The 72,089-nt window shown below is 48.6% G+C and overlaps 2 protein-coding genes across 2 annotated transcripts; both read right to left on the reverse strand.

Moving 5' to 3' along the window:
• Nucleotides 1–29,023: 29,023 nt before the first annotated feature.
• LOC147082040 (uncharacterized) lies at nucleotides 29,024–35,839 on the reverse strand. Its single transcript, XM_085980509.1, has 2 exons — nucleotides 35,614–35,839; nucleotides 29,024–30,673 (listed from the first exon to the last, which is right to left on the reverse strand). Exon 2 carries the CDS (start codon nucleotides 30,562–30,564, stop codon nucleotides 29,521–29,523), a length of 1,044 nt encoding a protein of 347 aa, XP_085836635.1. The 5' UTR covers nucleotides 30,565–30,673; nucleotides 35,614–35,839; the 3' UTR covers nucleotides 29,024–29,520.
• An 11,168-nt stretch (nucleotides 35,840–47,007) lies between these two features.
• LOC147082041 (uncharacterized) lies at nucleotides 47,008–55,844 on the reverse strand. Its single transcript, XM_085980507.1, has 3 exons — nucleotides 55,833–55,844; nucleotides 54,447–55,165; nucleotides 47,008–47,317 (listed from the first exon to the last, which is right to left on the reverse strand). The coding sequence occupies exons 1-2, from the start codon at nucleotides 55,842–55,844 to the stop codon at nucleotides 54,467–54,469; spliced, it is 711 nt and encodes a 236-aa protein (XP_085836633.1). The 3' UTR covers nucleotides 47,008–47,317; nucleotides 54,447–54,466.
• Between the last annotated feature and the right edge of the window lie 16,245 nt (nucleotides 55,845–72,089).

Below are 72,089 nucleotides of genomic sequence, written 5' to 3' on the forward strand. Positions count from 1 at the left end.
TTTCTAGGGCCACTTACTTAAGTACCCGAGGATGTAGATTATCAGGCCCTGGGGATTTATCGGCCTTCAATCCCATCAATTTCCCTAACACCATTTCCCTACCAATACTGATTTCATTCAGTTCCACCCTTTCATCAGACCCTATGTTCCCGACATCTCTGGGAGGTTATTTGTGTCCTCCTTTGTGAAGACAGAACCAAAATATGTGTTTAAGACCAGGACCAGTGCAAGATAGATTAAGGCGATACTTAGTACAACTAAATCAGGAGGTACAAGCACTAAATAAAGTAGCAAGGAACCAACAACAGATTAAAGATCTAGAAAGGCAGAATGCTGGACTTAAACCCGACGAGTTGCCCAGAATAGGTCAACAAGTAATGACGCAAGTTATCGGAAGAAAGGGAATGGGGCCCGTTGGATGGGGCCATGTACTGTATTAATGACAAGTGATACGTGTGTTTGTCTACAGGAACCGATGGGTATGCGATGGAAGCAATAGACCTAGGTGAAACCATTTAACACTAAAGACCCCCATTCTACCCTCTCCTCTAGGGGAAAGAGCTCGGAAGACGACCAGACCTCTGTTTAAATTACAGATAAACATGGATCCAGTTGACCCTTTATATCAGAGGGTCCGTCTCGGGGAGAAGAAGCTCTCCCGGTTTACCCTTACACCTGAGAACTCATTCTTAATGTGGAAACAAGTCATCCTCGGTTCCAAGGGACTGCCTAAGAAGAAAGAAGAAGATATAATTGGAGTAAGACTTCTTTACTCCTGTACTCAAATCCTCTTGTAATGAAGGCCAGCATACCATTTGCCTTCTTAACTGCCTTTCACAACCACCGGAAGTCCCAAAGCACTTTACAGCCAATGAAGTACTTTTGAAGTGTAATCACTGTTGTAATGTGGGAAACGCTGCAGCCAATTTGCGCACAGCAAGCTCCCACAAAGAGCAATGTGATAATGACCAGATAATCTGTTTTTTCGTCATGTTAATTGAGGGATAAATATTGGGCGCAAAACACCGGGGATAACTTCTTCGAAATAGCACCACGGGATCTTTTACATCCACCTGAGGGGGCAGACGGGGGCCTCGGTTTAACGTCTCATCCGTAGGACCGCACCTCCGACACTGCAGCGCTCCCTCAGCGCTGCCCCTCCGACAGTGCAGTGCTCACTCAGTACTGCCCCTCTGACAGTGCGGCACTCCCTCAGTACTGCCCCTCCGACAGTGCAGCGCTCCCTCAGTACTGCCCCTCCGACAGTGCGGCGCGCCCTCAGTACTGCCCCTCTGACTGTGTGGCGCTCCCTCAGCACTGCCCCTCCGACAGTGCGGCGCTCCCTCAGCACTGCCCCTCCAACAATGCGGCGCTCCCTCAGCACTGCCCCTCCAACAGTGTGGCGCTCCCTCAGTACTGACCCTCCGACAGTGCGGCGCTCCCTCAGTACTGACCCTCCGACAGTGCAGCGCTCCCTCAGTACTGCCCCTCCGACAGTGCGGCGCTCCCTCAGCACCGCACTGGAGTGTCAGCCTCGCTTTATATACTCAAGTCCCTGGAGCGGGATTTGAACCCACAACCTTCTGACTCTGCTATCCACTGAGCCACAGCTGACTCCAGTCTTTTACACAGTTTCATCATAACTTCCTTGCTTTTGCACTCTATGCCTCTCCTAAAGCAGGGGAGTTGTGATGAATTGTTAAACAGTATTTTTTGCAAAGTGACCCAGGCTGTGTGTAGGGAACAATTGTGCATTTGAAAGAAGCTTGTATTGTGAAGCTTGTGCCCCTTTGCCAGGCCCGCTGCCTGCGGCCCCTCTCCCAGATTCCAGCCCCAGCTCTGTGCTGACTGAGCTGCTCTCACCTGGGGACAGCGCGTCACAATCGGCCCCAGCGCACCTGAGCTGGAGAGGAGGCCCCGCCCCCTTGCCGCGCCGCCATTGGTTGGAGGACCAGGCCGCGCAGTTCAGTCCTCCCAGCTCAGCCCTCTTCCTATTGGTCAGAGCTCCCGTCAGTCAGAATCACATTGCCCCGGCTCACTCCGCCACCCCGCGTGGCTCAATCCACTCCGTTCGGCGTCCGCGGAGGCCCCGCCCGCCCGACTCTCAGGTTTGGTTTTTCTCGTATACTATATAATCTCGCACTCCGCTCCCCTTCTCACCTCGATTTAAATCGATTCCCCAAACACGTTACTTTACCCCGGCCGCTTATTCCGCCTCTTCCCCGGGCCAGGCATTCCCTCTGCTCCCCAAAGGACCCGCGCAGGTGCAGTGGCAGCCTCGTGTTGTGGTGAGGGGGCCGAATGAGCATGCGCGGCCCCGCCTCTCCACATTTAAAGGGACTCCCTCCCCCTCCACATTTAAAGGGACTCCCTCCCCACTCTCGTGTGTTCTTCTGATTAAAGGGACAGTGACAATTCCCCTGGCCACCGCACTTTAGCAATGATGTGAAAGACCTTGCGAGCCAGCCAGTTGGTAGCACCCTGAGTCAGAAAGTTGTGGATTCGAAGTCCCCACTCCAGGGACTTCAGCACATAAATCTTGGCTGATACTCTGGGGCAGTGCCGATGGAGCGCCGCACCGTCGGAGGGACGGTACTGAGGGAGCGCCGCACTGACGGAGGGGCAGTACTGAGGGAGCGCCGCACCGTCGGAGGGACGGTACTGAGGGAGCGCCGCACTGACGGAGCGGCAGTACTGAGGGAGCGCCGCACTGTCGGAGGACTGTCTTTCGGAAGAGACGTTCAGGTGGACATAAAAGATCCCATTATTTCGAAGAAGGGCAGCAGAGTTATCCCCGGTGTCCTGGCCATTATTTATCATGCAAATTGGCTGCAGTGTTTCCCACATTACAACAGCGACTACACTTCAAAAAGTACTTCATTGGCTGTAAAACCGTTGGTCGTGAAAGGCGCTGTATAAAGGCCAGTCTTTCTTTATTTTCTCTCCTGTATTTACATGAATTACTTATATAAACCTCTTTTACTGTCTCTTGCAAGGGGAGGAATTGCAGACGGGCAGCTTAACGCAAACTTCACACGAAGATCTGACAGTCATTTGATTCATCAGGACCTGAATATCATCGACATATGGAAGCGGAAAGCAGCAATCAGAATGCAGGCAAACTGCACACGTGTCTTGTGTGTGGACGTGGATTCAACCGAAGGTGCAGCCTGGGGAGGCACAAGTGTAACCAAAACGAGGAGAGTCCGTGCAAATGTCAGGAATGCGGGATAGGATTCAGTTGCCTCTCCGAGCTGGAGACTCATCAACGCAGTCACTCCGTGAAATGGCCGTTCACCTGCTCCGTGTGTGGGAAGGGATTCACTCATTCAGGCTCCCTGCGGGCACACCAGCGAGTTCACACCGGGGAGAGACTGTTCACCTGCTCCGAGTGCGGGAAGGGATTCACTCAGTCATCCAACATGCTGACACACCAGCAAGTTCACACCGGGGAGAGGCCGTTCACCTGCTCCGTGTGTGGGAAGAGATTCAGTTATTCAGTCTCCCTGCGAATACACCAGCGAGTTCACAGCGGGGAGAGGCCATTCACCTGCTCCGTGTGTGGGAAGGGATTCACTCAATCAAGCACCCTGCGGGTACACCAGCGAGTTCACACCGGGGAGAGACCATTCACCTGCTCCGTGTGTGGGAAGGGATTCACTGTCTCCTCCACCCTGCTGATACACCAGCTGGTTCACACTGACGAGAGGCCATTCTCGTGCTCCGAGTGCGGGAAAGGATTCATTCGTCCCTCCGCTCTGCGGGATCACCAGCTGGTTCACACTGACGAGAGGCCGTTTAAATGTTCCGACTGTGACAAGGGTTTCAAAAGCTCCAAGGACCTCAAGAGGCATCGACGCTTGAAGGACTATTCTGTGTTAATAAAGGCAATTACGGGGTTGGGGGGGCAGGGGGCAGTTTGAAGATGCTGATTATAACCCCAGTAACTAGGCTGGAGTTTAAGAGGGGTCAGCCTCGGCCCAGTGGGTGACACTCTCACCTCTAGAGTCAGAAGGTCATGGGTTTGAGTCCCACTCTGGAGACTTGAGCACGTAATCTAGGCTGATGCGCCAGGGAAGTACTGAGGGAGAACTGCTCTTTCAGAGGTGCCATACTATTTGCCTCCTTAACCGCCTGCTGCACCTGCATGCTTACCTTCAGCGACTGGTGCACAAGGACATCCAGGTCTTGTTGCACTTCCCCTTCTCCCAATCTATTGCAGTTCAGATAATAATCTGTCTTCCTGTTTTTGCCACCAAAGTGGATAACCTCACATTTATCCACATTATACTGCATCTGCCATGCATCTGCCCAATCACCCAACCTGTCCAAATCATACTGGAGTTTCTCTGAATCCTCCTCACAGCACACACGCCCACCCAGCTTTGTGTCATCTGCAAACTTGGAGATATTACATCTAGTTCCCTCGTCTAGATCATTTATATATATTGTGAATAGCTGGGGTCCTAGCACCGATCCCTGCAGTACCCCACTAGTCACTGCCTGCCACTCAGAAAAAGATCCGTTTATTCCAACTCTTTGCTTCCTGTCTGCCAACCAGTTCTCTATCCAAGACAGTACCTTACCCCCAATCCCGTGGGCTTTTACATTGCACGCTAATCTCTTATGCGGGACCTTATTGAAAGCCTTCTGAAAGTCCAACTACACCACATCCACTGGTTCTCCCTTGTCTATTCTACCAGTTACATCCTCGAAAAATTCCAGTAGATTAGTCAAGCACGATTTACCTTTTGTACATCCATGTTGACTTTGTCCAATTCTGTCACTGTTTTCCAAGTGCTCTGCTATTACATCTTTTATAATGGACTCTAGCATTTTCCCCACTACCGATGTCAGACTTACCGGTCTATAATTCCCCGTTTTCTCTCTACCACCTTTTTTAAATAGTGGGGTAACATTAGCTACCCTCCAATCCATGGGAACTGTTCCAGAGTCTATAGAATTTTGGAAGATGACCAGCAATGCATCTACTATTTCTAGGGCCACTTCCTTAAGTACCCTAGGATGTAGATTATCAGGCCCTGGGGATTTATCAGCCTTCAATGCCGTCAATTTCCCTAACACCATTTCCCTACAAATACTGGTTTCATTCAATTCCTCCCTCTCATTAGACCCTATGTTCCCCGACACCTCTGGGACATTATTTGTGTCCTTTTTAAGACAGAACCAAAGTATGTATTTAATTGTTCTGCCATTTCTTTGTTCCCCTGATTCTGACTGCAAGGGACCTACACTGGACTTCACCAATCTTTTTCTCTTCACATATCTATAGAAGCTTTTACAGTCAGTTTTTATGTTCCCTGCAAGCTTACTCTCATAATCTATTTTCCCCCTCTTAATTAATCCCTTTGTCCTCCTTTGTTGAATCCTAAACTGCTCCCAATCCTCAGGGTTGCTGCTTTTTCTGGCCAAATTATATGGCCTCTCCTTGAATCTTATGCTATCCCTAATTTCCCTTGTTAGCCACGGTTGAGTCACCTTTTTTGTTTTATTTTTATGCCACACAGGGATGAACAAATTCTGTAGTTCATTCATGCGATCTTTAAATGTTTGCCATTGCCTATCCACCATCAACCCTTTGAATAACATTCCCCAATCAATCCTACCCAACTCGCGCCTCATACCATCGTAGTTTCCTTTATTTAAATTCAGGATCCTAGTCTCTGAGTCAAGTACTTCACTCTCCATTTTAATGAAGAATTCTATCATATTATGATCGCTCCTCCCCAAGGGGTCTCGCACAACAAGATTGCTAATTAATCCTTTCTCGTTATGTAATACCCAATCTAAGATGGCCTGATCTCTAGTTGGTTCCTCGACATATTGGTCCAGGAAACCATTCCGTATACACTCTAGGAATTCCTCCTCCACAGTATTGTTACTAATTTGGTTAGCCCAATCTATATGTAGATTAAAGCCACCCACGATAACTGCTGTGCCCTTATTGCACGCATCTCTAATTTCCCGTTTAATACCATCCCCAACCTCAGCATTACTGTTTGGGGGTCTGTATACAACTCCCACTAACGTTTTCTGCCCCTTGGTATTTCTCAGCTCTACCCATACAGATTCCACATCATCAGAGCTAATATCCTTCCTTACTATTGTGTTAATCTCCTCTTTAACCAGCAACGCCTTCCTGATTATTGAATACCCCTGGATGTTGAATTCCCAGACTTGGTCATCCTGGAGCCATGTCTCCGTAATCCCAATTATATCATATCCGTTTACATCTATTTGTGCAGCTAATTCATCCACCTTATTATGAATGCTCCTCGCATTAAGACACAAAGCCTTCAGGCTTGATTTTTTTAACACTCTTAGTCCTTTTAGAATTATTATTTACTGTGGCCCTGTTTGATTTACACCCTTGATTTCTCTGACTTCCACTTTTGCTTTTCTCCTTCCTGTCTTTTGCTTCTATCCTTGCTTCTCTTTCCTCTGTCTCCCTGCACAGGTTCCCAACCCCTACCTCTTTCACCAAGCTTTTGGTCACCTGTCCTAATATCTCCTTATATGAGTCAGTGTTAAATTTGGTCTGATGGTGCTCCTGTGAACTGATTGGGACGTTTTTACTATGTTACATTGGATTACATAGGACGTACAACACAGAAACAGGCCATTCGGCCCAACCAGTCCAAGCTCCACTCGAGCCTCCTCCCGTCATTCCTCATCTAAATCTATCAGCATAACCCTCTATTCCATTCTCCCTCATATGCTTGTCCAGCCTCCCCTTAAATTCAATAGCAAAATACTGTGGATGCTGGAAATCTGAAATAACAACAGAAAGTGCTGGAAATACTCAGCAGGCCAGGCAGCATCCATGGAGAGAGAAACAGAGTTAACGTTTCAGGTCTGGGACCCTTCATCAGTTCTGATCAACGGTCCCAGACCTGAAACGTTAACTCTGTTTCTCTCTCCACGGATGCTGTCTGGCCTGCTGAGTATTTCCAGCATTTTCTGTTGTAATCCCCTTAAATTCATCGATACTATTCGCTTCAACCACTCCCTGTGGTAGTGAGTTCCACATTCTCACCACTCTCTGGGTAAAGAAGTTCCTTCTGAATTCCCTATTGGATTTCTTGGTGACTATCATATCGATGGCCTCTAGTTATACTCTTCCCCACAAGTGGGAACATTCTCTCGTTATCCACCTCTATTAGGTCACCCCACAGCCTTCTATTTTCAGGAGAAAAGAGACCCAGCCTGTTCATCCTTTCCTGATATGTATACCCTCGCATTTCTGGTATCATCCTCGTAAATCTTCTCTGCACCCTCTCCAGTGCCTCTATATCCTTTTTCTAATATGGTGACCAGAACTGTACGCAGTACTCCAAGTGTGGTCTAACCAAGGTTCGATACAGGTTTAGCATAACTTCACTACTTTTCAATTCTATCCCTCTAGAAATAAACCCTAGTGTTTGGTTTGCTTTTTTTATGGCCTTGCTAACCTGTGTCGCAACTTTTAGTGATTTGTGTATTTGTACTCCGAGATCCCTTTGTTCCTCTACCCCACCTAGACTCGCACCCTCCAAGTGATATGTGACCTCCCCATTCTTCCTTCCAAAATGTAATACCTCACATTTATCTGTGTTGAACTTCATTTACCAATTATATACCCATTCTGCAAGTTTATTAATGTCCTCCTGTAATTTGTTGCAGTCCTCATCAGTGTTGACTTTTCCCCAAAGTTGGTGTCATCCGCAAATTTAGAAATGGTGTTTTTGATTCCAAAGTCTAAATCGTTAATATAACTTGTGAGCAACAGTGGACCCAGCACTGATCCTTGTGGAACACCACCACCCACCTTCTGCCACTGTCAACAGCCACCTTTTACCATTGATTTGTGAAATAAAGTCTATCAATCAGACGTCTCAATGTTTCCTGTTCCATGAGCTTGTTTCGGGGGTCTGGCTCAGCGACTATCCTGTAATCACACCAACAAGTCCCACTGGGCTGAACAGTGGAGGAGAGGCGTTGGAGGAGGATGGTGTGATCAACCGTGGTGAAGCTCGCAGACAGGTCGAGAAGGATGAAGAGAGATAGTCCACCGGTTACCGCCGCGGAGGATGGAATTCGTGACTTTTGTTGAGGGCCGTTTCATAGAATCATAGAAAGCTACAGCACGGAAGGAGGCCATTTCGGCCCATCGTGTCCGCGCCGGCCGACAAAGAGCGATCCAGCCTATTCCCACTTCCCAGCTCTTGGTCCGTAGCCCTGCAGGTTACAGCATCCCAAGGGCACATCCAAGTACTTTTTAAATGTGGTTTGGGTTCCTGCCTCTACCACCCTTTCAGGCAGTGAGTTCCAGACACCCACAACCCTCTGGGTGAAGACATTTCCCCTCAAATCCCCTCTAAACCTTCCCCCAATTACTTTAAATCTGTGCCCCCTGGTTTTTGACCCCTCTGCTAAGGGAAATAGGTCCTTTCTATCCACTTTATCTAGGCCCCTCATAAATTCATACATCTCAATAAGGTCTCCCCTCAGCCTCCTCTGTTCCAAGGAAAACAGACCCAGCCTATCCAGTCTTTCCTCAGAGCTAAGATTCTCTACTCCCGGCAACATCCTTGTAAATCTCCTCTGTACCCCCTCTAGTGCAATCACATCCTTCCTGTAATGTGGTGACCAGAACTGCACGCTGTTCTCTAGCTGAGGCCTAACTAGTGTTTTATACAGTTGAAACATAACCTCCCTGCTCTTGTGTTCTATGCCACGGCTAATAAAGGCAAGCATTCCGTAGGCCTTCTTAACCACCTTATGTGCCTGGCCTGCTACCCTCAGAGATCTGTGGACATGCACTCCAAGGTCCTTTGCTTTTTGTGGTATAAATCAATGATTTGGACTTGAATGTAGGAAGTATGATTAACCTGATTGCATTATTTGAGGAGGTAAGAAGGAGGGTCGATGAGGGTAGTGTGTTTGATGTAGTCTATATGGATTTTAGCAAGGCTTTTGATAAGCTCCTACATGGCAGACTGGTGACGACAGTAAAAGCCCGTGGGACCCAATGCAAAGTGACAAGTTGGATCCAAATGTGGCTCAAAGGCAAGAAACAAAGGGTAATTAAAAAAGAAAAATTTTATTCATTGATGGGATGTGGGCGTCGCTGGCTGGCTAGGCCTGCGTTTAGTGCCCATCCCTAATTGCCCTTGAGAAGATGGTGGTGAGCCGCCTTCTTGAACCGCTGCAGTCCATATGGTGTAAGTGCACCCACAATGCTGTTAGGAAGGGAGTTCCAGGATTTTGGCCCAGCGACAGTGAAGGAACAGCGATACAGGTCCAAGTCAGGATGGTGTGTGGCTTGGAGGGGAACTTGTAGGTGGTGATGTTCCCATGCGTCTGCTGCCTTTGTCCTTCTAAGTGGTAGAGGTCGCGAGCTTGGAAGGTGCTGTTGAAGGAGCTTTGGCGAGTTGCTGCAGTGCATCTTGTAGATGGTACACACTGCAGCCACAGTGCGCCGGTGGTGGAGGGAGTGAATGTTGAAGGTGGTGGATGGAGTGCCAATCAAGTGGGCTGCTTTATCCTGAATGGTGTCGAGCTTCTTGAGTGTTGTTGGAGCTGCACTCATCCAGGCAAGTGGAGAGTATCCCATCACACTCCTGACTTGTGCCTTGTAGATGGTGGAAAGGCTTTGGGGAGTCAGGAGGTGAGGCACTCGCTGCAGAATTCCCAGCCTCTGGCCTGCTCTTGTAGCCACAGTATTTATATGGCTGGTCCAGTTCAGTTTCTGATCAATGGTAACCCCCAGGATGTTGATAGTGGGGGATTCAGCGATGGTAATGCCATTGAATGTCAAGGGGAGTGTGGTAAACCACTGTTATTGTTGTTCACCGTTGTTGTTGCACACTGTTGTATCTATGCTTGCCTCAGCTGGCTCCGCCGCTGGCTCCACCCACATGCCCAGGTATAAAGGTGACTGCTCTGCAGCCCCCTGCCTTCTTGGAAACCAGTCAACCACGAGAGGCATGCTCTGTTCTTTGTTAATAAAAGCCTTTTAGTTACTCTCCTAACTCTCCGTCTTTTATGAGTAATTGATAGCGCATCAATTTTATTAACAAAAACAAAATGTCAGCACCAAACGCTGAGCAGCAGGCACTGCAGCAAATGACGGCACCAAACGCTGAGCAGCAGGCACTGCTGCCTGCCCTCAGACCAACATGCCTGGACCTAGACACTCAAGAGGCGGGTTCGTCTACCAAGTTTGCACAATGGCTGCGTTGCTTCGAAGCTTACCTGGAAGCCTCAGCCGTGACACTAGATGGAAACAAACTAAAAATCCTGGCCTCCAAGGTGGGCCACCAAGTCTACACGCTCATCCAGGACGTGACTACCTACGCGGCGGCTATCGATCTGCTAAAAGGACAATACACACGCCCGGTAAATACGGTTTATGCCAGACACCTCCTGAGATCCCGCAAGCAGCAGTCCGGGGAATCGGTGGAGGCATTCCTACGGGCACTACAGATACTCGGCCGAGCCTGCGATTGTAAAGAGGTATCGGCTGCGACACACACGGAGGGACTTATCCGAGATGCTTTCGTTGCGGGCCTCAAGTCCGACTACTCCCGGCAGAGACTGCTGGAGAAGGGCGAAATCGACCTGAAGAAGGCAGGGTCCCTTGCGCTCTCGCTAGACGCGGCCCACCGGAATATGGACGCATTCTCCCCTAACCGCTCCGCACCGTGGACGCCGCAACCTTGGGTCATGGGACCGCCACCCCCGGCACCAACTGCTGCAGCGATGTCCAAGGGCCCGAAATGTTACTTTCGTGGCCAGGCAAAACACCCCAGAGCACGCTGCCCGGCGAAAAACGCTACCTGCTCTGGCTGCGGGAAGAAAGGACACTACGTCAGCGCCTGCAAAGGTAAAACCGCTAACGCCAGCAGTGCCGCGTGTGAACCGTGGGGGCAGCCATCTTGTCTGCCATCTTGGACACCTCCAGCCGCGTGGGGATCGGGATCATGGGCGCAGCCATTTTGTCCGCCATCTTGGACGCCTCCAACTCCAATCGCGGGTGACCCAGACTCAACCACCGCCTCGTCTGACGACCACAGCGACTCGCTCAACCATACGCTGGCCTCCGTGACACTGGACCAATCTCTCCCTCACCAACTGTCCAGGTCCATGATGGACATTACGGTAAACGGCCGCGCCACTACCTGCCTTTTCGACAGCGGGAGCACGGAGAGCTTTATCCACCCCGACACGGTGCGCAGTTACTCTCTCCCGGTCCTGCCAACGCGCCATCAGATCTCTATGGCTTCCAAATCCCATTCAGCAGACGTCGGTGGCTATTGTGTAGTGACCCTTTCAGTAAGGGGCACAGAATACAAAAATTTTAAACTTCTTGTCCTGCCCCATCTCTGCGCTGCCGTTCTACTGGGGTTGGATTTTCAGTGCCACCTTAAAAGTGTCACTTTAGCGTACGGCGGACCCCTCCCCCCACTCACAGTCTGCAGCCAGCAGCTTTTAAATCGCCCGCCGCGCACCATTTGCAGCCTCTCCACGCTTAAAGTCTCCCCCCCCCTTGTTCGCTAACCTCACCCGCGACTGTAAGCCCATCGCTACCAAAAGCAGGCGGTACAGTGCCGGGGATAGGAGCTTCATTAAATCCGAAGTAGCAAGACTCCTGAAAGAAGGGATTATTGAGGGTAGCACTAGCCCATGGCGAGTACAAGTGGTGGTAGTGAAGACTGGCGAAAAACAGCGCCTAGTTATTGACTACAGCCAGACGATCAATCGCTACACCCAGTTAGATGCATACCCATTCCCCCGCATATCTGACATGGTCAATCAGATAGCACAATACCGGGTGTTCTCGACGATTGATCTGAAGTCGGCATACCACCAGCTCCCCATCAGGGCTGAGGACCGCCAGTACACAGCTTTTGAAGCTGACGGTCGTCTCTACCACTTCCTCGGAGTCCCCTTCGGCGTCACCAACGGGGTTTCGGTCTTACAAAGGGAGATGGACCGAATGGTTGACTAGAACGTGCTGCAGGCCACCTTCCCCTATCTAGACAATGTCACCATCTGCGGCCACGACCAGCAGGACCATGACGTTAACCTAGAGAAATTCCTCCGTACGGCCCAGCGGCTGAATCTAACATACAACAAGGACAAATGTATGTTTCGCACCACGCGCCTCACCATTCTTGGCTGCGTAGTGGAGAATGGAGTCATCGGCCCCGACCCCGACAGAATGTGCCCCCTTATGGAGCTCCCCCTCCCCCACTGCCAAAAAGCACTGAAGAGATGCCTAGGGTTTTCCTCTTACTATGCTCAGTGGGTGCCCAACTATGCGGACAAAGCCAGACCCCTCATCAAGTCCACTTCCTTCCCCCTGACAGCAGAGGCATATGCAGCCTTCACTCTCATAAAAAGAGATATTGCGAAGGCCACAATGCATGCAGTGGATGAGTCCATCCCTTTCCAAGCGGAGAGCGACGCATCCGACTTAGCCCTAGCTGCAACCCTTAACCAGGCGGGGAGACCCGTGGCCTTTTTCTCAAGGACCCTCCAGGGCCCCGAGATTCGACACTCCTCTGTCGAAAAGGAGGCCCAGGCCATTGTGGAAGCGGTGCGACATTGGAGGCATTACCTGGCCGGAAAACGATTTACCCTGCTCACTGACCAGCGTTCAGTAGCTTTTATGTTTAACAATAAGCAGAGGGGCAAAATCAAGAACGACAAGATCTTGAGGTGGAGAATTGAACTCTCCACCTACAATTACGATATCTTGTACCGGCCCGGGAAACTCAATGAGCCCCCAGATGCCCTATCATGTGGTACATGCGCCAATGCGCAGGTTGTTAGACTGAAGACCCTCCACAATGACCTCTGCCACCCGGGGGTCACCAGGTTCTTCCATTTCATCAAATCCCGTAACCTGCCCTACTCCATCGAGGAGGTCAGGACCATGACCAGGAACTGCCAAATCTGTGCCAAGTGCAAACTGCATTTTTATAGGCCAGACAGAGCAAGCCTGATCAAGGCCACTCGCCCCTTCGAGCGCCTGAGCATCGATTTTAAAGGGCCCCTCCCCTCCTCTGACCGCAACGTGTACTTCCTCAACATAATTGATGAGTACTCCCGTTTCCCGTTTGCCATCCCTTGCCCAGACATGACCAGTACCACGGTCATTAAAGGTCTGAATGACCTTTTCGCCTTGTTCGGCTTCCCTAGCTATATCCATAGCGACCGGGGCTCATCCTTTATGAGCGACGAACTCCATTAGTACCTGCTCACGAGAGGTATTGCTACAAGCAGAACCACCAGCTACAACCATGTGCGGGTTAGGTTGATTGGCTATGATAAAAATTGACCCTTAGTGTTAGGGGGATTAAATATGTGGGGTTACGGGGATAGGGTGGGATATGTGTTGGTGTAGGGGTTACGGGGATCGGGTGGGATATGTGTCGGTGCAGGCTCGATGGGCCGAAATGGCCTCTATCTGCACTGTGAGGTTTCTGTGATTCTGTGAACCCCCGGGGGAATGGCCAGGTGGAAAGAGAGAACGTGACGGTTTGGAAGGCCGTCCTCTTAAACTTAAAATCTAAGGGCCTTCCGACCTCTCGCTGGCAGGAGGTCCTCCCTGCGGCGCTCCACTCCATTCGGTCACTGCTTTGTACGGCCACCAATGCCACCCCCCATGAAAAAATGTTCACTTTCCCCAGAAAGTCCACATCGAGGACCTCGCTACCGACATGGCTGACGTCTCCAGGACCCGTCCTACTGCGGAAGCACGTGAGGTCCCATAAAATGGACCCCCTGGTCGAGAGGGTGAGCCTCCTCCACGCCAACCCCCAGTATGCTTACGTGGCGTACCCGGACGGGCGGGAGGACACAGTCTCCATACGAGACCTCGCACCTTCGGGTGCCCCTGAAACACTACCATTGCCATCCACCACTACCCACAACCCAACCCCTGTAGACAGAATGCCGCAGCCCCAGAACCCGTCATTGACCACCCAACCACTCAATGAGATGCCAGATTCAACGTTGGATGCTGCACCATCACCGCCGCCACCACGACGATCAGGACAGCATACAAGGCCACCTGATAGACTTACTTACACGAACTTTTAGTACACTTCACCCCGCCGGACTCAATTTTAAACAAGGGGTGAATGTGGTAAACCACTGTTATTGTTGTTCACCGTTGTTGTTGTTGCACACTGTTGTATCTAGGCATGCCTCAGCTGGCTCCGCCCCTGGCTCCACCCACATGCCCAGGTATAAAGGTGGCTGCTCTGCAGCCCCCTGCCTTCTTGGAAACCAGTCAACCAAGAGAGGCATGCTCTGTTCTTTGTTAATAAAAGCCTTTTAATTACTCTCCTAACTCTCCGTCTTTTATGAGTAATTGATAGCGCATCAGGGAGATGGTTAGAGTCTCGCTTGTTGGAGATGGTCATTGCCTGTCACTTGTGTGGTGCGAATGTTACTTGCCACTTGTCAGCCCAAGTCTGAATGTTTTCCAGGTCTTGCTGCATATGGACACGGACTGCATCAGTATCTGACGAGTCTCAAATGGTGCTGAACAGTGTGCAATCATCAGCGAACATCCCCACTTCTGACCTTATGATGGAGGGAAGGTCATTGATGAAACAGCTGAAGATGGTTGGGCCTAGGTCGAAGGGTGTTTTTGTGACTGGAAGGCTGTTTCCAATGGGGTTCTGCAGGGCTCAGTACTGGGTTCTTTGCTTTTTGTGGTATAAATCAATGATTTGGACTTGAATGTAGGAAGTATGATTAAGAAGTTTGCAGATGATGCAAAAGTTGGCCGTGTGGTTGATAATGAAGAAGAAAGCTGCAGACTGCAGGAAGATATCAATGGACTGGTCAGGTGGGCAGAACAGTGGCAAATGGAATTCAATCTGGAGAAGTGTGAGGCAGTGCATTTGGGGAGGGCTAACAAGGCAAGGGAATACACTATAAATGGTAGGACACTGAGAAGTGCAGAGGATCAGAGGGACCTTGGAGTGCATGTCCACAGATCCCTGAAGGTAGCAGGACAGGTAGATAAGGTGTTTAAGAAGGCACACGGGATACTTGCCTTTATTAGCCGAGGCATAGAATATAAGAGCAGGGAGGTTATGCTTGAACTGTATAAAACACTAGTTAGGCCACAGCGAGAACACTGCGTGCAGTTCTGGTCACCACATTACAGGAAGGATGTGATTGTACTAGAGGGGGTGCAGAGGAGATTTACGGAGATGTGGCCTGGGATGGGGAATTTTAGCTATGGGGAAAGATTGGATAGGCTGGGGTTGTTTTCTTTGGAACAGAGGAGGCTGAGGGGAGACTTAACTGAGGCGTATAAAATTATGAGGGGCCTAGATCGAGTGGACAGGAAGGACCTATTTCCCTTAGCAGGGAGGTCAATAACCAGGGGGCACAGATTTAAAGTAATTGGTCGGAAGTTTAGAGGGGATTTGAGGAGAAATGTTTTTCACCCAGAGGGTGGTGGGGGTCTGGAACTCACTGCCTGACAGGGTGGTAGAGGGAGAAACCCTCATCACATTTAAAAAGTACTTGGATATGCACTTGAAGTGCCGTAAACTACAAGGCTACGGACCAAGTGCTGGAAAGTGGGATTAGGGAGGATAGCTCTTTGTCGGCCGGCACGGACAAGATGGGCCGAATGGCCTCCTTCTGTGCTGTAAATTTCTATGATTCTATGATTCATTGATCATCCCATTCCCAAGCTGACTCTGTGTTAACACCTCGGACGAGCCGTCCCACGTAGGGTGACTCCCTCAACCTGTTCGATGGCAAAATACTGCAGATGCTGGAAATCCAAAATAACAACAGAAAATGCTGGAAAAACTCAGCAGGCCAGGCAACATCCGTGGAGAGAAATTAACTGTCGATGTTTCGGGTCTAACCCTTTATCAAAACTGGAAAGGAAATGAAATAGATCGAAAGGCAGGGCTGGGACAGAACAAAAGAAGTGAAGAGACATTAAGAGGGATTCAGAACGAGACGAGATGGTGATGGTGGAGACAAAAGACGGCTCAGATTAGGTGTGAAATGTTCTGGCAGAATGAGAGGCAGCTGCCATGTGGGAGAGAGAAAAAAAAGGAAAGGGGGGGGAAGGGAGAAACCGCAAAGGGGTGGATAAAAAATATAAGTAAAATGTAATAGGGGCCGAGGTTATGATCTGAAATTGTTGAACTCAATATTGAGTCCGGAAGGCTGCAAAGTGCCTAATCGGAAGATGAGGTGCTGTTCCTCGAGTTTAAGTTGAGCTTCTGTGGAACAATGCAAGAGGCCAAGGACGGTGAGGTCCGAGTGGGAATGGAGCGGTGAATTAAAATGACAGCCGACCGGAAGCTCGGGGTCACCCTTATGGACTGAACGGAAGTGTTCCGCAAAGCGGTCACCCAATCTGCGTTTGGTCTCCCCAATGTAGAGGAGACCACATCGTGAGCAGCGAATACAGTATACTAGATTGTAAGAAGTACAAGTAAATCGCTGTTTCACCTGGAAGGGGTGTTTGGAGCCCTGGACAGTGGGAAGGGGGGAGGTATAGGGGCAGGTGTTACATCTCCTGTGCTTGCACGGGCAGGTGCCAGGCGAAGGGGAACAGGTGCTGGGGGTGATAGAGGAGTGGACTAGGGTGTCTCGGAGGGAGCGGTCCCTAGGGAATGCTGAAAGGGGAGGGGAGGGGAAGATGCGTTTGGTGGTGGGATCACTTTGGAGGTAGCGGAAATGGCGGAGGATGATCCGTTGAATGTGGAGGCTGGTGGGGTGAAAGGTGAGGACAAGGGGAACCCTATCGTGGTCCCTCAAACTGTTCTCCCGGTTACAGAACCAGTTTGTCTCCCTCAGGAATGCGCAAGCCTCTGTTGTCTGGGCACCAACTCACTAATGACCTCACATGTTGCAACAAGTCTGCTGCCTGAGCAATTTGCAGTGTTATTAGGTCTGTGGGTCTCTTAGCAACCAGCTCCCATGTCTAGGCAAAGGGCCCAACTCCTGACTTTGGGTGTTATCATTCCAAACTTTAGCATTCTCTGTCTTTTAGCTTCAATCTGTCTGTGTCCACCCAGTGACAACACTGAGCTCCTCCCTCCAACCACTGACACTCGCCCTCTTGCTGAGAAAGAAAGACTTGCATTTATATAGCGCCTCAACCTCAGGACGTCCCGGAGCGCTTTACATCCAATGAAGAACTTCTGAAGTGTAGTCACTGATGTAATGTAGGAAACACAGCAGCCAATTGGCGCACAGCAAGCTCCCACAAACAGCAACGTGACAATGACCAGATAATCTATTTCAGTGATGTTGATTGAGAGATAAATATTGGCCCCAGGACACCGGGGAGAACTCTCCTGCTCTTCTTCAATGTAGCGCCATGGGATCTTTTACATCCACCTGAAAGAGCAGACGGGGGCCTCGGTTTAATATCTCATCCGAAAGACGGCACCTCTGACAGCGCAGCACTCTCTCAGTACTGGAGTGTCAGCCTAGATTTTTATGCTCAAGTCTCTGGACTGGGACTTGAACCCACGACCTTCTGACTCAGAGGTGAGAGTGCTGCCCACTGAGCTAAAGTGCCTGGAGCTAAGCCAGCTGGGATACTTGACATAGGATTACATCGGATATACGGCACAGAAACAGGCCATTCGGCCCAACCAGTCCATGCCGGTGTTTATGCTCCACTCGAGCCTCCTCCCGTCTTTCCTCATCTAAATCTATCAGCATAACCCTCGATTCCCTTCTCCCTCATATGCTTGTCTAGCCTCCCCTTAAATGCATCGATACTATTCGCTTCAACCACTCCCTGTGGCAGCGAGTTCCACATTCTCACCACTCTCTGGGTAAAGAAGTTTCTTCTGAATTCCCCATTGGATTTCTTGGTGACTATCTTATATTGAGGCCTCTAGTTATGCTCTTCCCCACAAGTGGAAACATTCTCTCTGTATCCACTCTATCAACATTTTTCATAATTTTAAAGACCTCTATTAGGTCACCCCTCAGCCTTCTGTTTTCAAGAGAAAAGAGACCCAGCCTGTTCATCCTTTCCTGATATGTATACCCTCGCATTTCTGGTATCATCCTTGTAAATCTTCTCTGCACCCTCTCCAGTGCCTCTATATCCTTTTTATATTATCGCGACCAGAACTGTACACAGTACTCTAAGTGTGGTCTAACCAAGGTTCGATACAAGTTGAGGGCGAGAAGGTTGGATCTCAAACAAGCGTGCTAAGCTTGAATAAAGGAGACTATGAAGGTATGAGAGTGGAATTGAGTAGAGTGGATTGGGAAAATAGATTAAAGGGTAAGACGATACATGATCAGTGGTGTACATTTAAGGAGTTATTTTAAACTTACAAAAAAAAAATATTCCTCTGAGAAGAAAAGGGTGTAAAAGAAAAGACAGCCATCCATGGCTAAGTAAAGAAATTAAGGATAGTATTCGACTAAAAACAAGGGCATATAAGGTAGGCAAATCTAGTGGGAGGATAGAGGATTGGGAAAACTTTAAAAGACAGCAAAAAATAACAAAAAGATTGATTAAGAAAGGGAAGATAGATTATGAAAGTAAATTAGCAAAAAATATAAAAAGAAAAAGGGTGGCTAAAGTAAATGTTGGTCCCTTAGAGGATGAGACCGGGAAATTAATGGTGGGAAATATGGAGATGGCAAAAACACAATGAATATTTTGTATCAGTCTTTACAGTAGAGGACACTAAGAATATCCCAACACTGGACAAACAGGGGGCTATAGCGGAGGAGGAGCTAAACATGATCAAAATCACTAAGGAAGTGGTACTCGGTAAAATAATGGGACTCAAGGCGGATAAATCACCTGGACCTGATGGTTTACATCCTAGGGTCTTGAGGGAAGTGGCGGTAGGGATTGTGGATGCATTGGTAATAATTTTCAAAAACTCCCTGGACTCGGCAAAGGTCCCGGCAGATTGGAAAACTGCTAATGTAACACCCTTATTTAAAAAGGGCAGTAGATAGAAGGCTGGAAACTATAGACCGGTTAGCCTAACATCTGTGGTAGGTAAAATTTTGGAGTCCATTATTAAGGAGACAGTAACAGGACATTTGGATAATCATAATTTAATAGGACAAAGTCAGCATGGTTTTATGAAGGGGAAGTCATGTTTGACAAATTTGTTGGAGTTCTTTGAGGAAGTAACATACAGGGTGGATAAAGGGGAACCAGTGGACGTAGTGTATTTAGACTTCCAAAAGGCATTTGACAAGGTGCCACACAAAAGATTATTGCTTAAGATAAGAAATCACGGGATTGGGGGTAATATTCTGGCATGGATAGAGGATTGGCTATCTAACAGAAGGCAGAGAGTTGGGATAAATGGTTCATTCTCAGACTGGCAATCAGTAACTAGTGGTGTTCCGCAGGGGTCAGTGCTGGGTCCCCAACTCTTTACAATCTATATTAACGATTTGGAGGAGGGGACCGAGTGTAACATACCAAAGTTTGCAGATGATACTAAGATGGGAGGGAAAGTAGTGAGTGAGGAGGACATAAAAAACCTGCAAGGGGACATAGACAGGCTAAGTAAGTGGGCAGAGATTTGGCAGATGGAATACAATACTGGAAAGTGTGAGGTTATGCACTTTGGCAGGAAAAATCGTAGAGCAAGTTATTATCTTAATGGCAAGAAACTGGAAAGTACTGAAGTACAAAGGATCTGGGGGTCCTGGTGCACGAAACTCAAAAGGTTAGTATGCAGGTGCAGCAAGTGATTAAGAAGGCCAATGGAATGTTGGCTTTCATTGCTAGGGGGATAGAATATAAAAATAGGGAGGTATTGCTTCAGTTGTACAAGGTATTGGTGAGACCGCACCTGGAATACTGCATACAGTTTTTGTTAGGTCCGTGTGTTAATGGAGACACAGAATGCAGGAGTTGATTTAACAAGTGTTTACTGAACAAAGTCTGGAGGTGAACTAACAACACAAGACGCTACACAGGCTTATATACCCGAGTGGTCACTACAGGTACTACAGTATACAGCGGCTTCAAAAACATAGTTCCTCTTAAAGGTACATACACTACAATTCCTCCCCTTTTAGATAAATAGTTCATAACATTTTAAGTAATCATTAAATAACATTTTTACAAGAACAATAATATACACATTTGCTGAAGTTAATCAATTACAAATTCAGTCTCTCTGGAGGCTTCCTGACTCGGTCCGGATAACGCCTCGGTGGTGTAGTAGGTTCTTTTGGCAAGGTCGATTCGGCTTCAATGCCAGTGTCGGGTTCATCTGGTTCCAGTATCACCGGATCGGAGGTACATACTATGGGTATCTCTGCTTCATCACTAGGCATATAGAGTTGTGGTGCAGGTTGTCCTTTTTCGGATGACTCTATGATCTGGTCAGCATGGCGCCTTATTATGCTTTCTCCAATGTCCACGGTATACATCAGCGGTCCTAGTCGTGTGCAAATAGTTCCAGGCTGCCATTTCTCGATACGGTAGTCCCGGGCCAAAACTGGTTGACCTATCTGGAAGGTTCTAGTTGGCCTTTCATTCATGCTTTGAAATTGCCAGTTCTCTACGTCCCTTCTGATGTTTGGCTTGACCAAATCCAGCCGGCATCTTAGGCTTCTATTGAGAAACATCATGGCGGGTGTTTGGTTTGTAACCACATGTGTTGCACTCCTGTATGCAAACAAGAAGTTATCTACCTTATGTTGTAGATTTATGTCTTCATTACCCATGGCCTTTAAGGCCTTCTTGAAGGTCTGGACAAACCTTTCAGCCAATCCATTGGTGGCGGGATGGTATGGGGCGGATGTGTAGTGCTTAACCCCATTGTTTTTTAAGAACTTCCTGAATTCTTCGGACACAAATTGCAGTCCATTATCAGAACAGATCTGTTCAGGCAGCCCATTCCTGGTGAATATGGTCCTTAATACTGTGATGGTTTTTTCCGTGGTGCTGGAGGACATCTTTATTACCTCCGGCCACTTGGAGTATGCATCCACCGCGATTAAGAACATTAAGTCCATAAATGGACCAGCAAAGTCAATATGTACCCTTTGCCATGGAGATGAGGGCCACTCTCATGGATGTAGAGGGGCTTGTGGTGGGGCGTTTTGGACCTTCTGGCATCCTAGACAGCTCTTGGTCATTTCTTCGATGTCTCCATCGGTACCTGGCCACCACACACACGCTCTGGCTAAGTTCTTCATTTTCACTCCACCCAGATGCCCCTCGTGAAGCTCTTTTAGCACTCTATCCTTGAGTTTGGGTGGAATCACCACGCTGGATCCACACATCAAGGTTCCTCGGCACACTGACAGCTGTTCTCTTCTTTGCGAGAATGCTGGCAACAGTGGTTCGCCATGTGCTGGCCACCCATTCACCGTTAAATCGTAGACTCATGAGAGAGTCGGGTCATTTCGCGTTTCCTTTTCAATGGTAGAATTTGTCACCGGTAGACATTCCACTATGGTTGAGTGGAACACCTCCACTGGGTCCACTGTAGGCGCCTCTTCCACCGTTGGCAATGGTAGGCGCGATAATCCGTCAGCATTCCCATGCTGTTTTGTTCCTTTGTATTCTATGTCATATTGGTGTGCCCCTAGGAAAAGGGACCACCTCTGCAGCCTTTGCGCTGTCATAATGGGAACACCATTTTTAGGGTTGAATATGGAGACGAGGGGTTGATGGTCAGTCAACAAGGTAAATTTTTGTCCGTGTATGTAATGGTTGAATTTCTTCACCCCCCCACACCAGGCTGAGTGCCTCCCTGTCGATCTGGGCATAGTTACGCTCAGCTGAGTTCAATGAGCGTGACGCAAAAGCTATCGGCCGCTCTGAGCCATCAGGGAATCTATGTGATAATACCGCTCCCACACCGTAAGGGGATGCATCGCACGCCAGTCTGATTGGCAGTGATGGGTTGTAATGAGCCAACACTTCCCTGGACGTGATCAAGCCTTTGCATTTATGGAAGGCACGTTTACAGTCTTCGCTCCATTTCCAAACTACTCCCGTTTGTAGCAGTGTGTTAAGAGGGTGCAGAACCGTCGACAAGTTTGGTAAAAATTTATGATAGTAATTTACTAATCCCAGGAACGACCTTAATTGTGAGACATTTTCAGGCACTGGGGCCTTTACGACTGCTTCGATTTTTTCAGGTGACTTATGCAACCCTTCTTCGTTATTGACATGGCCACAATATGATATTTGTTTCTGGAAAAATTCGCACTTGGGGCGATTTGCTCGTAGGCCCCGTTCTCTCAGCCTCGTGAGCACCTGCTCCAAGTTGGCAAGGTGCTCGTTGTCGTTTTCTCCTGTTACAAGGATGTCGTCTAGGTAGCATTGAGTCCCCAGAATCCCTTGCAGGACTTGCTCCATAGCTCTTTGCCAGATAGCTGGAGCTGATGCCACTCCGAAAACCAGTCAATTGTACTGGTACAGGCCTTTGTGTGTGTTTATTGTGAGATACTTTTTAGAGGCCTCCTCAACCTCCATCTGTAGATATGCCTGTGCTAATTCAATTTTGGTGAAACGTTTCCCTCCGGATAGTGAGGCGAAAATATCTTCTATCCTCGGAAGAGGATACTGTACCATGTGAAGAACCGGGTTTACAGTCACCTTGAAGTCCCCACAGATGCGAACTTTTCTCTGTTCTTCAGATTTATCATTATTCAACGTTTTCTTCATGACCGGGACGATGGGTGTTGCCCACTCGCTCCAATCTACCTTGGATAACACGCCTGCTTTTTCCAAATTCTCCAGCTCTGCCTCGATGGCTGGACGAATTGCGTATGGCACCGGCCTTGCCTTAAAAAACTTGGGAATTGCCGCATCTTCCACTTTTATTGAGGCGGTGGCGCCTTTCAGGGTTCCTAGTTCCTGTTGAAACACTTCTTTGGTGTTAGCCAAATTTCTTTTAATCGTCCAGGTATGACATCATCATCGTTTTTTTTCTTACTGGTCACCGTCGGTGCCTGAATGGAGTGCCAGTCTAAACTTATCTTTCTGATCCATTCACGTCCCAACAACGGTGGACCACCATCTTGCAGAATGTATAAATACAACTTCTGTATTTCCTTGCCGTTGTATACAACAGGCACCCTTATTTTCCCTCTGGGGTATACTTTCTGCCCCGTATATGTCTTCAAGACAATGGATGTGTCTTTCAAAGGTATATGTGGAAATAGCCGCTCGTAATCCCATTGACTCATGGCGGTCAGAGCTGATCCTGTATCTAGCTCCATTTTGACTGGGGACCCCGCTATCGTGAGGGTAACCCAAATGGTCTGGTAATCTTCTTTCGCAATTACATTATGTAATTTGAGACAGCTTAGTCTCTTGTTTCCGGAGTCGCTATCGCTCTTCTGGTCTTCGGAGCTACTGTCCGTCATCATTTGTACCTTTCTGTACTTTTCCTTATTGACCTTTTTACTGTCAGCGGATTCTTTCCGGATCTGCACACACGTGCAATGTGTCCCATCTTTCCGCATTGCCTGCATGCTTTGTCCTTGAACCAGCAGTCCTTCTGGTCATGGGTGGATCTGCCGCAGCGATAACATCTCTCAAAACCCCATGTCATTTCATGGGTGCCGAAGTCCTGTGGCTTTTGCTGTATCTCTGCAGCTCATCTTGCTGCTGCTTCGTATGATACAGTCACACTGAAAGCCTTGTCCAGTGTTAAATCTTTCTCAGAAAGTAGTCTTTTCTGTGTTCCTTCGCTTAGGAGACCGCAGACGAATTTGTCTTGTAGAGAATCTGCCAGGCCTGCCCCGAATTGGCAGTGCTTTGACAGCTTTCGTAATTCGGTGAGGTAATCAGCGTTACTTTCATTCTTGTGCTGATTCCTCCTGAAGAATTTGAATCATTCCGCTATCAGCAGCGCTGTTGGGTTTAAGTGCTCCTTTAAGGTATCAACAATCTCATTAAAATTCTTGTCCATCGGTTTGGCTGGAGTGATCAAGTTTCGTGGCTGGAGTGATCAAGTTTCGTAACAGCCTGTATGTCCTTGCGCCCATCAGATTTAGAAGTACCGATGCCTTTTTATCATCCGCTACTTCATTCTCCTTGCAATATACCTCCACCCTTTCCACATATGTGGTCCAATCTTCTATATCACTATCGAAAGCAGTAATATTGCCAGTCTTCGGCATCTTGAAAATCTAAAATGGCGCTTCCCGTGCTTTTCCTCCGTCCCCGATGGATCAAAATGGCGCCTCCCGCACTTTTCTTTCTTCCCCGCCGAGTTAAGATGGTGCCTCCCGTGCTTTCCCGCCACTGCCGCTGTTGCCAACGCTGTTCTCCGCGGTTCCCGTTGCGACCTGCAGCTTTTCGCAGTATTTCTATTTTTTTTAATATATCGCTTCAATAGTTTCTCCGTTACTTGGAGAACCATTCCCATCATGGAGCGGACCCTCTGGGACTTTCCCCTCCCTCTGCTCGGTCCGAACGCCGACCTGCTTTGCAGCACTGGCCACGCCCTGAGTGCTCCACCCTCTCTCTCTCTTTGCTTCAGCTTCCCGACTCGCTGCCCGGCCCTGTTACAGAGCCACCCGATCGAGCTCTAGCCCACCGCAGCCCAGGAAGGATCAGTGCACTACCTGCCACCAGCCCGTTTAGCTGGGGAAACCACAGTTTTTTGGGTTTTTTTTCTTGCTTCTGGCTTCGACCTTCGTCTGAGGAATCGATCCCCTTGAGGTGCTGCCGAATTGCAGGTAAGTTCGTTTCTAACTCATCGCCACTGTTAGATCCGTGTGTTAATGGAGACACGGAATGCAGAAGTTGATTTAACAAGTGTTTACTGAACAAAGTCTGGAGGTGAACTAACAACACAAGATGCTACACAGGCTTATATATCCGAGTGGTCACTACTGGTACTACAGAATACAGGGGCTTCAAAAACATAGTTCCTCTTAAGGGTACATACACTACAGTTTTGGTGTCCATACTTAAGAAAAGATATACTTGCTCTCGAGTCAGTACAAAGAAGGTTCACTCGGTTAATCCCGGGGATGAGGGGATGGACATATGAGGAGAGGTTGAGTAGATTGGGACTCTACTCATTGGAGTTCAGAAGAATGAGAGGCGATCTTATTGAAACATATAAGATTGTGACGGGGTTGGATCGGGTGGATGCGGGGAGGATGTTCCCGATGATGGGTGAAACTAGAACTAGTGGGCATAGTCTTAGAATAAGGGGCTTCTCTTTCAAAACTGAGATGAGGAGGAACTACTTCACTCAGAGGGTGGTAGGTCCATGGAATATGCTGCCCCAAAAACCTGTAGAAGCTACATCATTACATAAATTTAAAACAGAAATAGACAGTTTCCTAGAAGTAAAGGGAATTAAGGGTTATGGGGAGTGGGCAGGAATTTGGACATGAGTCTAGGTTCGGATCGGACATGGCCCTGTGGGTAGCGGAGCGGGCCCAGGGGCCTTGTAGCCTGATCCTGCTCCTATTTCATGTGTCTAATTCTGTTAGATTCAGGAGATGGTTCTGTGATAGTAGAATGGCGGTTAGGATCAGATCAGCCATGATCTTATTGAATGGCGGAGCAGGCTCGAGGGGCCGATTGGCCTACTCCTGCTCCTATTTCTTATGTTCTTATGTTTAGCATAACTTCACTACTTTTCAATTCTATCCCTCCAGAAATAAACCCTAGTGCTTGGTTTGCTTTTTTTATGGCCTTGCTAACCTGTGTCGCAACTTTTAGTGATTTGTGTATTTGTACTCCGAGATCCCTTTGTTACTCTACCTCACCTAGACTCACACCCTCCCAGTGATAAGTGACCTCCCCATTCTTCCTCCCAAAATGTAATACCTCACATTTATCTGTTCAGCCTTGGTCACTCTGCAAAAACACTGAAATGTTTAATAATGTAACCAGGGAGTCAAAAAGCTCAGGTGAGGCAGTTTAAAAAGACAGCCCCTGACCAGAGATTGCTGGATGCTGACACTCAGTGCTCACGAGGATAGAATGTCCCATTCCCCAGGCACGGACATCCAGCACCTCGATCACAGCAACAATTCACAAAACAATGGCAATATAACTTGGAGCAGAGACGGTTAAGTGGAGCTGTGATCGAGGTGCTCAAAATTATGAGGGGTTTTGATCAAGCAAACAAGGAGAAGCTGTTGTCACTGGCAGGAGGGTCGGTAACGAGAGGACACAGATTTCAGATCATTGGCAAAAGCATCTAGAGAGGAAATGAGGAGACTTTTTTTACCCAGCGAATTGTGATGATCTGGAATGCACTGCCTGAATGGGAGGTAGAAGCAGATTCAATAGTAACTGTCAAAAGGGAATCGGATATATATTAAAGGCAGAAATTTGCAGGGCTGTTGGGATAAATGGTTCATTCTCGGGCTGGCAATCAGTAACTAGTGGTGTTCCGCAGGGGTCAGTGCTGGGACCCCAACTCTTTACAATCTATATTAACGATTTGGAGGAAGGGACCGAGTGCAACGTATCCAAGGTTGCCAATGATACAAAGATGGGAGGGAAAGCAGTGAGTGAGAAGGACATAAAAAACCTGCAAAAGGACATAGACAGGCTAAGTGAGTGGGCAGAGATTTTGCAGATGCAATATAATGTTGGAAAGTGTGAGGTTATGCACTTTGGCAGAAAAAATCAAAGAGCAAGTTATTATCTAAATGTAGAGAAACTGCAAAGTGTTACAGTACAAAGGGATCTGGGGCTCCTGGTGCATGAAACACAAAGGCCTAGAAAATCAGTGGCCTGCGCCACAAGTTTGCGCCCAAAGAGGGCTTTTGCGCCAGTGTCCGAACCTCCAGCGAAATTTAGCGGGGCGCTAATGGCGGCGTTACACTGTAGCGCTGCGCCGCCACCGATGACATCTTGGTGTGCGCAGCGCCCCGCTGGCCATATTTGGTTGCGGCCGCCTCCTCCGTGCCGGCCGCAAACAGCGACCGGTACACAGGGGCCTACCTGTGGCAGTAGTGGCGCAAATTAAGGTGGAGGTGCGGGGCGGCCGCCTGCCCGCACCTCCGTCCCCGGCCTCCTACACCCCCCACCCCCGCGGCATTGCCGGCTGTTTCCAGAGAGCCCGGCACTTCTCCTTGGTGCCGGGCTCATTTGCCGGCACTCGCGAGCGGGGATCGCGCTGTTGCAGGCACCTCCCCCTTAAGAATGAGAGGAAGGCCTGCAGTACCGCAGGCTGCCGTGCCGCAGCGGGTGGCGCTGCGGCACTTTGCACGCCGATATTCAGTTTCAGCGCCCCAAGCGGGGCGCCAAAACCCTTGTTTAGCGGCCGGCTTCCACTTGGGGCGCTGAAACTGAATATCCCGCTGGCGCAAGTGGCTCCGCGCGCAGCGGTAATTCCGGCGCCCAGGCGAGCTGGGCGCCCCTAACTGAATTTCTAGGCCAAAAAGTTAGTATGCAGGTGCAGCAGGTGATCAGGAAGGCCAATGGAATCTTGGCTTTTATTGCAAGGGGGATGGAGTATAAAAACAGGGAAGTCTTGCTTCAGTTATACAGGGTATTGGTGAGGCCACACCTGGAATACTGCGTGCAGTTTTGGTTTCCGTATTTAAGAAAAGATATACTTGCTGTCGAGGCAGTTCAGAGAAGGTTCACTCGGTTGATTCCGGAGATGAGGGGGTTGACGTATGAGGAAAGGTTGAGTAGACTGGGACTCTACTGATTGGAGTTCAGAAGAATGAGAGGCGATCTTATCGAAACATATAAGATTGTGAGGGGGCTTGATCGGGTGGATGCGGGGAGGATGTTTCCACTGATGGGTGAGATTAGAACTAGGGGGCATAATCTTAGAATAAGGGGCTGCCCTTTCAAAACTGAGATGAGGAGAAACTTCTTCACTCAGAGGGTGGTAAATCTATGGAATTTGCTACCCCAGAGAGCTGTGGAAGCTGCAACATTAAATACGTTTAAAATGGAGATAGACAGTTTCCTAGCAGATAAGGGAATTAGGGGTTACAGGGAGAGGGCAGGGAAGTGGACGTGAGTGTAGATTCAGATCAGCCATGATCTTATTGAATGGCAGAGCAGGCCCGAGGGGCCGTATGGCCTACTCCTGCTCCTACTTCTTATGTTCTTATGAAAGAGCAGGGCAGTGGGACTAATTGCATCGCTCTTTCAGAGAGCCGGCACCAGCACGATGGGCCGAAAGGCATCCTACTGTGCTCTATGATTCTATAACATCAGCTTCTCTCTGCTCACGGGTACTGAGAGAACAGGGAATAATCTTTAAATCCAGCCCAGTTATTGGGGTTTTAACATTAACATGCCCCAGTTGCCTGAATTAACACGTTTCAGTCCTGGATGTGATTAAAGGCATCGGAAACAGTGGAATCGACCCACCGCAGTCACACTGTGGACACTCTGGTGTGTCAGCGGGTGGGATATACCAGGGAATCCCTTTCCAGACACTGAGGTTGACTCTAATGATCGGGAGTCCCAGGGTTTCGGATGCCAGATAATCAAGCTCAGAAGAACACAAATTGTCTCTCCAGGCTTTATTAAGAGCGCTGCATAACACAGATCGGGTGATAATTCCCTCAATCTGGAGAATAGAAGTACAGTGGATTCGTGCACGATCTTCTCGAGTCTGTTCCAACTGACAACGACTTAAGTGGCCTGTTCTTATACACAAGCTTGGTTACCGCTCAGGAAATGGGATTGTTTGGACCCGTCTGTTGACCGCCTCCTGAACTCCTGCTAATTCAGTGAATATAGTCCATCTGTGACCAGACTATAACCACAAGCCCGTCTGGTTATCACACCTATACGGTCCATGAGGTTATTATCAGATTCACACCCAGACATTGTACCTTTACTTGTCTGGCACTTCATCCCATAACACGGGTACAGGAGCTCAGTAATGTTTCATTCATCAGAAAAAGACAAAGTACAACAACATACTGGTCAGATTAACAGAATCTCATCATATTTATGGGGCCATAAATATAAAAGTCACCAATAAATCCAGGAGGGAATTCAGGAGAAACTTCTTTACCCAGAGAATGGTGAGAATGGGGAACTCGCTACCACAAGGAGTAGTTGAGGCCAATGGCATAGATGTATTTAAGGAGAAGCCAGATAAACATAGGAGGATATGTCGGAGGAGGCTCGCGTGGAGCATAAACCCCGGCATGGACCAGTTGGGCCGAATGGCCTGTTTCTGTGCTGTACATTCGATGTAATAACATGAACAGTCCACCGGCGCGCTCGAGGCCTCCCGTGACCGGTGGGTACCGGAGGGACTGGCGTGCATCATCACCACCGAAAATAGAATCTTAATTTCATTTAAGTTTCCTTTAAACTTTTTTTGTTATGTTACAGGTTTTATTGGTTGTGATGGTTGACTTTTAATAGGTAATTGCCTGTGATAAGGAGAAAAACAAAAATAACATTAACAGTCAAATCAAGGGAATCATCAGCACAACAGATTGAAAGATTAAACAGTAGTACAAGAATTTATAAAACATTCATCCATTCCACGTTCCTGTCACCCCAGCTGTCTACAGGGCCCTGCACTACAGAACAGTCTGAACTCGCTGGTGTCTCAGCAGGTCATTGGAGCTTTTAAAGCTCTTCCCACAGTCAGAACATGTAAACGCTCTCTCATCAGTGTGAACAAGCTGGTGTGCCAGCAGGTTGGTGGACTGCAAGAATCCCTTCCCACACACAGAGCAGGGAAATGGCCTCTCCCCAGTGTGAACTTGCTGGTGTCTGGTCAGAGCCCTGGAGCGTTTAAAACTCTTACCACAGTCAGAACATGTAAACGGTCTCTGATCTGTGTGAACAAGCTGGTGTTGCTTCAGGTCCCGGGAGTATTTAAAGCTCTGCCCACAGTCAGAACATGTAAACGGCCTCTCATCAGTGTGAACAAGCTGGTGTGTAGTCAGAGCCCCGGATCTTTTAAAGCTCTTCCCACAGTCAGAACGTTTAAAGGGTCTCTCATCAGTGTGAACAAGCTGGTGTATCAGCAAGTTAGATGAATCAGTGAATCCCTTCCCACACACAGAGCAGGGAAATGGCCTCTCCCCAGTGTGAACTCGCTGGTGTTTGGTCAGAGCCCCGGAGCTTTTAAAACTCTTCCCACAGTCAGAACATGTAAACGGTCTCTCATCGGTGTGAACAAGCTGGTGATCCTTCAGATCCCTGGGGCATTTAAAGCTCTTCCCACAGTCAGAACATGTAAACGGTCTTTCATCAGTGTGGACAAGCTGGTGTTCCTTCAGATCCCTGGAGAATTTGAAGCTCTTCCCACAGTCGGAACATTGAAACGGTCTCTCATCAGTGTGAACTCTCTGGTGTCTCAGCAGGTGGGATGTGCAAGTGAATCCCTTCCCACACACGGAGCAGGTGAACGGACTGTCCCCAGGGTGACTGTGCGGATGAACTTCTGATGTAGACGGGGAACTGAATCCCTTCCCGCTGTCCCCACCTTTACCCGGTTTCTCCCCGGTGTGACGGAGCACGTGTCTCGCCAGGTCAGGCGATCGGCTGAATCCGAGTCCACACACTGAACACGTGAGCGGTTTGTCAGCGCTGCGATCGCTGCTCTCTCCTTCCATGTGCAAAGGCCGATGATATTCAGGTCCTGATGAATTGAGCGACTCTGTCAGATCCTGACATGATGTTTGGTCTGAGCTTCCTGTCTGTAAATGCTCCTTTTCTGAAACCCTGTAAAAGGAGTGCAGAAAGGGGTAAGAGGGAGAATGTTGTCTCATGTCCCCCTTTCCCAGCCCAGGGGCAGTGAAGCTGATTTTCAGGCCCCAGCTGCTGCACAGGTTGGTTGAAAGTATCAACAGTAATGGCGGCTGCAATCCCTACGCTCCAGCCGCCGCGCTGAGTTGTGGCTGACACCACGCATGCGCCCCATGGCCCCGCCCTCTCCTGCTCCACAGGCGCCCGGCCCGCACCGCGCATGCTCAGCACACCCCCTGGGCCCCTGTCAATCATCCTCCCCCGCGCCTGTGCACTGGGCCCGAGCTCCAGGCTGCCGCTCGGGGCTTTCTTTGTAAAGTCGGTGTTGGTGAAGAGCCGCAATCAGTGAGGGAAACATAGAAGATAGGGGCAGGAGTAGGTCATTCGGCCCCTCGAGCCTGCTCCGCCATTCAATGCGATCATGGCTGATCATCCAAATTCAGTAACCTGTCCCTGCTTTCTCCCCATATCCCTATCGCCTTAAGAAATATATCCAACTCCTTCTTGAATATATTTAATGAATTGGCCTCTACTGCCTTCTGTGGTAGAGAATTCCACAGTTTCACCACTCTCTGGGTGAAGAAATTCCTCCTCATTTCTGTCCTAAATGGCTTACCCCTTATCCTTAGACTGTGACCCCTGGTTCTGGACTCCCAGGCCATCGGGAACATCCTTCCTGCATCTAGTCTGTCTAGTCCTGTTAGAATTTTATAAGTTTCAATGAGATCCCCTCTCATTCTTCTAAACTCCAGCGAGTATAAGCCCAATCGACCCAATCTCTCCTCATATGTCAGTGCCTCTCTCTTTCTGTATCATGTAAGAGCAGGGAGGTTCTGCTTGAACTGTACAAAACACCAGTTAGGCCACCGGCTAGAGTGCTGCGTGCAGTTCTGGTCGCCCCATTGCAGGAAAGATGTGACTGCTCGAGAGGGGAGATTTACGAGGATGTTGCCAGGACTAGAGAATTTTAGCTACCAGGAAAGATTGGAGAGGCTGGGGCTGTTTTCTTTGGAACAGAGGAGGCTGAGGGGAGACCTGATTGAGGTGTATAACATTATGAGGGGCAGAGAGAGAGTGGATACAAAGGACGTATTTCCCTTAGCAGACAGATCAATAACCAGGGGGCATAGATTTAAAGTAATTGGTCGGAGGTTTAGAGGGGCGTTGAGGGGAACTTTCTTCACCCAGAGGGTGGTGGGGTCTGGAACTCACTGCCATAATGGGTGGTAGAGACAGAAACTCTCATCACATTTAAAAAGTACTTGAAGTGCCGTAACCTCCAAGGCTACGGACCAAGTGCTGGAAAGTGGGATTAGGGAGGAGAGCTCTTGGTCAGCCAGCACGGACAAGATGGGCAGAATGGCCTCCTTCTGTGCTGTAAATTTCTATAATTCTATGAATTGTAGTTAAAGGGACAGACACCCCACAAACTCTGTTCCCTAGCCACTGACTCCATCCCTCTCCCTAACATTTGTCTGAGGCTGAACATAGAAACATAGAAGATGGGAGCATTCGGCCCCTCGAGCCTGCTCCGCCATTCAATGAGATCATGGCTGATCATCCAAATTCAGTACCCTGTCCCTGCCTTCTCCCCATATCCCTTGATCCCTTTAGCCTTAAGAAATATATCTAACTCCTTCTTGAATATATTTAATGAATTGGCCTCTACTGCCTTCTGTGGTAGAGAATTCCACAGGTTCACCACTCTCTGGGTGAAGAAATTGCTCCTCATCTCTGTCCTAAATGGCTTACCCCTTATCCTTAGACTGTGACCCCTGGTTCTGGACTCCCCGGCCATCGGGAACATCCTTCCTGCATCTAGTCTGTGTAGTCCTGTTAGAATTTTATAAGTTTCAATGAGATCCCCTCTCATTCTTCTAAACTCCAGCAAGTACAACCCCAATCGACCCAATCTCTCCTCATACATCATTCCTGCCATCCCAGGTATCAGCCTGGTGAATCTTCGCTGCACTCCTTCCATGGCAAGAACATCCTTCCTCAGATAAGGCGACCAAAACTGCACACACTACTCAAGATGTGGTCTCACCAAGGCCCTGTACAACTGCAGGAAGACATCCTTGTTCCTGTACTCAAAACCTCTCGCTACGAAGGCCAATATACCATTTGCCTTCTGAACCGCCTGCTGCACCTGCATGCTTACCTTCAGCGACTGGTGCACAAGGACACCCAGGTTTCGTTGCACTTCCCCATCTCCCAATCTATTGCCATTCAGATAATAATCTGCCTTCCTGTTTTTGCCACCAAAGTGGATAACCTCGCATTTATCCATGTTATATTGCATCTGCCATGCTTCTGCCCAATCACCCAACCTGTCCAAATCATACTGGAGTTTCTCGGCATCCTCCTCACAGCACACACACCCACCCAGCTTTGTGTCGTCTGCAAACTTGGAGATATTACATCTAGTTCCCTCATCCAGATCATTAATATATATTGTGAATAGCTGGGGTCCAAGGACCGATCCCTGCGGTACCCCACTAGTCACTGCCTGCCATTTGGAAAAAGACCCATTTATTCCAACTCTTGGCTTTCTGTCTGCCAACCAGTTCTCTATCCAAGTCAATACCTTGCCTCAATCCCATGTGTCTTAACTTTACACGCTGTCGAACACCTTTTGGAAATCCATCTACACCACGTTAACCGCATTGCCCTCATCAACCCTCTCTGTTACCTCATCAAAAACCTCAATCAGAATCAGAGCGGCCGGGCCCGGCGGACGTGCGGCCAGAGCCCCGGCACCAGGAAACCCAAGGTGCAGTGCCTCCCCCAACCGAGCCGTCGCTTCCCGGTTTCTTCAGCCGGTTCCACTGAGTCAGACTCGGGACAAAGGACAGGAGCCAGGCTCCCAGAATGGCCCGTGGCCCCGGGGAGCATGCGCACTCTCAGCAGGTAAATCAGCGCGTTGGATAGAGCAGTTTCTGGGGCGCGGGGAATTGTGGGTGCTGCGGCCGCCATTAGTCAGCGGCTGTCGGGAAGAGTTTTATTGCAGGTGACGGAAGTCGGTCCCTGGCCGCCTGCGTAGGTCTTTTTGTTACAGCAGTTTGAGCTGGAATGGAGATGGAGGAGAAGCTGCTGGGTTTTCGATGGAATCTGGAACAGTACCCATGAATTGGAGGGTAGCTAATGTTACCCCACTATTCAAAAAAGGTGGTAGAGAGAAAACGGGGAATTACAGACCGGTAAGCCTGACATCAGTAGTGGGGAAAATGCTAGAGTCCATTATAAAAGATGTAATAGCAGAGCACTTGGAAAACAGTGACAGGATCGGACAAAGTCAACATGGATTTACAAAAGGTAAATCGTGCTTGACTAATCTACTGGAATTTTTTGAGGATGTAACGAGTAAAATAGATAAGGGCGAACCAGTGGATGTGGTGTATTTGGACTTTTAGAAGGCTTTCGATAAGGTCTCGCATAAGAGATTAGCGTGTAAAGTTAAGGCACATGGGATTGGGGGGCAAGGTATTGACTTGGATAGAGAACTGGTTGGCAGACAGGAAGCAAAGAGTTGGAATAAACGGGTCTTTTTCCAAGTGGCGGGCAGTGACTAGTGGGGTACCGCAGGGATCGGTCCTTGGACCCCAGCTATTCACAATATATATTAATGATCTAGACGAGGGAACTAGATGTAATATCTCCAAATTTGCAAACGACACAAAGCTGGGTGGGCGTGTGTGCTGTGAGGAGGATGCTGAGAAACTACAGGATGATTTGGACTAGCCGGTGGCCCAACTGGTGTTTTGTACAGTTGAAGCAGAACCTCCCTGCTCTGACATGATACAGAGAGAGGCACTGCCCCTTTAAATACCTGGGGGGCACCCATTCCCCTTTAAATGGCCAAGCCATTTTTTGTTGTTGAAAAGGGGCCGCAGTCCCCTTTGACTCAGCCCCCTCCCCCCTCCCTCTCTCTCACCCACCCACCACAAATACTCACAAGAGAGAGAGAGAGAGAGAGAGAGGAGGAAGAATGCTGGTCTTTGTCCCTTTAAAAGTGTCTGCCCACCAAAACGTTCACAGCACCAGGGCTCTTTGTTCTGGATAAAAGTCGAAAAGAGAAAAGGTTCACTTATTTTTCAATGAATGCAGTTGATGAATAGCCTTGCAATAAAGGTAATGCAAAGGAATAAACACTCACAAGCTGGGTTTTTTCCACCCCCTCCCCTTTAACAGCTCCTGCAGACAATGAAAGCAGGAAAGCGGCCTGCAGCCCACCGAGGTCCCGCCCCCTCCCTCCCGCGCTGCCATTGGTTGGAGGACCGTCAGCCCACCCGGTCCTCCCAGCGTTTTCCGCGCTCCTGATTGGCGGGCGCCTCGCGTCAATCACCCCTCCCTCCGATTACGCGCTGACGCCAGCACGCAACGCCCAGGGGTCGCTTGGATCGGCGCACGCCACCGCAAGGTAAAAAAAAGACACCCCACACAAATGAGGAAAAGCAAGAATAATAATAATCGCACTTTAGAGGGGAGGAGGTTCGGGGAATTAAAGAGTGTTTTCAATTTGTTTCGCAAAAAAAAATATTTGAAAAGCTTCCCAACGGTGCGAGGCGGGCTGCGCATGCGCTCCAGCCAGCCTTTGACTCCCCACGTGGGCCCGGGTGCCGGACACGCCCACTTGCCTTCCCCTGCACCAATCACAGCGCGGGCAGGCGCTACTATCAATCGCCGCCTGTCAATTACCCTCTTCCCCCTCGTGGTGTCGATTGACAGTGGTGTCAGCCAATGAGGTGCAGGAAGGGGTGGGACCAGGGCCTCCTAGCAGCAGACGGAAGGCCGGGCCCGGGGAAGAGGCGGAATCAGCGGCCGGGGTAAAGTAAAGTGTTGAGGAATCGATTTAAATCGAGGTGAGGGGGTAGCGGAGAGCGAGATTATAAAGTAAAATACGAGAAAAACCAAACCTGAGAGTCGGGCGGGCGGGACCTCCGCGGACATCGAACGGAGCGGATTGAGTTGCGCGGGGTGGCGGAGTGAGCCGGAGCAATGTGATTCTGACTGACGGGAGCGCTGACCAATAGGAAGAGGGTTCAGCTGGAAGGACTGAATTGGGCGGCCTGGTCCGCCAACCAATGGCGGCGCGGCAAGGGGGCGGGACCTTCCTCCCCCGGCGCTGAGGCTCGGGCCCGATTGTGACGTCTTCATAGGAAGAGGCCTGTCAGGTGGATGGAGGCCGGCCCGGGCCTGTGACTGACGGGAGCTCTGACCAATAGGAAGAGGACTGAACTGGGCGGCCTGGTCCTCCAACCAATGGCGGCGCGGCAAGGGGGCGGGGCCTCTCCAGCTCAGGTGCGCTGGGGACGATTGTGACGCGCTGTCCCGAGGTGAGAGCAGCTCAGTCAGCACAGAGCTGGGGCTGGAATCTGGGAGAGGGGCCGCAGGCAGCGGGCCTGGCAAAGGGGCACAAGCTTCACAATACAAGCTGCTTTCAAATGCACAATTGTTTCCTACAGACAGCCTTGGTCACTCTGCAAAAAACACTGTTTAACAATTCATCATAACTCCCCTGCTTTAGGAGAGGCGTAGAGTGCAAAAAGCAAGGAAGTTATGATGAAACTGTGTGAAAGACTGGAGTCAGCTGTGGCTCAGTAGATAGCAGAGTCAGAAGGTTGTGGGTTCAAGTCCCGCTCCAGGGACTTGAGCATATAAAGCGAGGCTGACACTCCAGTGCGGTGCTGAGGGAGCGCCGCACTGTCGGAGGGGCAGTACTGAGGGAGCGCCGCACTGTCGGAGGGGCAGTACTGAGGGAGCGCCGCACTGTCGGAGGGGCAGTACTGAGGGAGCGCCGCACTGTCGGAGGGGCAGTGCTGAGGGAGCGCAGCACTGTCGGAGGGGCAGTACTGAGGGAGCGCCGCAGTGTCGGAGGGGCAGTGGGAGCGCCGCACGGTCAGAGGGGCAGTACTGAGGGAGCGCCGCACTGTAGGAGGGGCGGTACTGAGGGAGCGCTGCACTGTCGGAGAGGCAGTACTGAGGGAGCGCCGCACTGTCGGAGGGGCAGTGCTGAGGGAGCGCCGCACTGTCGGAGGGGCAGTACTAAGGGAGCGCCGCACTGTCGCAGGGGCAGTACTGAGGGAACGCCGCACTGTCAGAGGGGCAGTACTGAGGGAGCACCGCACTGTGGGAGGGGCAGTACTGAGGGAGCGCCGCACTGTCGGAGGGGCAGTACTGAGGGAGTGCCGCACTGTCGGAGGGGCAGTGCTGAGGGAGCACCGCACTGTCGGAGGGGCAGTACTGAGGGAGCGCTGCACTGTTGGAGGGGGAATACTGAGGGAGCGCCGCACTGTTGGAGGGGCAGTACTGAGGGAGTGCCGCACTGTCGGAGGGGCAGTACTGAGGGAGCGCTGCACTGTCGGAGGGGCAGTACTGATGGCGCGCCGCACTGTCGGAGGGGCAGTACTGAAGGAGCGCTGCACCGTCGGAGGGGCAGTACTGAGGGAGCGCCGCACTGTCGGAGGGGGAATACTGAGGGAGCGCCGCACTGTCGGAGCGGCAGTACTGAGGGAGTGCCGCACTGTCGGAGGGGCAGTGCTGAGGGAGCACCGCACTGTCGGGGCGGCAGTACCGAGGGAGCGCTGCACTGTCGGAGGGGCAGTGCTGAGGGAGCGCTGCACTGTCGGCGGAGCAGTACTGAGGGAGTGCCGCACTGTCGGAGGGGGAGTACTGAGGGAGCGCTGCACTGTCGGAGGGGCAGTACTGAGGGAGCTCCGCACTGTCGGAGGGGCAGTGCTGAGGGAGGGCTGCACTGTCGGAGGGGCAGTACTGAGGGAGCTCCGCACTGTCGGAGGGGCAGTGCTGAGGGAGCGCCGCTCTGTCGGAGGGGCAGTGCTGAGGGAGTGCTGCACTGTCGGAGGGGGAATACTGAGGGAGCGCCGTACTGTCGGAGGGGCAGTACTGAGGGAGCGCCGCACTGTCAGAGGGGCAGTACTGAGGGAGCGCTGCACTGCCGGAGGGTCAGTACAAAGGGAGCGCCGCACTGTCGGAGGGGCAGTGCTGAGGGAGCGCCGCTCTGTCGGAGGGGCAGTACTGAGGGAGCGCCGCACTGTCGGAGGGTGAATACTGAGGGAGCGCCGCACTGTCGGAGGGGCAGTACTGAGGGAGCGCCGCACTGTCGGGGGGGCAGTACTGAGGGAGCGCCGCACTGTCGGAGGAGCAGTACTGAGGGAGCGCCGCACTGTCGGAGGGGCAGTACTGAGGGAGTGCTGCACTGTGGGAGTGCCAGTGCAGAGGGAGCACTGCACTCTCGGCGGGGCAGTACTGAGGGAGCGCCGCACTGTCGGCGGGGCAGTACTGAGGGAGCGCCGCACTGTCAGCGGGGCAGTACTGAGGGAGCGCTGCACTGTCGGCGGAGCAGTACTGAGGGAGTGCCGCACTGTCGGAGGGGGAGTACTGAGGGAGCGCCGCACTTTCGGAGGGTCAGTACTGAGGGAGCGCCGCACTGTCAGAGGGGCAGTACTGAGGGAGCGCTGCACTGTCGGAGGGGCAGTACTGAGGGAGCGCTGCACTGTCGGAGGGACAGTACCGAGGGAGCGCCGCACTGTCGGAGGGGCAGTACCGAGGGAGCGCCGCACTGTCGGAGGGGCAGTACCGAGGGAGCGCCGCACTGTCGGAGGGGCAGTACTGAGGGAGCGCCGCACTGTTGGAGGGTCAGTACTGAGGGAGATGTGCACTGTCGGAGGGGCAGTACTGAGGGAGCACTGCACTGTCGGCGAGGCAGTACTGAGGGAGTGCCGCACTGTCGGAGGGGCAGTACTGAGGGAGCACTGCACTGTCGGAGGGGCGGTGCTGAGGGAGCGCTGCTCCATCGGAGGGGCATTACTGAGGGAGCGCCGCACTGTCGGAGGGGCAGTACTGAGGGAGTGCCGCACTGTCGGAGGGGCAGTGCTGAGGGAGATGTGCACTGTCGGAGGGGCAGTACTGAGGGAGCGCCGCACTGTCGGAGGGGCAGTACTGAGGGAGCGCCGCACTGTCGGAGGGACAGTGCTGCGGCAGTGCCGCACTGTTGGAGGGGCAGTGATGAAGGAGCGCCGCACTGTCAGAGGTGCCGTCCTACGGATGAGATGTTAAACCGAGGCCCCCGTCTGCCCCCTCAGGTGGATGTAAAAGATCCCATGGTGCTATTTCGAAGAAGTTATCCCCGGTGTTTTGAGCCCAATATTTATTCCTCAATCAACATGACGAAAAAACAGATTATCTGGTCATTATCACATTGCTGTTTGTGGGAGCTTGCTGTGCGCAAATTGGCTGCTGCGTTTCCCACATTACAACAGTGACTACACTTCAAAAGTACTTCATTGGCTGTAAAGTGCTTTGGGACGTCCGGTGGTCGTGAAAGGCAGTTAAGAAGGCAAATGGTATGCTGGCCTTCATTACAAGAGGATTTGAGTACAGGAGTAAAGAAGTCTTACTCCAATTATATCTTCTTCTTCTTAGGCAGTCCCTCGGAACCGAGGATGACTTGCTTCCACATTAAAAATGAGTTCTCGGGTGTAAGGGTAAACCGGGAGAGCTTCTTCTCCCCGAGACGGACCCTCTGATATAAAGGGTCGACTGGATCCATGTTTATCTGTAATTTAAACAGAGGTCTGGTCGTCTTCCGAGCTCTTTCCCCTAGAGGAGAGGGTAGAATGGGGGTCTTTAGTGTTAAATGGTTTCACCTGGGTCCATTGCTTCCATGGCATACCCATCGGTTCCTGTAGACAAACACACGTATCACTTGTCATTAATACAGTACATGGCCCCATCCAACGGGCCCCATTCCCTTTCTTCCGATAACTTGCGTCATTACTTGTTGACCTATTCTGGGCAACTCGTCTGGTTTAAGTCCAGCATTCTGCCTTTCTAGATCTTTAATCTGTTGTTGGTTCCTTACTACTTTATTTAGTGCTTGTACCTCCTGATTTAGTTGTACTAATTATCGCCTTAATCTTTCTTGCACTGGTCCTAAATACATACTTTAGTTCTGTCTTCACAAAGGAGGACACAAATAACCTTCCAGAGATGTCGGGGAACATAGGGTCTAATGAAAGGGAGGAACTGAATGAAATCAGTATTTGTAGGGAAATGGTGTTAGGGAAATTGATGGGATTGAAGGCTGATAAATCCCCAGCGCCTGATAATCTACATCCTAGGGTACTTAAGGAAGTGGCCCTAGAAATAGTAGATGCATTGCTGGTCCTCTTCCAAAATTTGATAGACTCTGGAACAGTACCCATGGATTGGCAGGTAGCTAATGTTAGCCCACTATTCAAAAAAGGTGGTAGAGAGAAAATGGGGAATTACAGACCGGTAAGCCTGACATCGGTAGTGGGGAAAATGCTAGAGTCCATTATAAAGGATGTAATAGCAGAGCACTTGGAAAAAAGTGACAGGATCGGACAAAGTCAACATGGAGGGTCCCTAAACTTACATAGAAACATAGAAGATAGGAGCAGGAGTAGGCCATTTGGCCCCTCGAGCCTGCTCCGCCATTCAATGTTCAAGTTTCTGGAGTGGGACTTGAACCCACAACCTTGTGCCTCAGAGGCGAGAGTGCTACCCACTGAGTCACTGGCTGACACTAAAGAACAAGCAGTTCTGACGAACGGTCATCAACCTGAAACGTTAACTCTGTTTCTCTCTCCACAGATGCTGCCTGACCTGCTGAGTATTTCCAGCATTTTCTGTTTTTATTGAAGAAACGAGGGAGTGATTGCTGACAGGAGGAATGTTGGGTCGTCCTGCGCATGCGCACCTCCCTGGCGGCTGAGGCGAAACACCGACTCGTCCCCACCTGAGCCGCTCACGCGTACCAGATGTTGCGGCTCCGCATGCGCGCCCGATGTTCCAACCGCGGGGTTTTGTGTGCTGAGCATGCGCGTTGTGGACCGATTGGGACGGGCGATTATGGAGCAGGAGGGAGAGCGCGGGGGCCATGAGCACATGTGCAGGACTCAGAGTCAACAGAGTGCTTTCTGGAGCATTGGGGCTTGTGGGTATTACAGCCGCCATTACTGCTGATCCTTTCAAACAACCTGTGCAGCAGCTGGGGCCTGAAAATCAGCTTCACTGCCCCTAGGGTCAGAAAGGGGAAAATTAAACAACAGTTTGCCTCTGATCCTTTTCTGATCTCAATTTACAGGGTTATAGAAGTGGAGCAGTTACAGGCGGGAAGCTCAGACCAAACATCACGTCAAGATCTGACAGAGTCGCTCGATTCATCAGGACCTGAATATCATCGGCCTTTGCACATGGAAGGAGAAAGCAGCGATCGCAGCGATGACAAACCGCACAAGTGTTCGGTGTGTGGACGAGGATTCAGCCGATCGCCTGACCTGGCGAGACACATACACCGTCACACCGGGGAGAAACCGGGTGAAGGTGGGGACGGTGGGAAGGGATTCAGTTCCCCGTCTACGTTGGAAGTTCAACGGCGCAGTCACACCAGGGACAGTCCGTTCACCTGCTCCGTGTGTGGAAAGGGATTTGTTTGTTCATCCCACCTGCAAACACACCAGCGAGTTCACACTGATGAGAGACCATTTCAGTGTTCTGACTGTGGGAAGAGCTTTAAAAGCCCCGGGCATCTGAAGAAACACCAGCTTGTTCACACTGATGAGAGACCATTTCAGTGTTCTGACTGTGGGAAGAGCTTTAAAAGCACTGGGGTTCTGAAGCGACACCAGCTTGTTCACACTGATGAGAGACCATTTCAATGCTCTGACTGTGGGAAGAGCTTTAAAAGCCCTGGGGAACTGAAGGAACACCAGCTTGTTCACACTGATGAGAGACCATTTCAGTGTTCTGACTGTGGGAAGAGCTTTAAAAGCACTGGGGATCTGAAGCGACACCAGCTTGTTCACACTGATGAGAGACCATTTCAATGTTCTGACTGTGGGAAGAGCTTTAAAAGCCCCAGGGAACTGAAGGAACACCAGCTTATTCACACTGATGAGAGACCATTTCAGTGTTCTGACTGTGGGAAGAGCTTTAAAAGCCCCGGGGAACTGAAGGAACACCAGCTTGTTCACACTGATGAGAGACCATTTCAGTGTTCTGACTGTGGGAAAAGCTTTAAAAGCACTGGGGATCTGAAGCGACACCAGCTTGTTCACACTGATGAGAGACCATTTCAATGCTCTGACTGTGGGAAGAGCTTTAAAAGCGCCAGGGAACTGAAGCAACACCAACTTGTCCACACTGATGAGAGACCATTTCAGTGTCCTAACTGTGGGAAGAGCTTTAAAATCCCCCGGGAGCTCAAGCTACACCAGCTTGTTCACACTGATGAGAGGCCGTTTAAATGTTCTGACTGTGGGAAGAGTTTTAAAAGCTCCGGGAGTCTGAAGGGACACCAGCTTGTTCACACTGATGAGAGACCATTCACCTGCTCCGAATGTGGGAAGGGATTCACTCAGTCATTCAACCTCCTGTCACACCAGCGAGTTCACACTGGGGAGAGCCCGTTCACCTGCTCCATGTGTGGGAAGGGATTCACTCATTCATCCAACCTCCTGTCACACCAGCGAGTTCACACTGGGGAGAGACCATTCACCTGCTCCATGTGTGGGAAGGGATTCACTCATTCATCCACCATGCAGACACACCAGCTTGTTCACACTGACGAGAGACCCTTTAAATGTTCTGACTGTGGGAAGAGTTTTAAAAGCTCCGCGGAGCTCAAGCGACACCGGCTCCTCCACACTGGAGAGAGGCCATTCACCTGCTCCATGTGTGGGAAGGGATTCACTCTGTCATCCACCCTCCTGTCACACCAGCTTGTTCACACTGACGAGAGACCCTTTAAATGTTCTGACTGTGGGAAGAGCTTTAAATGCTCCCGGGAGCTGAAGAAACACCAGCGTGTTCACACTGACAAGAGACCCTTTAAATGTTCTGACTGTGGGAAGAGCTTTAAAAGCTCCGGGGATCTGAAGGAACACCAGCGAGTTCACACTGACGAGAGACCGTTTCAGTGTTCTGACTGTGGGAAGAGCTTTAAAAGCTCCGGGGATCTGAAGGAACACCAGCGAGTTCACACTGACGAGAGACCGTTTCAGTGTTCTGACTGTGGGAAGAGCTTTAAAAGCTCCGGGGATCTGAAGGAACACCAGCGAGTTCACACTGACGCGAGACCCTTTAAATGTTCTGACTGTGGGAAGAGCTTTAAAAGCTCTACGAGCCTTAAGAGACACCAACGTGTTCACACTGATCATCGAATCTAACAGCACAGAAGGAGGTGATTCGGCCCATCCTGTCTGTGCCGGCTCTTTGAAAGAGCTGTCCAATTTAGTCCCAAACCCCAGCTTTATCCCCAGAACTCTGCAAACTAGTCCTCTTCAACTATACGTCCAATTACCGTTTGAAAGTTCCTGTAGAACCTGATTCCAGCATCCTTTCAGATGGTGCGTTCCAGATCTTAACAACCCTCTGTGTGAAAACAATTCTCCTCATTTCCCTCTAGTTCTTTTAGCAACTATTTTAAAGCTGTGACCTTTGGTTACCGACCCACTTGCCAGAGTGAACAGTTTCTCCCTACTTGCTCGATCAAAAGCCCCTCATTATTTTGAACACCTCTATTTGGCCTCCTCTTAACCTTCTCTGCTCTAAGAGGAACAATCCCAGCTTCTCCAATCTCTCCACATAACTGAAGTCCCTCATCCCTGGTACAATCCTGGTCAACCTCCTCTGTACCCTCTCCAAGGCCTTGACATCCTTCCTAAAGTGTGGTGCCCAGAACTGTACACAAGACTCCAGCTGAGGCCAAAACCCTGCAGCTGCACAAAACCCTGGTTAGACCACACCTGGAGCACTGTGAGCAGTTCTGGGCACCACACCTTAGGAAGGATATATTGGCCTTGGAGGGAGTGCAGCGTAGGTTTACCAGAATGATACCCGGACTCCAAGGGTTAAGTTACGAGGAGAGATTACACAAATTAGTGTTGTAGTCCCTAGAATTTAGAAAGTTAAGGGGTGATCTGATCGAAGTTTTCAGGATATTAAGGGGAACAGATAGGGTAGATAGAGAGAAACTATTTCTGCTGGTTGGGGATTCTAGGATTAGGGGCACAGTCTAAAAATTAGAGCCAGACCTTTCAGGAGTGAAATTAGGAAACACTTCTACACACAAAGGGTGGTAGAACTTTGGAACTCCCTTCCACAAACAGCAATTGATGCTCGATCAATTGTTAATTTCAAATCTGAGATTGATAGGTTTTTGTTACTCAAAGGTATTAAGGGATATGGGCCAAAGGCGGGTGTATGGAGTTAGATCGCAGATCAGCCATGATCTCATTGAATGGCGGAACAGGCTCGAGGGGCTGAATGGCCTCCTCCTGTCCTATATTTCTCACTAGTGATTTGTAAAGGTTTAGTGTAACTTCCTTGTTTTTGTTTTCAATGGCCCTATTTACAAAGCCAAGTATCCCACACACTTTCTGAACCGCCTCACCAACTTGCCGCGGCACTTTCAAAGATTTGTGATTATGGACCCCCAGGTCCCTCTGCTCTTGCACCCCCTCAAAATAGTCCCATTTAGATTATACGGCCTCTCCCTGTTGTTTCTCCCAAAGTGCATCACTTCACACTTATCCTCATTTAATTTCATCTGCCTTGTGTCTGCTCATTTCACAGTCTGTCTCTGTCCTTCTGAAGTCTGCTACTACTATGCTCACTATTTACTAAGTTGCCAAGTTTTGTATCATCTGTAAATTTCAAACTTGTACACCTATACCCAAGTCCAGGTCAGTTATATATAACAAGAAAAGCAATGGTCCTAATCCCGACCCCTGGGGGACCCACTGCATACTTCCCTCCAGTCAGAAAAACATCCCTCAGCGCTGCTCACTGTCTCCTATCCCTCGGCCAATTATATACCCAAATTACCATCAGCCCTTTAATACCATGTGCTTCTCTTTTCCGAGTAGGTCTCTTGTGTGGTACTTTATCAAATGCCTTTTGAAAGTCCATAAGAACATAAGAAATAGGAGCAGGAGTGGGCCATACGGCCCCTCGAGCCTGCTCCGCCATTCAATAAGATCATGGCTGATCAACCTCAACTCCACATTCCCGCCCGATCTCCATATCCCTTGATTCCTCTAGAGTCCAACAATCTATCGATCTCAGCCTTGAATATACTCAAAGACTCAGCATTCACAGCCCTCTGGGGCAGAGAATTCCAAAGATTCACAACCCTCTGAGTGAAGAAATTCCTCCTCATCTCGGTCTTAAATGGCCAACCCCTTATCCTGAGACTGTGACCCCTAGTTCTAGACACTCCAGCCAGGGGAAACAACCTCTCAGCATCTACCCTGTCAATCCCCTTCAGAATCTTGTATGTTTCAATGAGATCACCTCTCATTCTTCTAAACTCCAGAGAGTATCGGCCCATTCTACACAATCTCTCATCATAGGACAGCCCTCTCATCCCAGGAATCAATCTAGTGAACCTTTGTTGCACCGCCTCCAAGGCAAGTATATCCTTCCTTAGATAAGGAGACCAAAACTGTGCCCAGTACTCCAGGTGTGGTCTCACCAAGGCCCTGTACAATTGGAGGAAGACTTCCTTACTCTTATACTCCAACCCCCTTGCAATAAAGGCCAACATACCACTTGCCTTCCTTATTGCTTGCTGTACCTGCATGCTAGCTTTCTGTGTTTCTTGCACGAGGACACCCAAATCTCTCTGAACACCAACATTTGAAAGTTTCTCACCATTTAAAAAAGATTCTGTTTTTCTATTCTTCCTACCAAAGTGAATAACCTCACATTTCCCTACATTATACTCCATCTGCCACCTTACTGCCCACTCACTTAGTCTATCTATATCCCTTTACAGACTCTCTGTGTTCTCCTCACAGCTTACTGTCCCACCTAGCTTTGTATCATCAGCAAACTTGGATACATGACACTCGGTCCCTTCATCTAGGTCATTAATATAGATTGTAAATAGCTGAGGCCCCAACACTGATCCTTGTGGCACCCCACTAGTTACAGCCTGCCAACCTGAAAAAGATCCATTTATCCCTACTCTCTGTTTTCTGCCTGTTAACCAATCCTCTATCCATGCTACTATATTACCCCCAACCCCGTGAGCCCTAATCTTGTGTAATAATCTTTTATGTGGCACCTTGTCGAATGCCCTTTGGAAATCCAAATATACTACATCCACTGGTTCCCCTTTATCTACCCTGCTAGTTACATCCTCAGATAACTCTAATAAATGTGTCAAACACGATTTCCCTTCCATAAAACCATGTTTACTCTGCCTAATCATGTTAGGATTTTCTAAGTGCCCTGATACAACTTCCGTAACAATGGATTCCAGCATTTTCCCAACGACTGATTTCAGGCTAACTGGCCCGTCGTTCCCTGTTTTTTCTCTCCCTCCTTCCTTGAATAGCGGTGTTACATTTGCGACCTTCCAATCCGCTGGGACCATTCTAGAATCTCGGGAATCTTGGAAGATCAAAACCAATGTATCCACTATCTCTTCAGCCACCTCTTTTAGAACCCTAGGATGTAGGCCGTCAGGCCCAGGGGATTTGTCGGCTTTTAGTCCCATTAGTTTCTCTAGTACTTTACATTAAGTTCCTCACCCTCATTAAACCCTCGGTTCCCCACCATCTTTGGTTTGCTTTTGTGTCTTCTACTGTGAAGAGATACAAAATATTTGTTTTAACGTTTCTGCCATTTCCTTATTCCCCATAATAATTTCTCCTGTCTCTACCTCTAAGGGACCAACGTTGTCAGCTGTGGCTCAGTGGGCAGCTCACTCGCCTCTGGGTCAAAGGGTGGTGGGTTCAAGTCCCACTCCAGAGACTCGAGCACATAAAGCTAGGCTGACACTCCAGTGCAGTGCTGAGGGAGTGCTGCACTATCGGAGGGGCCGTCTTTCAGATGCGACGTTAAACCGAGGCCCCGTCTGCTCTCTCGGGTGGATGTAAAAGATCCCATGGCAGTATTTTGAAGAAGAGCAGGGGAGTTATCCTCGCTGTCCTGGCCAATATTTATCCCTCAACCAACATAACAAAACCGACTATCTGGTCATTATCACATTGCTGTTTGTGGGAGCTTGCTGAGTGAAAATTGGCTGCTGCACTTCCCACATTACAACAGTGACTACACTTCAAAAGGTAAAGCGCTTTGAGACGTCCAGTGGTCATGAATGGCGCTATAGAAATGCAAGTCTTCCTTTACTTTTGCTACTCTCTTCCTTTTTGATGCTTTTGATTTAATGATTAAACATTTAATAAATTATTGCAGTGACAAAGGCTGTCTGTGAAACTGGAGGAAATTTGTCTTTAAATAATCTTTTAAAAAACTTTTTTAAATGTAAGATTGAACATTTTATTTACAGTGAATGACATTTTCAGAGCTCAGGTCTCAGCTCTTTGTACAAAGTCACAAGCCCTCATGCTTACAAGGCAGGGGTCCCAGTCTCTACAAGCTTCTTGGTCGTCTTCACTTGTTCATCCGGATAATGGGTCTCCCGGAATTCACACAGATGAGGGTCGGCGCTCCCAGTGGAGAGTTTGTGCAGATCCAGCAGACTCTGGTTGACATTCTTCTCCATCTGCAGGGCTCTCTGCATCGCCGAGCGGAGTCTCTCGCTCTCCCGGCCGAACAAGTGGACTGTAAAGAAACTTAAAAACTTAAATTAATTTTTAAAACTTATTAAATTAAATTCACCCCGGCCAGGGTGACAATGCACTCCAGTCCCCGCGGCGCCCACCGGTCTCGGAAGGTCTCAAGTGTGCCGGCGGACACCGCGTGCTCCATCTCCAGGGCCACCCGGGCGTGAACATGGCCGCGGAAGAGAGGCAGGCAATCAGGCCGAAGGACCCCCTCGACCGCCCGCTGCCTGGACCTGTTTATGGCCACTTTCACCAGGCCCAGTCCTATGAGGAGGTCCTCCGCCCTGCCCGCTCCCCTCCGCACCGGGTGACCAAAGATCAGGAGTGTGGGACTGAAGTGCAGCCAAAGATCGAGGAGCAGCCCCTTCAAATAGCGAAAGAGGGGCTGCAGCCTCTCACATTTGGTATAAACGTGGAACACTGACTCCTCCAGGCCGCAGAAAAGGCAGGCGGCCTGGGAGTCCATGAACCAACTTAAAATCTTATTGCACGGGACTGCTCCGTGCAACACCCTCCAGGCCAAGTCCCCAATAGATAAAGGGAAGACTCCTGCATAGAGAGCCCTCCATTGGGGACCTCCACCTCTGCCAGATGGCAAGATAGCACGCCAAGGTGTGTACGGATGGCAGACGAAGATGACAAAGTGGAGAGTGTGCAGGAGCAGCCTGTACAGGAAACCCCTTCGTGCAGAACTAAAAGGCATGGAGGGCATTTCCCCGAGACGGCTCAAGTTGTGAGGCGTCGGTTCCGAGAGGGGTTTAAGGGCCGCGCGCCGATAAGGAATTCCATCCGAAAGGGGGTCAGTTTGGGCGGGATTGCCCCACGTGCTTGAACCTCCTCGATACACATAGTGGAGTCGGGGCCCAGTGCTGCTTTCAGCGTCTCGATGGCTTTGGCCGTGAGCCGGACATTGGCCTAAGACCGGCGCTGCACCAGCTCCTCTGGCGCCATCCAGCCCGCTCCTCCACCATCGAGCAGGTCCCCGACTCTAGTCACCTTGCCAGGCACAGCCCCGCCCTCCGCCAGCCGCCCGATCCGGCGGTCCTGGAGGTGCAGATTCCTGAGCAGCGGCTTCCGAAGGACGACCACCACTCCTGACGGGGGAGAACTCCACCTGGAGGCAACGCTGTTCCAGACCCACAGCATTTCCTGGTAGAAGACAGGCAGCTCCTGCAGGTAGGCACGCATATGGCCCAATTCCACAAACAGGAGCTGCGTGTCGTAGTTGAGGCCATGCAGCTGGCAGAAGTAATACGTCGCCAGCGCACACCATCTGGTAGGATTCTCGACGTACAGGTATCTCTGCAGGGTCCGAAGACGGAAAGTCGCAGCCTGGGTGCGAAGGCACACCAGCGCCTGACCGCCCTCCCTAAGCGGGAGATTCAGAACCGCGGCAGAGACCCAGTGCTTCCCTTTGTCCCAGAAGAAGTCGATGAGCTTCTTCTGCATCTTGGCGACAAACGCAGGGGGCGGGATCAAAGTGACCAACCGGTACCACAACATGGCGGCCACCAGCTGGTTTATGACCAGCGCTCGACCCCTGTAGGCCAACACTCGGAGCAGTCCTGTCTAGCGTCCTAGGCGAGCGGTGACTTTGGCCTATAGCTATTGCCAGATTGCCAGCCAGGTGTCCATGGCAGGGCTAAGGTAGACTCCCAAGTAGAGGAGGTGCATGGTGCTCCAGGCAAAGGGCCTGAACTCTTCCGGCAGTGAGTCCACCCACCACTGACCCACCTGGAGCCCGGAGCATTTCTCCCAGTTGATCCTGGAGGAGGATGCGTCCGAGTAAATCTGCTGGCATTGTCGCACCCCCTCCGCAAGTCGACGGGGTCCGTGACCATGAGGAACACGTCATCGGCGTAAGCCGAGAGGACGAACTCCACACCCGGCCCTTGAAGAGCCAGTCCCGTCAACCTCTTCCACAAGAGGCACAGGAAAGGCTCCACGCAGACGACGTATAACTGACCGGACATGGGGCATCCCTGACGCACCACCTCCCGAAGCAAAGGGGCGCCGTCAAGGACCCGTTAACTTTAATCAGACACTCCGCAGCAGCATACTACCACTGTGCTAAATGGGACAGATTTCGAACAGATCTGGCAACTCAAACTGGACATCCATGAGGCGCTGTGGGCCATCAGCAGCAGCAGAATTGTATTCAACCACAATCTGTAACCTCATGGTCCGGCATATCCCTCACTCTACCATTACCATCAAGCCGGGTGATCAACCCTGGTTTAACGAAGAGTGCAGGAGAGCATGCCGGGAACAGCACCAGGCATACCGAAAAATGAGGTGTCAATCTGGTGAGGCTACAACACAGGACTACTTGCATGCCAAACAATGGAAGCAACATGCGATAGACAGAGCTAAGCGATCTCACAACCATCGGATCAAACCAAAGCTCTGCAGTCCTGCCACATCCAGTCGTGAGTGGTGGTGGACAATTAAACAGTTAACAGGAGGAGGAGGCTCCAAAAATATCCCCATCCTCAATGATGGTGGAGCCCAGCACGTGAGTGCAAAAGACAAGGCTGAAGCATTTGCAACTATCTTCAGCCAGAAGTGCCGAGTGGATGATCCATCTCGGCCTCCTCCTGAGGTCCCCAGCATCACAGATGCCAGTCTTCAGCCCATTCAATTCACTCCACGTGATGTCAAGAAACAGCTGAAGACACTGGATACTGCAAAGGCTATGGGCCCTGACAACATTCTGGCAATAGTACTGAAGACTTGTGCTCCAGAACGAGCTGCGCCGCTAGCCAAGCTGTTCCAGTACAGCTACAACACTGGCATCTACCCAGCAATGTGGAAAATTGCCCAAGTATGTCCTGTCTACAAAAAGCAGGACAAATCCGACCCGGCCAATTGCCGTCCCATCAGTCTATTCTCAATCATCAGCAAAGTGATGGAAGGTGTCGTCGACAGTGCCATCAAGCGGCACTTACTCAGCAATAACCTGCTAACTGACGCCCAGTTTGGGTTCCGCCAGGGCCACTCAGCTCCTGACCTCATTACAGCCTTGGTCCAAACATGGACAAAAGAGCTGAACTCAAGAGGTGAGGTGAGAGTGACTGCCCTTGACATCAAGGCAGCATTTGATCGAGTGTGGCATCAAGGAGCCCTAGCAAAACTGAAGTCAATGGGAATCAAGGGAAAAACTCTCCATTGGTTGGAATCATACCTAGCACAAAGGAAGTTGGCTGTGGTTGTTGGAGGTCATTCATCTCAATCACATGACATCACTGCAGGAGTTCCTCAGGGCAGTGTCCTAGGCCCAACCATCTTCAGCTGTTTCATCAATGACCTTCCCTCCATCATAAGGTCAGAAGTGGGGATGTTCGCTGATGATTGCACACTGTTCAGCACCATTCGAGACTCGTCGGATACTGACGCAGTCTATGTCCATATGCAGCAAGACCTGGACAACATTCAGACTTGGGCTGACAAGTGGCAAGTAACATTCGCACCACACAAGTGCCAGGCAATGACCATCTCCAACAAGCGAGACTCTAACCATCTCCCCTTGACATTCAATGGCATTACCATCGCTGAATCCCCCACTATCAACATCCTGGGGATTACCATTGGTCAGAAACTGAACTGGACCAGCCATATAAATACTGTGGCTACAAGAGCAGGCCAGAGGCTGGGAATTCTGCGGCGAGTGTCTCACCTCCTGACTCCCCAAAGCCTTTCCACCATCTACGAGGCACAAGTCAGGAGTGTGATGGAATACTCTCCACTTGCCTGGATGAGTGCAGCTCCAACAACACTCAAGAAACCCAACACCATTCAGGATAAAGCAGCCCGCTTGATTGGCACTCCATCCACCACCTTCAACATTCACTCCCTCCACCACCGGCGCACTGTGGCTGCAGTGTGTACCATCTACAAGATGCACTGGAGCAACTCGCCAAAGCTCCTTCAACAGCACCTTCCAAACTCGCGACCTCTACCACTTAGAAGGACAAGGGCAGCAGACGCATGGGAACATCACCACCTACAAGTTCCCCTCCAAGCCACACACCATCCTGACTTGGACCTGTATCGCCGTTCCTTCACTGTCGCTGGGCCAAAATCCTGGAACTCCCTTCCTAACAGCATTGTGGGTGTACCTACACCATATGGACTGCAGCGGTTCAAGAAGGCGGCTCACCACCATCTTCTCAAGGGCAATTAGGGATGGGCACTAAATGCAGGCCTAGCCAGCGACGCCCACATCCCATCAATGAATAATAAAAAAAAAGTTTAATGTCAGTGGTGGGTGAACGACTAGAGATCATTGTCAAGGACAAAATTAATTCTCACTTGGAGAAGCATGGGTTAATAAAGGACAGCCAGTATGGATTTGTTAAAGGTAAATTGGGGGCAAAGTATTAACGTGGATAGAGAACTGGCTGGCGGATAGAAAACAGAGAGTTGGAATAAACGGCTCGTTTTCGGAGTGGCAGGCAGTGACCAGCGGGGTGCCGCAAGGATCTGTCCTGGGACCCCAGCTGTTCACAATATATATAAATGATCTGGATCAGGGAATTGGATGCAATATTTCCAAATTCGCTGATGACACTAAACTAGGAGGAGGGGTGGGCTCTGATGAGGATGTCAGGAGGCTACAGTGCGATTTGGACAGGTTGGGGGAATGGGCGGATACGTGGCAGATGCACTATAATGTGGATAAATGCGAGGTTATCCACTTTGGGGGTAAAAACAGGAGGGTAGATTATTATCTAAATGGCAATAGATTGGGAGATGGAGAAGTGCAGAGGGACCTGGGTGTTCTTGTGCACCAGTCACTGAAGGAGAGCATGCAGGTGCAACAGGCGATTAAGAAGGCAAATGGTATGTTGGCCTTCATATCAAGGGGGTTCGAGTATAGGAATAGGGATACCTTACTACAGCTGTACAAGGTGCTGGTGAGACTGCATCTGGAGTATTGTGTACAGTTTTGGTCGCCCCATCTGCGGAAGGATGTTCTTGCCATGGAAAGAGTGCAACGGCAATTCACCAGGCTGATACCTGGAATGGCGGGAATGACCTACGAAGAGAGATTAAATAGTTTGGGCTTGTACTCACTGGAGTTTAGAAGATTGAGAGGGGATCTCATCGAAACATATAAAATTATGGCAGGCCTGGACAGGCTGAATTCAGAGAGAATGTTTCCAATGGCAGGGGAGCACAGAACCAGGGGCCACAGTCTAAAAATAGCGGGCAAATCATTTAAAACAGAGATGAGGAAGAATTTCTTCACTCAAAGAGTGGTGAGCCTGTGGAATTCCCTGCCACAGAGGGCTGTGAAGGCTAATTCAATAAATATTTTCAAGAGAGAATTGGATATATTTCTGAAGGCTAAGGGGATTAAGGGTTACGGAGAAAAGGCGGGGACGGGGTACTGAACTGGTAAGATCAGCTATGATCTCATTGAATGGCGGAGCAGGCTCGAAGGGCCGAATGGCCTACTCCTGTTCCTATCTCTATGTATCTATGTAAATCGTGTCTGACTAACCTGATTGAGTTTTTTGATGAAGTAACAGAGGGTTGATGAAGGTATTGCAGTAGATGTTACATATATGGACTTTCAAAAGGCATTTGATAAAGTACCACATAAGAGAATTTTTCAGAGAGTAGAAGCACATGGTATTAAAGGGCTGATGGTAATTTGGGTATATAATTGGCTGAGGGATAGGAGACAGTCAGCGGTGCTGAGGGATGTTTTTCTGACTGGAGGGAAGTATGCAGTGGGTTCCCCCAGGGGTCGGGATTAGGACCATTGCTTTTCTTGTTATATATAACTGACCTGGACTTGGGTATAGGTGTACAATTTCAAAGTTTATGGACGATACAAAACTTGGCAACTTAGTAAATAGTGAGCATAGTAGTAGCAGACTTCAGAAGGACAGAGACAGACTGTGAAATGAGCAGACACAAGGCAGATAAAATTAAATGAGGATAAGTGTGAAGTGATGCACTTTGGGAGAAACAACAGGGAGAGGCCGTATAATCTAAATGGGACTATTTTGAGGGGGTGCAAGAGCAGAGGGACCTGGGGGTCCCTCTTCACAAATCTTTGAAATTGCCATGGCAAGTTGGTGAGGCGGTTCAGAAAGTGTATGGGATACTTGGCTTTGTAAATAGTGCCATTGAAAACAAAAACAAGGAAGTTACACTAAACCTTTACAAATCACTAGTGAGAAACATAGGACAGGAGGAGGCCATTCAGCCCCTCGAGCCTGCTCCGCCATTCAATGAGATCATGGCTGATCTGCGATCTAACTCCATACACCCGCCTTTGGCCCATATCCCTTAATACCTTTGGGTAACAAAAACCTATCAATCTCAGATTTAAAATTAACAATTGATCGAGCATCAATTGCCATTTGCGGAAGGAAGTTCCAAACTTCTACCATCCTTTGTGTGTAGAAGTGTTTCCTAATTTCACTCCTGAAAGGTCTGGCTCTAATTTTAGACTCTGCCCCCTAGTCCTAGACTGCCCAACCAGCAGAAATAGTTTCTCTCTATCGACCCTATCTGTTCCCCTTAATATCCTGAAAACTTCGATCAGATCACGCCTTAACTTTCTAAATTCTAGGGACTACAACTCTAATTTGTATAATCTCTCTTCGTAACTTAACCATTGGCGTCCGGGTATCATTCTGGTAAACCTACGCTGCACTCCCTCCAAGGCAAATATATCCTTCCTAGGCTGTGATGCCCAGAACTGCTCACAGTGCTCCAGGTGTGGTCTAACCAGGGTTTTGTACAGCTGCATGGTTTTGGCCTCAGCTGGAATATTGTGTACAGTTCTGGGCACCACACTTTAGGAAGGATGTCAAGGCCTTGGACAGAGGAGGTTGACCAGGATGGTACCATAGATGAGGGACTTCAGTTATGTGGAGAGACTGGAGAAGCTGAGATTGTTCTCCTTAGAGCAGAGACGGTTAAGAGGAGACCAAATAGAGGTGTTCAAAATGATGAGGGGTTTTGATCGAGTAAGTAAGAACAAATTGTTCACTCTGGCAAGTGGGTCGGTAACCAAAGGTCACAGATTTAAAATAGTTGCTAAAACAACTGGAGGGAAATGAGGAGAATTGTTTTCACACAGAGGGTTGTTAAGATCTGGAACGCACCATCTGAAAGGATGTTGGAATCAGGTTCCACAGGAACTTTCAAACAGTAATTGGACGTATAGTTGAAGAGGACTAATTAGCAGAATTCTGGGGATAAAGCTGGGGTGTGGGACTAAATTGGACAGCTCTTTCAAAGAGCCGGCACAGACACGATGGGCCGAATCACCTCCTTCTGTGCTGTTAGATTCTATGATCAGTGTGAAGACGCTGGTGTCTCTTAAACTCTTCAAGCTTTTAAAGCTCTTCCCACAGTCAGAACATTTCACGGATCTCTCGTCAGTGTGAACAAGCTGGTGTGCCAGCAGGTTGGAGGACCGAGTGAATCCCTTCCCACACACAGTGCAGGTGAACAGTCTCTCCCCAGTGTGAAATCGTTGGTGTCCATTCAGCTCCCGGGAGCATTTAAAGCTTTTCCCACAGTCAGAACATTTAAAGGGTCTCTCGTCAGTGTGAGCAAGCTGGTGTCTCAGCAGGGTGGATGAACCAGTGAATCCCTTCCCACACACGGAGCAGGTGAACGGCCTCTCCCCAGTGTGAACTCGCTGGTGTATCTGGAGCTTGGATGACTCTGCAAATCCCTTCCCACACACGGAGCATGTGAACGGCCTCTCCCCGGTGTGACTGCGTCGATGAGATTCCAGCTGGGATGGGCAATTGTATCCCTTCCCACAGTCCCCACATTTCCACCATTTCTCCGTGGTGTGGGTGTCCTTGCGTTTCTCCAGGTTGGATGATCAGTTGAAGCCTCGTCCACACACAGAACACGTGTACGGTTTCTCCCCGCTGTAAATGGTGCGATGTTTTTTCAGGCTGTGTAACTGGTTAAACCTCTTTCCACAGTCAGTGCACTGGAACATTCACTCAGGTGTGTGTTTTCCAGTCACACGGATGTTTGAAATCTTTTCCCACAGACAGAAGAGACAAACATTTGTCCTTCCATATTCAAAGGTCAGTGATATTCAGGTCCTGATGAATGGAGTGACTCTGTTAGATCTTGATGTGATGTTTGGTTTGAGTTTCCCGTCTGTAAATCCTGCCCTTCTCACACCCTGTAAAAGGAGTTTACAAAAGTCATCACTGTAAATACAGGATAGAAATTTAAAACAGACAATTCTAGTTTCTGTGGAACATTCTTTCCTCTCTTGTTCCCCCAAAGCTGTAAATCCCCGTCCCACACACTCTCCCTCCTCCCTGTGCTGAAATCCAAACCCATCGCACCATCTCCAACTTTTCTTTCCTCCACTCCCAGTTTTCCTCCTCCCTCTACTCTGGTTGGGTTCAGTTCTACACCCGCTGTGTGCAGAGTGAGAATAAAATCAATGAGTGAATGATTGTCTCTCCTGGTCACGGGGACCCAGAAGCCCCGCCCACATCATGTTCCTGTACCAAGATGGCCATGCATGCACCATGCTGCAGGTGGAACTGGTCTACATAAGAACATAAGAACATAAGATATAGGAGCAGGAGTAGGCCAATCGGCCCCTCGAGCCTGCTCCACCATTCAATAAGATCATGGCTGATCTGATCCTAACCGCCAATCCACTATCACAGAACCATCTCCCGAATCTAACAGAATTAGACACATGAAATAGGAGCAGGATCAGGCTACATGGCCCCTGGGCCCGCTCCGCTACCCACAGGGCCATGACCGATCCGAACCTAGACTCATGTCCAAATTCCTGCCCGCTCCCCGTAACCCTTAATTCCCTTTACTTCTAGGAAACTGTCTATTTCTGTTTTAAATTTATGTAATGATGTAGCTTCTACAGCTTTTTGGGGCAGCATATTCCATGGACCTACCACCCTCTGAGTGAAGTAGTTCCTCCTCATCTCAGTTTTGAAAGAGCAGCCCCTTATTCTAAGACTATGCCCCCTAGTTCTAGTTTCACCCATCATCGGAAACATCCTCCCCGCATCCACCCGATCCAACCCCTTCACAATCTTATATGTTTCAATAAGATCGCCTCTCATTCTTCTGAACTCCAATGAGTAGAGTCCCAATCTACTCAACCTCTCCTCATATGTCCATCCCCTCATCCCCGGGATTAACCGAGTGAACCTTCTTTGTACTGACTCGAGAACAAGTATGTCTTTTCTTAAGTATGGACACCAAAACTGTATGCAGTATTCCAGGTGCAGTCTCACCAATACCTTGTACAACTGAAGCAATACCTCCCTATTTTTATATTCTATCCCCCTAGCAATGAAAGCCAACATTCCATTGGCCTTCTTAATCACTTGCTGCACCTGCATACTAACCTTTTGAGTTTCGTGCACCAGGACCCCCAGATCCCTTTGTACTTCAGTACTTTCCAGTTTCTTGCCATTAAGATAATAACTTGCTCTACGATTTTTCCTGCCAAAGTGCATAACCTCACACTTTCCAGTATTGTATTCCATCTGCCAAATCTCTGCCCACTTACTTAGCCTGTCTATGTCCCCTTGCAGGTTTTTTATGTCCTCCTCACTCACTACTTTCCCTCCCATCTTAGTATCATCTGCAAACTTTGATATGTTATACTCGGTCCCCTCCTCCAAATCGTTAATATAGATTGTAAAGAGTTGGGGACCCAGCACTGACCCCTGCGGAACACCACTAGTTACTGATTGCCAGTCTGAGAATGAACCATTTATCCCAACTCTCTGCCTTCTGTTAGATAGCCAATCCTCTATCCATGCCAGAATATTACCCCCAATCCCGTGATTTTTTATCTTAAGCAATAATCTTTTGCGTGGCACCTTGTCAAATACCTTTTGGAAGTCTAAATACACTACGTCCACTGGTTCCTCTCCACTGTCTTTCCTCCACCAAGATGGCGGCGTGTAACCCGGGCCTGTCGCTGAGAAATAGCCTCACAGCTGCCGTCCGGTGGAACATAGACCGGGCCGCTGGATCTCATTCGGGCCTGAGGCCGTTTTCCAACTTTATAAACCCTGTGGCGTGGCCTACCCGCAGTTTATTCATCTCCCAACCCCGCTCCCGCCGACCAGCAGCTCAGCCTGGCGACTGCGCGGGGCTTTCTTTGTAAAGTCGGTGAGGGACACGTGACCTGGGCCCAGGGCCTGATTGATGGGAGCTTCCGACCAATAGGGAGCGAGCGGGGCAGGGCTGGAGCAGCAAGCTGGCGGCGGGTCCTCCAACCAATTGGGGAGCCTGAGGGGCGGGACTTGCGTTGGCTGATTGTCTGATCCGCAGGGCAGCGAGTTTCTCCAGTCCCTTGTTCAGGGCCCGGGGCCAGGGGAGGCTGTGGGCCTTTATTCCCCTCATTGGACACAAGGCTCTTTGGCTCACAACACACGGGCTCAGATTGCAATACAGACTTTTTAAATTCATGAATCAAAGGGACAGGATCTCTCATTCTGTTGTGCGACAGTTCCTGGGACAGACTGTATCTCCCCCTCTCCTCCACACAGGGATTTGTGCTGGTTAAAGGGACAGCGATTCTCCTTGTTCTGTGAGTTTGTAATTAACTTTATCCCATATTACAGACTCCAGGAGTTTACCAATAACTCCTCGAGTCTTGGTTATGATCTTCCAGAATTCCTTAGATTCTAGAACGGTGCCCGGGGATCGGAAGGTGGCAAATGGAATCCCGCCGTTCAAGAAAGGAGGGCGAAAGAAAACAAGGACCACTGGGCCAGTTAGCCTGACATCAGTAGTACGTGCAAAAAAGATTCACAAGGATGACACCAGAACTGGGAGGATATACCGATCAGGAAAGGCTGAACAGGCTGGGGGCTCATTTCTCTGGAAAAGAGTAGGCTGAGGGGTGACCAGATAGAGGTCATTAGATTATGAAAGGGTTTGATAGGGTAGACGTGGAGAAAATGTTTCTACTTGTTGGGGGGGACCAGAACTCGCTGTCATAGATATCAGATATAAGAGAGAGAAATAGCACCAGAGTAAAGAAAAGTTCAGAAATAGGAGGAATCAGACGGGGCAAAAGCAAGGCAGACTAAGATGTGTTTGGAGGGCATGTGTGTAAATGTACATAGCCTGGTAAATAAGGTTGGTGAGCTGCAGGCACAAGGTGCCACAGGGGACTCTGATATAGGGGCAATAACAGAGACCAGACTCAAAGAAAGGGAGGATTGGGATCTTAATATTCCTCGCTACAAGGTATTCAGGAAAGATAGAGAACGAAAAAGAGAAGGGGTGGCAGTATTGATCAACTAAACTATTACAGCACTGGAGAGGGTGATGTAGTCGAGGGAGCAAAGATTGGTTTGAATTCAGGAACAATTGAGGAGCGATTACACTGCTGGGTGTTTACTACAGGCCACCAAATAGTGGGGAGGAGATAGAGGAGCTATTACACTGCTGGGTGTTTACTACAGGCCACCAAATAGTGGGGAGGAGATAGAGGAGAGATTACACTGCTGGGTGTTTACTACAGGCCACCAAATAGTGGGGAGGAGATAGAGGAGCGATTACACTGCTGGGTGTTTACTACAGGCCACCAAATAGTGGGGAGGAGATAGAGGAGCGATTACACTGCTGGGTGTTTACTACAGGCCACCAAATAGTGGGGAGGAGATAGAGGAGCGATTACACTGCTGGGTGTTTACTACAGGCCACCAAATAGTGGGGAGGAGATAGAGGAGCGATTACACTGCTGGGTGTTTACTACAGGCCACCAAATAGTGGGGAGGAGATAGAGGAGCTATTACACTGCTGGGTGTTTACTACAGGCCACCAAATAGTGGGGAGGAGTGTAGAATTCGCAAAATTAATATTGTACTATAAGGGTCCTCTGGCAGAAGAGGCCTTGATTTTAAAAGACTGTTTTAAAAGAAGCCCAGAAAAGGGACACATAAAATGGCCGCCAGACCCCGTGACCGACTTATTGGGACACTTTAAAATGGTTCCTGCAGTTCCCCAGACAGCCTTTGTGGATTCAACCCACAGTAAGTTCTGGAAGCCGTTTCTGAGAAAACGAAACCAGACTTTAACACATACATAAAGATTGGATGCAGATCCAGTCAGGTCGGCCTGTAGATAAAGGCCATCTAAATGTTTACCCAGACAAAGGGGGACAGTTCCATATTCATAAAGAACGCATCAAGGGCCCGTTAAAGACATCAAGAAAACATTAAAACATTACCAGGTCATTCTAGACCAGAGATGGCCATCACAGGCCATCCCAAAAGCAGTTTAAATATAATAACTACCCCGCTGTGCTATAAGCCCGCCAAAAGTTAAACAAAGACTAACCTTGATTAAGCGGGAGATAAGGCCTCGATTGAGAAGTATAATTGGGGATCTCGGGAAAAGACAGGGCTGCTGGTTGAAGAATTGAGCGCCCAGATAGCCGATGGCATTGGGGATCCATCGAAAATCTAGGAGGAAGCTTGTAGATGCTTCTGGAAGACGAGCACACTAAAACCTCATAGCCAGAGACAGAAGTCGGTAGCGGGAACGCCTCGGCCATTCCCGAGTCGAGAAGGTGGTTCAAGTTTGCGTTCGGCCTCCGGGGTATTCGTCGGGAGATCATCGACCAAAAACCCCGGGGCCGCAGCAAAACGAGGAGAAAGTCAAGGAGAAGAAGAGAGGACGAAACGCCCCACCACATCGTGGGCTGGAGCACAGAGAAAAACGAGCTGTGAACAAGATGATGGTCCGCTCGTCTTGCTGAAGTAGAGGAACCATCAGCCTGAGCAGCCCGCTGCTCCCACAGCCCAATGACCACATGGAGACAGGACGCCTGAAAGGATCAAAATGCAGACCTGTTTTCAAAACCTTGCAATTCTTAGTTGGATTGGTGAGCATGTTTCTGGCCCTTCATAATCGGATCTAGATAGGTTAAAGGGGGTGGTCATTTTGGGTATAATTAATATGAGTTGTTGTCCCTCAATGTTCCGTGTGTTTCCCCATTTCATGATGACTGTTGTAAGGTATAATGTGCCTGTACCTATTTTAGCTAGTACTGTATTGTTACGATTTGTTTTTCCCTCCCATGTACCCTCTTATTTGCTTGCATTTGATTTGTTTTTCCTTATGCAATAAAATTTCATTTCGTTTCATTAAACTTGGTCTATAAGAGTATTCTCTGCATTGCAGTTCCTGCACCTAAGTCCAGTGTCTAGAACCTAAGGGGCGAGTGGGTCGAACCACTCAAGGTTTTGCTGTGCAAGAGAGAGAGAGAGAGAGACCTCTGCGATCTCGGAGAGAAAACCCCTTACAGGGGATAGAGGAGCAGATTTGCAGGCAAATTACAGAAAGATGCAAGAATTACAGAGTAGTGATAATGGGGGACTTCAATTATGCGAATATAGATAGTAACAGTGTAAAGGGCAAATTGGGGAGGGATCCCTGAAATGTGTACAAGAGAACTTTCTGGATCAGTGTGTTTCCAGCCCAAGGAGGAAGGAAGCAGAGCTGGATCTAGTTCTGGGGAATGAAGTGGGGCGAGTGGAGCGTGTTTCAGTGGGAGTATATTTGGGGGATCAGTGATCATAATATCATCAGGTTTAGAGTATTTATAGAAAAGGACAAAGAACAATCAGGCATAAAAAATACTTAACTGGAGGAGGGTTAACTGCAGTGAGAGGAAAAGGGATCTGGCCCAGGTGGATTGGAGTCAAAAATTGGGAGGCAAAACAGAAAATGACCAATGGGAGGCCTTCAAAGAGGAGCTGGTTCGGGTACAGAGCAGACACATTCCTATGGGGGGAAAGGAAGGGCATCCAAAGCTAGAGCTCCCTGGATGACTAAAGATAGAGGTTAAAGTGAGAGAGAAAGAGGAGGTTTATGACAAATGTAAGGTTGATAATACAGTGGGGAATCATGCTGAATATAGAAAGTACAGAGGAGATCTAAACAATGGAATAAGAGGGGCAAAGAGAGAGTATGAGAACAGATTAGCAGCGAACATAAAAGGGAACCCAAAAGTCTTTTATATACACTTAAATAGTAAAAGGGCAGTCAAAGGAAGGGCGGGGCTGATTGGGGACCTAAAGGGAGATTGGCTTGTGGAGGCAGAGGGCTGGGCTGAGGGACTAAATGAGAACTTTGCATCTGTCTTCACCGGAGAAGAGGATGCTGCCAATGTAGCAGTAAAGGAGGAGGCCGGAGCGATACTGGACAGGATAGAAATAGATAGAGGAGGGACTTCAAAGGTCGGCAGTCCTCAAAGTAGAAAAGTCGCTGGTCCGGATGGGATTTGTCCTCGGTTACTGAGGGAAGTAGGGGTGAAAATTGCGGAGGCTCCGGCCACAATCTTCCAATCCTCCTTGGACATGGGGGTGGTGCCAGAGGACAGGAGGATTGCAAATGTTACAGCCCTGTTTAAAATAGGGGAGAGGGATAAACCCGGCAACTACAGGCCAGTCAGCCTAACGTCGGTGGTGGGGAAACTGTGAGAGACAATAATCCGGGACAAAATTAATTGGTCCTTAGAAAACTACCATGGGATTAAAGGGATCAAGGGATATGGGGAGAGTTGGAATAAACGGATCTTTTTCCGAGTGGCAGGCAGTGACTAGTGGGGTACCGCAGGGATCGGTCCTTGAACCCCAGCTATTCACAATATATATTAATGATCTAGACGAGGGAACTAGATGTAATATCTCCAAGTTTGCAGATGACACAAAGCTGGGTGGGTGTGTGTGTTGTGAGGAGGATGCTGAGATACTCCAACATGATTTGGACAGGTTGGTGATTGGGCAGATGCATGGCAGCTGCAGTATAATGTGGATAAATGCGAGGTTATCCACTTTGGTGGCAAAAACAGGAAGGCAGATTATTATCTGAATGGCAATAGATTGGGAGAAGGGGAAGTGCAATGAGACCTGGGCATCCTTGTGCACCAGTCGCTGAAAGTAAGCATGCAGGTGCAGCAGGCGATTAAGAAGGCAAATGGTATGTTGGCCTTCGTAGTGAGAGGGTTCGAGTACAGGAACAAGGATGTCTTGCTGCAGTTGTACAGGGCCTTGGTGAGACCACACCTTGAGTATTGTGTGCAGTTTTGGTCACCTTATCTGAGGAAGGATGTACTTGCCATGGAGGGAGTGCAGCGAAGATTCACCAGACTGATACCTGGGATGGCAGGAATGACGTATGGGGAGAGATTGGGTCGATTGGACTTGTACTCGCTGGAGTTTAGAAGAATGAGAGGGGATCTCATTGAAACTTATAAAATTCTAACAGGACTAGACAGACTAGATGCAGGAAGGATGTTCCCGATGGCCGGGGAGTCCAGAACCAGGGGTCACAGTCTAAGGATTAGAGGTAAGCCATTTAGGACGGAGATGAGGAGGAATTTCTTCACCCAGAGAGTGGTGAACCTGTGGAATTCTCTACTACAGAAGGCAGTGGAGGCCAATTCATTAAATATATTCAAGAAGGAGTTAGATATATTTCTTAATGCTAAAGTGATCAAGGGATATGGGGAGAAGGCAGGGACGGGGTACTGAATTTGGATGATCAGCCATGATCTCATTAAATGGCAGAGCAGGCTCGAGGGGCCGAATGACCTACTCCTGCTCCTATCTTCTATGTTTCTATTACTCTCACTATTACCTCAATGCTAATGAATTGGGGGGAAACTCTCCACTGGCTGGAGTCAGACCGAGCACAAAGGAAGATGATCGTGGTGGTTGGAGGTCAATCAACGCAGCCCCAGGACATCGCTGCAGGAGTTCCTCAGGGCAGTGTCCTCGGCCCAACCCTCTTCAACTGCTTCATCAATGACCTTCCCTCCAACATAAGGTCAGAAGTAGGAATGTTCGCTGGTGACTGCACAGTATTCAGTTCCATTTGCAACTCCTCAGATAATGAAACCGTCCATGCCCACATGTAACAAGACCTGGACGACATTCAGGCTTGGGCTGATAAGTGGCAGGTAACATTCGCACCACACAAGGGCCAGGCAATGACTATCTTCGACAAGCGAGCATCTAATCACCGCCCCTTGACATTCAACGGCATTCCCATCACCGAATCCCCCACCATCAACATCCCGGGGGTCACCATTGACCAGAAACTTAACTGGACCAGCCACATAAATACTGTGGTTACAAGAGCAGGTCACAGGCTAGGTATCCTGCGGCGAGTGTCTCACCTCCTGACTCCCCAAAGCCTTTCCACCCTCTACAAGGCACAAGTCAGGAGTGTGATGGAATACTCTCCACTTGCCTGGATGAGTGCAGCTCCAACACTCAAGAAGCTCAACACCACCCAAGACAAAGCAGCCCGCTTGATTGGCATCCCATCCACCACCTTAAACATTCACTCCCTCCACCACTGGCGTACCATGGCTGCAGTGTGTACCATCTACAAGATGTACAACAGCAACTTGCCAAGGCTTCTTCGGCAGCACCTCCCAAACCGACAACCTCTTCTACCTGGAAGGACAAGGCCAGCAGGCACATGGGAACACCTGATAGAATACACAGATCCCTGAAGGCAGCAGGACAGGCAGAAAAGGTGGTTAAAAAGGCTTATGGGATACTTGCCTTCATTAGCCGAGGCATAGAATATAAGAGCAGGGAGGTTATGATGGAGCTGTACAAAACGTTAGTTAGGCCACAGCTGGAATACAGTGTGCAGTTCTGGTCGCCACACTATAGGAAGGATGTGATTGTATTCGAGAGGGTGCAGAGGAGATTCAGCAGGATGTTACCTGGGCTGGAGCGCTTCAGCTATGAAGAGAGACTGGACAGGCTGGGGTTGTTTTCCTTAGAGCAGAGAAGGCTGAGGGGGGACCTGATTGAGGTGTACAGCATTTTGAGGGCATAAATAGGGTAGATATAAAGGAACTTTTCCCCTTAGTAGAGGGGTCAATGACCAGGGGGCATAGTTCCAAGGTAGAGGGCAGGAAGTTTAGAGGGGATTTGAGGAAAAACTTTTTTCCCAGAGGGTGGTTGGAATCTGGAACTCACTGCCTGAAAGGGTGGTAGAGGCAGGAACCCTCACAACATTCAAGAAGCATTTAGATGAGCACTTGAAACGCCATAGCATGCAAGGCTACAGACAAAGTACTGGAAAATGGGGTTAGAATAGACAGGGCTTGATGGCCGGTGTAGACACGATGGGCCGAAGGGCCTCTTTCTGTATAACTCTATGACTCTATGACCACCAGCTCCAAGTCAAACACCATTCTGACTTGGAAGTATATTGCCATTCCTTCATCGTCGCTGGGTCAAAGTCCTGGAACTCCCTCCCTAACAGCACTGTGGGAGTACTTTCACCACATGGACAGCAGCGGTTCAAGAAGGCGGCTCACCACCACCTTCTCAAGAGCAATTAGGGTGGGCCATAAATGCTGGCCTTGCCATTGAAAGGGTTGAAAGCAAATCCTCTCAGTGTTTAAAATGCAGAGCAAACAAATTACTTTAGCCAAATTAAAGAGAGAGGGGTCATGTGCGAGATCACTAAGAGCTGAGGAGAAGCCAGGTGATGATAAAATGTCTGCCCAGCTCAAGGACTTTATACAATGGAGCCTTGCAAGAATAAGATAAGGCACAGCCACCAAGCTACACACAACTAATGCTGAACTGTGAGAAAGATTGAATAAAATCAGCTAAACTTAAAGTAGTAACATAAAGAAACAAAATGGCTTGCGTAGATTATTAAAGAAACCTCAGCCTAGCAACTATGGTCTGGCAGCCTGTAGAACCAGACGTCATAATCCAGGTGGCAGAGATAAGAAACAGAACAGAAAGAATGGGCTCAGTTACAAACGAGTTGTTGATACTGTAACCTATGACCTGCAGCCCAGTATTGCAGACCAAGAAGAGTCACGAGGGCCTAACTGCCAGAATCATTGCAGGGGAGGATTAATTAGCTATTGTATTGAAGGGGTTAAATTGAACCTCTCAGAATTCGGACAGCCGAGGTGACCACTACTTAAGTGATGCCAGCAAAATTAAAATCAGAACAAAGGGGTGGGGTCATGTGAAAGTGAATAAGAAATATCACAATAAAAATTGACTTACGTAAAAAGGCAAAACTAAACAAAGAACAATGTGAGAAGCTTTGAAAAACCAAGATAAGACGCAGTTGTGGGACCAGACAGAATATGTGTGTTCTGAGTAAGCGATAAGGAATATGCTGCTTTAGCTAAAAATTGTAGACACAGCAGAATATAGGGGTCATGGGAATTTGACCTGTGACCAAAGGCATAGTAAGATGTAACTAACCTTTACTAATACTGAAAAGAATCCATATGTGATCAGGTGATTATTGTAATACAATGTGATCAGGTGATTATTGTAATACAATGTGATTGGATGAAAATAGAATAAAAAGCTGTACCAACCAAGAGAGAACGAGAAGGTGCTCGCACAGACCGTGGGGTCTGAGACTCTTCTCCCAGAGCTCTGATAATAAACTGCATCTTTTTACTTTTACACGGTTTAGATGTGAATTTATTTTCACCACAACAAATTGGCGCTGCGAGCGGGGTACTTTGGAGCTGGAAGACCGCCTGCACCAGTGAACGGGGCGAGTCGTCAAATCTTGACCGTCCAGAAATAGGATCACTCGGAAGGGCGGTGTGACAGTGACGCAGTACCAAAAGAATCTGGTATCCGTGACGGGTGAGAGATGCAGTTTAAATAGTGGATAAGTCTAAATAAGTGGTTAAGTTGATTGACATCGGATGTGTTATTTTGGAATGTAAATGTCTCGAGGACCCATATTGAGCTGGAATTAAGAGGGCAATTGGGCCCCACGTGAAGGCCAGAGTTAGTTGGGAATCCGAGACAGACTAAAAGTCTCTCTGTTGTATTGCATGACGCGACGTATGGTAATAATGTATTAACGGCTACAAGTGAAACAATCACCTCTGAGAGCGAGATAGTTACAAGTCAGGACCGCCATCGCTAGTGGTGGATGATAGGTAGACCTCTGAGAACGAGTTACTAGGGAGGACCGGAACGCGGTAGACTAGTATCAAAAATAATACATTATGGCAGAAGGCGGAGGCCCAGATTGGGGACCGCTGGGATCATTGAGTTGGCTCTATGCTGACGATCAGAAAGGTTTGATAGATAAGATGAAAAAGGATGGATGGGATCCGTCTAAGGTACCAGTGTACCAACGAGAATGGTGGGAGACACAGAAGGGAAGTAAGACAAAGAAAGCGGGAGTTATATTGGTTCACCAATTAGTAACGGTCATTCAAAAGACCGAGGAAATTAAAACGAAAATCTACAGGAGCAGGTGACAAAATTAGAGGAAAAAAATGGGCAAAACTAAAGGATAAACAAGGAGAAAGAAGATTGGGGCACCGATGGAAAAAGAGGAACTTAAAGTTTTACTGACATGGAAGTTATTAACATTTGTGCTGAGACAAATAAAACACAAGATTTTCTGAGTGAAATGAACCTTAAAAAATGCTGGAATTTCAGTTTGTGTGAAAGTTTTCCTGACTATGAATGTTTAAGAAGTTACAGTATTTCTTTTGTCTGATTAGATGTTCTTTAAAAGAAAGATTCTGTTATGTGTGGTTTAGCTCCACCCACTTCTCTGTGTTAAAAGCGTTTAAATCTTTTGTCTTGTCTTGGATTTTGGAAGTTTTAAGAATGTGCGAATAAGATTGTGCCCCAAGAATTGGAAAAAAAACCTTTGAACTAATTTAAGTTAAGCTGGTGTGTGAAAACTGAGAAGAGCAACAAAAAGTTTGTTTAACGAAAGATTAAGTTTCAGTCTAAGATTTAACCTTGGAGTCACGGTTGCTATGGTGAAATCTTCTAAAGCAGTTTGATTTGATAAGAAAATATGACGTAATTTACTGTTTTCTGCAAGAATGTGCTATTTTGTTTTGTTTGTTCATAGTTTTACAAAAGATAAGCTTCTGCCTTAAAGTTACAGTTACCAATGTGCTTGGAAGAAAATTAATTTGAATGTTTACAAGATCTGGATTAAATTGGAGTTATGAGGTTAATTAACCTATTAAAACCAGACTTTCATTGTGGCCACAGTGAAATTTTGGTTGGTGTAAACTTGTGTAGACCGCATTGAATAAGATAACTCCGCTCCGCAAGAACATCCGATAGTTGCAGAGTTCCTTACAAAGACTCACTTAGCTTGTGGACTTTGCTCAATCCCGTCTTTCTTCACTGTCCATATTACCTCCATGTTCATGTTTAGTTAAAGTGTGAAAACACAACTGTCTTTCGATCAGGAAAGTTCTTTTTTTTTATTTACGTGAATTGACGCAGTTGCGTGCATTTGATAATGTTTTGCTCCACCTTCTTAAAAACCTGCAAAGGAGTTAACCCTTTCCACTGACAGCTGCTTAAGTTCACCAAGCAACAACTTTAGTATGAAATCTAAAGATATTGGACATTATTAAATTTAAGTTTCTTAATTTTAAGTTATTATTTCACCACAGTGACAGAGGGAAAATTAAGATTTGATAAATTAACCCCTTGGGCTCTAAGCAGAGTCACAATGGATTCCCTTCTTTCTTTTGTTATATGGAAGTTACCTTGTAAACTAATTGCAGCACTTCTGTCTCTAATGTTAAAAACACTGTGTAAGCTACCTAGCCTGAGAATCACTTGTTTCTGAAATTGGAAATGGAAGATAAATTGATAGAGATGAAATTGAACATTGACAAAACCTGTCAGTTCAACTGTACTGCTATTTGGATTTTGGGATAATTTTGAAATGACAAAATGGACTCAGGCACTATATATTTGGTTACTTTGGGGAAAATAAAAGATCCTCTAAAAATAATGATAATAAAATGTGTTAATAACTTGGATCAAGTGAGAACGTTTGATCTATGCTTTCTATCTTAAATATTGTACTGGACAGTAAAGTTTTTCCAGGACTCATGAATGAGATATGAATGGTAATTAAAGGAAAGTGATTGAGAGTGTAAGATTGAAACAGGAGAATTACACTACTGAATGGGAATTTTCAAAATTTTCTAGTGAAAGTCAGGAAAATGTAGTTAAGAATAGTAAATTGATAGCTTTCTCTTGGAGACATTTGTGTCCCTGCCGTTAATGAACTTTTAAGAAAACTGAATTTGATAGTCTGGCCACTACCCAAGACATCGGGACCATGCAGAGGAAGATGAGCAAAGATCTCCAGGCGACTACAATCTTTCGATAAGATACCTGAAAGCCCGAGAAAGGCTTGTATCGGATGGAATGGGTGGCATGATATTGAGATACCGGTATGAGTGTGCAAATGTGATTCGATACGTATGAGGTAATTACCATCCAGGAATGTGTGGTGAATTTGCACTGAAGAATGGGTCTCAGACATGCTCAGTTACTTGACAACAGCAATACATGAAATGGTTAATGTGGCTCAGGAGAGCGAGACAACTTTTAAAGCATACTCCATTGAGAAACTATCTAATTAATGAAACAATCAGAATAGAGTTAAACACACGGGTACCTGTTAGAGGGATTAAAGTTGAAGTGGAGAGTTGCATGGGATCTGGATTGGGACAATCGAGGGCTAAGGAGAAATCATGATTAGTAAGAATTATCCACAAGATGGATACGAGCAAAAGAGCGATCTGGAGAATCTTTTAAATCCATGATTTGTTGATTAGATGTTGAACTGTAATGTATTTGATATGATTGTAAGACTGAATTTAACTGTGACTGTAATAATTGTGTTTTATAGGTAACAGAGCGTGGGGAAAAACCAGTACGAATCCAGTATGAGGTGATTTTAGTGGTGCCTCCTGTGTCACTACTACTGCCATTACCATGCTTTACGGGTCTAACAGGACCTGTCCCATCAACCAACACGTTTTTAAGTATGAGCTACACAATTATGTGGCACAATTCGGATACTCGGATATAACATTCCCCTGTTGTTTGTGGGTTTCAGTGAGCTCATGATGTGACTGAACTCCTCCCTAAAGCATTTTTATGTTTTGGAGCAAGACAACTCGAGAATAGATATTGAAATTGACAGCATAGGGGACAACTCACATTGATGGGATATTGGGCTTAATACATCAGCACACCCTTAGGTTCGTATTATTTCACATGCTCTGGTAATTATCCAACTTGTAATAATATACGTAACGTGTGTAGTAAGACTTTGATACATAAGCCAATTGGGTTCTCATGCCCATGACTGACAAGCACTAACAAATTAATTGAGCACACCAAAAGAGAAGATCCGAAGTAATGTAGAGGAGACCCCAGGCGGGGTAACATCATGAAAGATAGAAGAAACAGAGGATATCCCAGGCGGGGCAGAATTGGAACACCGGAACAGTGAATTGAATTTGAGTAAGGGGTCAGATGTCGCTCCTTCTCCTCAAAGGAATGGACTGTAAGGAAGGGAGAAATCTTCAAGACTCCCTACTAACTAACGCCCAAGTTGAGAGAGCAATAAGAGCTGGTTAGATTAGTCAAGAGCCGATTGTGAGAAGTCAATAAAGAAATAGCTATTAGATTCAAAGATGGGTTTTAATTCTTAGACCAGGGACCGACAACAGGCAAGCGGAAAAAGATAGCATAAATGCCAGCAAGGTTGAATATCAAGCATCAAAAGACAAATAGAAATGATAAGGACTTATAATTGTCATTATAGTTGTAGTATTATTTTGTGTTATAATGACGGTTCTGAAAGCATGCTGTAGGGCAGCTGTGTCCCGAATAGTGCCGGTTGCTCCAGTTGATATAATCAATATTGAGCCAGAAACCGAACAGTTATTGCTGGATAATGAACTGATAGCGATAGGAACATACATGTAATGTTCTTTGTTCATTTTCACAGACTACCATGCCTAGCACAACAAGATAGACAGAGGGGAAAGACGAACTTAGGTACTAAGTTTAAGCCATCAGTATAGGAGTAATCCCGGGGAAGATAAAAGTGGAAGAGAAGTTGGTATCCCTAGCTAAAATTTAAATTTGGTGCGGGACCAACAGGAGGGATTGAAAGGGTTAAAAGCAAATCCTCTCAGTGTTTAAAATGCAGAGCAAACAAATTACTTTAGACAAATTAAAGAGAGAGGGGTCATGTGTGAGATCACGAAGAGCTGAGGAGAAGCCAGGTGGCGATAAAATGTCTGCCCAGCTCAAGGACTTTATACAATGGAGCCTTACAAGAATAAGATAAGGCATAGCCACCAAGCTACACACAGCTAATGCTGAAGTGTGAGAAAGATTTAATAAACTTAAACTAGTAACATAAACAAACAAAATGGCTTGTGTAGATTATTAAAGAAACCTCAGCCTAGCAACTATGGTCTGGCAGCCTGTAGAACCAGACGTCATAATCCAGGTGGCAGAGATAAGAAATAGAACAGAAAGAATGGGCTCAGTTATAAACGAGTTGTTGATACTGTAACCTATGACCTGCAGCCCAGTATTGCAGACCAAGAAGGGTCACGAGGGCCTAACCGCCAGAATCATTGCAGGGGAGGATTAATTAGCTATTGTATTGAAGGGGTTAAATTGAACCCTCTCAGAATTCGGACAGCCGAGGTGACCGCTAATTAAGTGATGCCAGCAAAATTAAACTCAGAACAAAGGAGTGGGGTCATGTGAAAGTGAATAAGATAAGAAATATCACAATAAAAATTGACTTACGTAAAGAGGCGAAACTAAACAAAGAACAATGTGAGAAGCTTCGAAAAACCAAGATAAGACGCAGTTGTGGGACCAGACAGAATATGTGCGTTATGCGTAAGTGATAAGGAATATGCTGCTTTAGCTAAAAATTGTCGACACAGCAGAATATAGGGGTCATGGGAATTTGACCTGTGACCAAAGGCATAGTAAGATGTAACTAACCTTTATTAATACTGAAAAGAATCCATATGTGATCAGGTGATTATTGTAATACAATGTGATCAGGTGATTATTGTAATACAATGTGATTGGATGAAAATAGAATAAAAAGCTGTACCAACCAAGAGAGAACGAGAAGGTGCTCACACAGGCCGCGGGGTCTGAGACTCTTCTCCCAGAGCTCTGATAATAAACTGCATCTTTTTACTTTTACACGGTTTAGATGTGAATTTATTTTCACCACAACAGGGGAAAAGCTTTCAAATGTCCCAGGAGCTGAAGGGACACCAGCTGGAGAGAGCAGGAAAGAGGCCATTCACTTGCTCTGTGTGTGGGAAGGGATTCACTCGGCCATCCCACCTACTGACACACCAGCGAGTTCACACTGGGGAGAGACCGTTCACCTGCTCTGTGTGTGGGAAGGGGTTCACTCAGTCATCCAGCCTACTGATACACCAGCGATATCACACTGATGAGAGACCATTTAAATGTTCTGACTGTGGGAAGAGCTTTAAAACCTCTGGGGATCTGAACGGACACCAGCGAGTTCACTCTGATGAGAGACCATTTAAATGTTCTGTCTGTGGGATGAGCTTTAAAAGCTCCAGGAATCTGAACGGACACCAGCGAGTTCACACTGGGGAGAGGCCGTTCACCTGCTCCGTGTGTGGGAAGGGATTCACTCGGTCATCCCACCTGCTGACACACCAAGAAGTTCACACTGATAAGAAAGCGTTCACCTGCTCCGTGTGTGGGAAAGGATTCACTTGGTCATCCCACCTGCTGAGACACCAACAAGTTCACACTGAGGAGAAGCCGTTCACCTGCTCTGTGTGTGGGATGGGATTCACTCGGTCCTCGAATCTGCTGAAACACCAGCGAGTTCACACTGTTCTGTCATGCCGGGCCCTGCAAGAC

Source organism: Somniosus microcephalus, unplaced genomic scaffold, assembly GCF_052327205.1.
Source record: "Somniosus microcephalus isolate GS21.2 unplaced genomic scaffold, FLI_Smic_1.0 scaffold218, whole genome shotgun sequence".
NCBI lineage: Eukaryota > Metazoa > Chordata > Chondrichthyes > Squaliformes > Somniosidae > Somniosus > Somniosus microcephalus.

Bases quoted from the DNA above. Each gene is read 5' to 3' on its own strand.
- LOC147082040 (XM_085980509.1), bottom strand. From the start codon at position 30,564: ATGGAAGGAGAGAGCAGCGATCGCAGCGCTGACAAACCGCTCACGTGT.